This window comes from Galleria mellonella, unplaced genomic scaffold (genome assembly GCF_026898425.1).
Source record: "Galleria mellonella isolate WM207_F2 unplaced genomic scaffold, CSIRO_AGI_GalMel_v1 utg65, whole genome shotgun sequence".
NCBI lineage: Eukaryota > Metazoa > Arthropoda > Insecta > Lepidoptera > Pyralidae > Galleria > Galleria mellonella.
The window spans coordinates 2,938,153-3,010,241 of NW_026442138.1; the positions used below are offsets into that span (position 1 = coordinate 2,938,153).

The following is a 72,089-nucleotide window of genomic DNA, read 5'->3' on the forward strand; positions in this document are numbered from 1 at the left end:
TCCAAAAATATATACCCAAAATTAGTCAAAGTATCGCGTAATAAATACAGTTCTCCCCACAGAAGCAAAGAAAGAACAATACTTATTCAGACATTTACATCGGAAATACACTAGCCGACCACGGGACATTCGGTCATCGTGTTCGCAATATAGTGGAGTATGGAGAATTTATTGGGTCCTCGATGGGATCCCATAAATCAGTAGGGTATGACTTAACATACATTCAAGCAGTTACGGAGACCGTTTGCTTGGGAATAGGTGACTTTTCTTTGAATTGTAGTTGGAATTCAAATTGTTGCAATCTAATTTTATGTTTTTTAAATATTTTTAATTTGGTTTGCATAAATATGTTCAATAGTTAATAACTTTGAAAATTTTCAATCATACAATAAATTATTGGAATATGTTTTCCATATTTATTTCTGATGATCGAATCAAATCACAATCAGATTAAATAGACGTAAAAAGTTATCATAGGCTAAGGATAGTACCTATGGTTTTTTCCTCAGATGAGTTGGGATTTATATACTTTTTTTTTTTTTTTTATACAAGATGACAATTTTTTATACAAGACGAGATGATTGTTTTCAACCGACTTCAAAAAGAGTGAGGTTTTCAATCCTGTTGTATTTTTTATATTTCTCGCCTCATAACTCTATAGTTCTAATCTGATTTAGAAAATTCTTTTTTCATCTAAAAGCCTATTCTTACTTCTAGAGTTTTTTTATATAATTATAATATCTATTTGAAATCGATTTCTTTTCGATACCCATTCGATCATGTCATAAATTAACTTACTGGTTAGAACTCGAGCCGTAATATCTAGACGAACAAGTGTAATAAAATACTCTGTCAAAATGTCAGTCAAAAATCCAATGTGAATTTTATTTGACGATAAAAATATTCAGACGAATATGAATTCCAAGTTTTTTGTTACGTTCGCATTTTTTCTGACCAATTTTAAACTTTGCCAAAGTAAAAGATATGATAACTTTACTCTGTTCGGAGTTACACCGATTGAAGTTGATCATTTGAAGTTTCTGCAGAATTTGGAAAAAAAAAAGTACATAGACATGATCTTCTGGAGGAGACCTATTAAACTATATTATGACGTGCAGTTTATAGTAAATCCAACAGATAAGGATCTGTTTAAAGAGAGAGCAGCGCATTTTAGAATGAAGGCAGAGATGTTAATACCCGATATTCAACAGTAAGTGTTAATTTAATGTAATAACTACCGCTTTACATTACATGTAATTAGATCGAGAAAGCTCGACTAGTTTCGGTATAATTGTTCCCGAAACTAGTCGTCACAGCCAATTTTAAAATTCCTGAATTCAATTTTAGGGCTTTTGACAAACAAACAATACAAAGATACCAACGTTTGAAAGTCGAGTCTTTTTCCTTCAATTTTTATCATTATTTAGAAGATATTTATCAATGGCTAACTGACATAGCATTGAAATTTCCGAACATAACCGAATTGTTCAATATTGGCAAATCTGCCGAAGGGAGAGAAATATATGTTCTTGAGATTAAAAGACCAGGAGCGAATGGGACGGCTATAGTTGAAGGTGGAATACATGGAAACGAATGGATCTCAATCGAATTTGTAACTTATCTAGCGCACCAATTAGTCTACAGCAATGAAACAGGGAACGGTCGGCTGTCAGATGTAGCATACAAATATAATTGGTTTCTAATACCGATTGTAAATCCGGATGGTTATGATTTTACTCAAAAAGTTGTAAGTACTAAAACGTTTTTACACTCAATTATTGTAAATAACTAACCAACCCATTTGGCCAGCGTAGTAAGCTTCCCAATGAAAAGAACCAATAATCAAATAATAAAACGGCTCTCAGTGCAAAAAGCGGAGAATTACTTATGTTGGAAGGCATTGGAGAAGGCTTATAGCCAGCAGTGGATAAATACAGGCTGAAATGATGATGATGTCAAATAAAGAATTACATCAGTCTCAGCATTTATGATATAATATAATTTTTGTACCAGAGAACGAATATGTACCTTTCAAAACACATCATTCCCAGATTTAAGGCGTTATTGAAAAGTTTAATTTCTACATAAGTATAATTAAGAATCAAACTTGCTTGTTCATATTATGTGCGTAAATAAAGGAGAAAATGGTCCTAAGAATGTTAGCCCTCGAAAGATTTCTGTTTTTACCTAATAGTTAGCCAGTAGAGAATGTCATACGGCAACAAGCTCGCCATTTGTACAAATTTTATTGTGCTATCAAGAATAAATAATTAAATAATGAATCAAGTTTAAATAATACACAAATAATTAGCTATATATATAATAATAATAACTGTGTCCTAGACTGGTATGCACAGAATGTTTTTATAATCTTAGAGAGTATGTGTGAATTATAATAATTATGTACTTGGAGTAAGGAGAATGTGACCTTTGTAAGGTCATGTTCAGAGTTCAATTAATTAACTATAATCAATGTACTAATTACGTCCTTTATGACTGTCTGGAGAAAATATTTGTAAATATGATAAGTATGCTGTGTGGTCCCAGCATAAAATGGGCTACCCCTTCCTTTCTCGTTAGTATCGTAAGAGGCGGCTAAGGAAACTTAACGGTCAAAGAATTGGGAGCAGCATCCTTCTTAAAACCTCACCAAAAACCTAACTGCAATTATTGGCAAAACCTCTTTCTACGGAGGAAGCCTATGTTCAGCAATGAACAATTAATGACTGTTATAATAATAATAAAATAAATGTACTTGAAATAAAGGAAATATGACCTTCATAAGGTCATGTTCAAGATTCAATTAAATTAACTATAATAAATATAAGTATTACGTTGGTACATGCTAATGTCTTTAACAGATCGTTAGAAGGTCAATTTCATATAAACAAGCTTGAATTATTTTATTTTATTTGCGAATAGTTATAAAAATATAAATTTAGACGAAAGAGCCGTTGCGTTGATCCACTTGAAAATTTGAAAATCGTCCGTTGACACATACAGCAAAGTTTTGTTCCTTTTTTTTTAAGTACGTTTGTTTCGTTGTGGAACAGGCTAAGGTCAGAGACCATGCTGCCTAGTCTTCAATATGATAATTTGTCTGGAATCAGTTTTGTTCCCTTTTCGTAATGTAGATGGACCATTCCTGGGGCACATCCGGTGTTGCTATCATTCGCTTCTTATTATACGCGACATATGTCCTTGATAATTGTGTGATGGAAAGATTATAAATATGATAAGCATGCCCTTAACCTTCATAAGGTCATATTGAGTCGAGTTCAAAGTCGATTTAGTATTTATAATAATTATATCGTTGACGTTATTAGGTTACATACTGAGTAAATTTCCAAATTCAATTAAATCTCTAAAACACGTTGAGTGAACTAAATTAATATTCACATGTCATAGCAAGAGTTTCTCCTGATGAGTTATTTTTATTCAATACCAAGAATATACTTGGCAGTGCTCATGTAAATAAAAAAAAATAAACATAACAATATATGGCCGTATATAACCCGGCATAGAATGGGCCATCCCTTCCTTTCCCGTAGGTATCGCAAGAGGCGACTAAGGAGGGCGAGGGATTGGCAGCAGCGTCTGTCTTAAAACATGTTTAAATGCCTAACTGCGGTTGTCAACTCGCCTGCCAAGCGTGGCAACTACTGGCACAACTCCTCATATGGGAATGGCTTATATCCAGCAGTGATGAACGGCTGAATTAATAAATTATAAAAAAATATATATATATATATATATATATATATATATATATATATATATATATATATATATATATATATATATATATATATATATATATATATATATATATATCCAACTCTGGTCTTACAGGCATTCATAACTATCAGATGAGTTGTCTGCTTATTTTTCACCATAGTAGCATAAAATAAAACAGTATCTATTCACTTGTCACTAGACAAGGGTAATGTCAGTGTTGCTACAATATCTATGTATATATGAATTTCGAGTTTTGCCAGTAGTTGCCACGCTTGGCTGGCGGATTGGTAATCGCAGTTAGGCTTTGAAGATGTTTTAAGAGGGACGCTGCTGTTCATCTCACGCCCTCCCTTCTCGATTCTTACGACACTCATGAGAAAGGACGGGGTGGCCTATTCTACGCTGGGACCACACGGCTGTAAGTAATGCTAATAAATTAATTATTAATCTATCTAGATATTGGTATATATTATCCACCCTTTACTTGTGTGTTAAATTTCATACAAGAATCCGTTCAGTTGTTTGAAGATTATTGTATGGCAACATTTAAGTCCTCCGAAATGACTATAGACAATGGCTACCACGTTCTGTTTTTTAAAATTAAATTTCAAAAAACGGCTCTGGTTAATAGTTGGCTCTAAAATTATTATTTTTATTTATTTATTTCGTAACTATTGTTTTATAACAATGAAACGATGTTTTAATGAATTTTTTATTACATTTCAGGATCGACTGTGGAAAAAAAATAGACGTAATGTGGTTGGAGTATTTGGCGTTGATTTAAACAGGAATTTCGACTACAGTTTTGGAAGTAAATAAATATTTTTACAGTATAAAGACTTTGTTATAGTAGTTACATATAGTTAACTTTAAACTTTCTCGTTGTTGATAAATATTTTAAATACACTTTTGGGACTTAACAATTAAAAATTTGCAGGTAAATAGTACCTGCATAGCTGCTTCTTTGTAACCGACGTTTTGACGTGGATTGTTTCACGTCAAAACGTTAAGGTTACGGCAGGACTGAAGTGAGTAGCGTCTTAGTTGCTACCAATACCTGCAAATTTTTTTATTACCTTTTGATTACTGATAGTGTATTTAAAATAAGGATTCATGTCCATTCGTTTTAAAGTAAGTAAAAATTCTGTTATTTTTAATTTTTTTATGGGATGATAATAGAATGGCAACCCAGTCCGCTAACAGTATATACTGCCGGGGCACCAGTGAGGGATGCCAACTGAGAATGGAATGAGGCCAGTTAGCCCATCGTGATGAATATACCTGGAATTCAGCACGATGGTTTCCAGGGGCATCACGTGGAAATCGTCTGGGCAGAGTATACTGCTAACAATGGGGTTGATAGTCTGCATTACTAACAATCCCCTTTGCTTTTTCTTTCCCATTGGCTGTCAGTTTTTCAAGCTATGTGACCAGCCCATTGCCACATTAACTTACGTATCCTTGAATTTATATTAATTAGTCTTATTTATTCAGCGTACTCTGCCAGTAACAGTCCTAACGATGAAGGGTACTGCGGCACCTCGCCTTTCTCTGAACCCGAGACGAAGGCGTTGGCAGATTTTATTACTGCCAAAAAGGAAAACCTCAAGTTTTACTTCTCTATCCATGGTTATGGCCAGAAGATTGTAATACCTTATTCTGATAGAATAAAACATGTAGATAATTATAATGAACTGGTGAGTTTAAAATTTTTTTTTTATAACACTGGTGTAACAAACAAGCATACAGCCCACCTGATGGTAAGCGGTTATCGTAGCCTATTAGCGCCTGCAATACCAGACGTATTACGCGCGCGTTGCCGACCCTGAAGAAACCTCTTTACCCTCTTTTTGAAGAACTCCATGCTGTAGTCTCTTGGGAAAACTTCGACAGGGAGCTCATTCCATAACCTGAGTGTTCGTGGGAGAAAACATCGCTGAAACCGCATTGTACGCGACCATTTGGGCTGTAGGTATGAGGGTGAACTCCCTGTCGATGGAGTCAATATTGAGTACATACAATGTTAATTTTACATACCTATACCGTTTAGTTAATTTAGTACTAAAATTTTTGTATCTATGTAAATAATTTTTGTTTTACGAGTGTATGCGTTTTTTGAATGGTAAATCCGTTTACACTTGCGCTACAGAATGTATTGCTGTTATGGCCGTTAACAATATTTTTCATCACTAAAAATATCTATATCTCCAATAAAAATCAATTACTAAATGTATGTAAACTGATCCCCTTAGAATGGATTCACCTAATTGACTATTTTTTTTTATGTTTGCGACGCCCACGGGAAAGGGTGTTCCCTTCTATGCCGGGACCTAACCGGCGATTTATCATATTGCATTACGAAAGAGTATATAAACTTAAAAAAAAATAGAAAAATAACTTTTACTCTGCTGACGAATATAAATATTCATTTGCGATTTAAATTTATATTACATTTTATTTTCAGGAAAATTACGGGAAACAAGCGATAGTGAAAATGTATAAATTATTTGGCACCAAATATGACGTTGGTACATTCTACGACACTTTAGGTAAGTATACTTCACATTTCTACACGAATTCATCACCGTCATCATCATCATATCACCTATTCACTGTCTACTGCTGAGTATAGGCCTGCACTGCTAAACAATAGCGGCCACGCTTGGCAAGCAAATTGGCAAACCCAGTCAGGCTTTGATAATGTTCTAACAGGGACGCTGCTGCCTATCCCTTGACGATTAAGTTCCTTTAGATGCCTCTTATGACACCCACGGGAAAAGAAGGGGTGGTTTAGTCTATGCCGGGATCATACGGCAACCTATACGAAATATTACTATATAATTCTACCTATTTGTATATAAATAAATCAATTACCATCATCTTCCAAATCTTATATAAATTTCGGGGTCGACGTAATATGTTTTTATCCATATTACCTAAGGTTTTGGCTTTTAGTTTTACGACCGACCACCTGCCTGACTGTATACTCATGTATACAATATAGAGGGAGACTTTGTACAAAAGTCGATTGCTTGGGTACCTCTATCCCATTCGTGTTTCAACCGTGAAGCAGTTGTTTGCATGGCTGTGTTTCGGTTTGAAGTGTGGGATATGGCGTGAATTTACTGGGTACAGAGGAATAACACCTGAGTCCTCAGGAATAGCAACGCATGGGAGGTATCATGGACGAAACAGTATACTCTGTTATTTCCATGGTACTGGTCATGTCTATAGGCGACGGTTACCACTTTCCATCAGGTGGGCCGTCAGCTTGTTTGCCATTCTAAGTTGTATAAAAAAAATACTGGTATAAATAAACATATCTATTAAATAATTAGTGGCTTCTACCGATGTCTACTTGTTGTATAATAGAATAAAATATACAGTTATAATTATATGTAATCACAGGCCTTCGACTTTCTGGAAATAGCGCTAGTTGGGTGAAGAAAACTTTCAACGTTAAGTAAGTACTCTCAAATTTAACTGAAGCTTGAATTTCAGACAGACCAACCCTGTGATAAAGGCATAATGCACCTTATGAAACGAAGTGAAAACATTTTATCAATGTATAGCTGACGTACAAGTAGGCTTCAACTGGCGAAAATCCAGTTATTTTGATTTAAAACTAAACTACTGAATCGGTTTTGATGAAATTTCTATAGGTTTATTAATGACAGAATTATGACGTAACAAACATACAAAATACACACGAATTGTGAACGTCCTTTATTCTTTGTTGTTTTGTGAATTATGTATTTTCGTTTTAGTATAAATCAAAAATAATATAAGATATTAAAACGTACAAACGCTGCCCTTTCATGTAACATTTCATTTGAATTAGGCTCATTTAAAAAAAAATTAATGTCTATTTTGTACCCCTTATCAAATAGCTTTTGTCAATTATTTTCTTTACAAAAAACAAAAAAAAAAAGATTGCGTAATAGTATTTAAAACTATTCCGAATTTCAGTTAGCGTAGCAACTGCTGAGTTCTAGCGATGTAACAAATGCTTGGACGGACAAAGTCGCACAATAAGTGCTCCTTTGTACCTTCTTGTTATAAAACTTTAAAAAGAAAAAAATCCTGCCATATTAATAACGAAAACTCTTCAATTAAAATTATTATTGGTCCAATTTTCTTTGCTAGCGACGTAGAAAAAGTTGAAGGGGAAATTGATCCTTTTGCGGGACACACGCCCGCATCTCCCGACTCCAAGGGGTAGAGCGCTATTTCCAATTCCAGCTCATCTAATATGAATGAAATCTCTGAGTGCAGTGTTAAATATTTTAAAAGAGAAAAAAAAAACGGTACAAAAGCAGTTAGATATGCAGTGATTGAAAATTAAAGGCCTCTGAAACTTTTAAAAAATTCTCTAGAAAAAGTATTATTTCATATTTGGGCGTATTTATGATTTACCACATTAATAATACTTGGGTATAGCAACCCATGGTTGCCATAGGTATCGCGATGTATTCTATGATGTTCATGATATTTATCATATTTATACATACTCATTACTAATTTCTTGCTCGCTACTTTTTTCGCGTAGATCTCAGTAGTAGGAAAACCAATGTCCATGTCCACTTCTAGATAACATATCGAGATAAAATATACTCTAGAGTTTAAATTAAGCCCTCCGGAATAAAATTTTGGAAATCGCATCTACTTTGGTGCAGTAGGTTTTGCGTGAAGCCGGAACAAACATACACGCAGTACAGATATATGAGTATATGTAATATAATTCTAGTTTATAATAAGATAACCGTTTCTAAGATACAGTTACCACATTTTGTTAAGTAGACTGTCAGCTTGTTTACTATTCTAAATATCACAAAAAATAAAAAAGTATTGACACAATATCACGTGATTTTATCGTTATATCGATTGTATCGATAGAGTTAAAGTTATTAAAACCTAACGATAAATTTATTGATAAAATGTTATGTAAAATATGTTTCGTCACATCAAATGGCATGCAAATGTTAATCATTGAATTTACATATACATATATATATATATATATATATATATATATATATATATATATATATATATATATATATATATATATATATATATTATATTTATAAATGATCTTATGACCAATGTTTCTGACAAATAAATTTCATTTCATTTGTTTTTATGAATTTGAACACTTAAGAAACATGAGTTCAAAAACGACCAAAAAATTTTTAGTCTTTTGCGTATAAAATGATCAAAATTCTGGTGCGCTGTATTAATGTAAAATTGTAGAAAGAGTATGCCAGAACTATACTCAATATATCTATGGGTGCCCAAATTTAGACATTTCTCGTCCCATGTTTCTTAATAAATAAAAATTCAGTTATCATCCTTAATCTATGCATTGAAAGAATCTGTAATTATTCTGATTTCGATATATCCATAGATCAATATTTTAGCTTCTGTTCTCTTATTTTGTTCTATTTTGGCTCTTGTTCTTATTTCTTAGCCATGTTCTGTTCTCAGTGTAAATCCAGTAAAAGTTTGAAGCGATCAACAAAATATAATTAATTAATATATTTCTTTAATATTTTAGCTTTTGTTCTCCTATATTGTTTTGTTTTTGCTTCTATTCTCAGCTCTTAGTCATATTCTGTTCTCAATCTAAATCTACTAGAAGTTTGTATCTAAATAGATATGTTTCTTCCAGACATGTCTTCACGCTCTTACTACGGGACAATGGAACTTATGGCTACGCACTTCCTCCAGAACAGATACTGCCAACCTGTAAGGAGGCTGTGGTCGGCATGGTTGAATTAATGACAGCCCGACCAAAACGCGTACGAGCTAACCTCTTCAATTCGGCAACTGTTGATGAAGTCTCAAGTAATCTACTATTTATTGTTCTTATTTCAAATTATATTTTTTTATAATTTAATGTTATGTTTTTTTTTTTATAATTTATACCTCAAACAATCAATCATTTATTTTCTAATCATCATCATCATATCAGTTGTTAACTATCTACTGTTGAACATAGGCCTCCCTGTACTCCCTGTAATGCAATGTATTGCATTTGAGATTGTCGCCCTAACTAGTGCATGGTCATCCTACACTGCATTTGTTTGTACGGAATCGCCACTGAAATACCTTTCTTCTCCATCGTTTGTCGATTCTTCGAGCTATGTAACTAACCCTTTACTAGTTCAGCTTGTTTATTCTCAACAGGTATACCTGTTAAAGTTTATCATCCAAGAATTAAATTCATAAAGTTAGGTAATGCCATTTAAACTATTAATTTTTAAATAACTAGTGATTCGAAATGACATCCCACGAGTTTTTTTTATACAACTTAGAATGGCAAACAAGCTGACGGCCCACCTGATGGAAAGTGGTAACCGTCACCTATAGACATGAGCAGTATCATTGACATGACAGAGTATACTCTTTCGCCAATGATACCCCCCATGCGTTGCCATTCCTTAAAACTCAGATTTTATTCCTCTGTACCCAGTAAATTCACGCCATATCCCACCCTTCAAACCGAAACACAGCCATGCAAACACAAGTGCTTCACGGTTGAAACACAAATGGGACAGAGGTACCCAAGCAATCGACTATTGTACAAAGTCTCCCTCTGGTGATATGGAATAAAATTTTTAAAAATAATATATAGCCTATAAAATATATATGTTACTCGCTGATAATAAACATTTCTATAGGTGAAAAAGGATTTTTAAAGATACTACGCCGACATACACAGACCATCAGTGCATGTCGCCTTCAAACCCAGGGACCTGGAGGTTGTTGCCTCCGGAGTTGAAGCCAGGATAGTGGGGTACGCCCCGAGACCCCTACCTCGCCCGCCCACGCCATCTGGCGGGCAAAGAGACGCTTTGTTGTTTTTGTTATTGGATTTTTAAAATCGGTTAAGTAGTTTTTGAGTTTATCAATAACAAACAAAGAAACAAATCTTTCCTTTTTATACTCAATATATTGGCATTTATTATTATTATTATACCAGCCTTTACTTGTCCACTGCTAAACATAGGCCTCCTCATTTTTTGCCAATAGTCGCCACGCTTGGCAGCCGCAATTAGGCTTTAGTGATGTTTTAAGGGGAACGCTGCTGCCCATCCTCGACCATCTTATAGTCCATATTAGTATAGATATAGATTATTACGACTAGTGTGTTCTGTATAATGTAAGACATTCTAGATCCTATTAATTTAAACTTTGATCTAATGACAGTCAAAATATGGATATAGGAGCTAACCTCTTCGAGGATCGAGAGTGCTATTCTTAGTCTATTCCTCTTCAACTTAATTTGAACGAATAATGTAAGCATAATGCTTTTGATGGTAATAACAAAAATCTTTGTTTTAATCAAATATTTCCTTGTTCTTTGATTTTGATGAGGCAAATAAGTAGTCATCTAAAAATAAAAACGTACCACAAAGAAATATATTCGATCTTGCTCACACTTCCAAGTTTTGCTTATAATGGTGTCTCGTTCTAGCTATTATAATCAATGCGTTTTATATCTATAAGGAACACAGATACTATCCTTAATCTATGCAATTTTATTGCATTAATATCTACTTAAATTATCTATGACATTCAGATAAGCCTGGATAAGCCTTATTTCATAGATTATCTATAATACTGGGCATTATCTTTCTAGGAGTTATTTAGAAAATATCTAAAAATACATAATACAATAAAATTTATCTGAAAGATTTATTCGTTTTGAAGGGAAAGCTGAGGTTAATACAATTGGAACTGTCAATGATTATAACTAGAAAATAGTTTTATTACCTACTGCAAATGTTTTCCTTTCCGTCAAACCAGCAATTATCAATTTTGAAGTAAGCAAAAATGTGAAATCTCTTAGGCTTATCAAACAATGTATTTTCTAAATCTCCAATTTTAATATCGATGAAAATGATGATACTGAGGTTAACACTTATATTAATAATGATATTACTGCAAACAAAAAAATGTTTGTCAAAAAAATATGACAATTACACGTTATATCGGGCGATACCAGTGGACGAGAGACATTTGAATTTTTTCACGAATTTGAGTGAAACTTATAATGTAAATTTTTGGAGAAATCCTGGACTAGTTTACAGACCTGTGGAGTTTATAATCGCTCCTGAAGACATAAAGGCATTTTCGAGAGAAGTTAATGCATCTGGTATATATTTGACTACAATCATTCCGGATGTACAAAGGTAAATGGATCTATTATAAATCTATTATTTTGTACATTATCTAAAATTATGTACAATTTTGTCTATCTATAAGATCGTCCACTGTGATAAAAATTATAATATATCATAATTACTATCAATAATATTATTACATAAAAATATATTAGGCTACGATAGCCTAATAGCCTAAAATCCGTATAGTATCAGAGTAAAATTACTTTTTCCACTATTTTTATCTTTAAACTAAGAATAAAATGAAAAGAACAGTAATTATAAAGGCCGTATATTTTTTTAGTTTTTTTTAATAATAATAGATGCCGTTCGTCTCACTGATTAGCTTTCAAAAGTTTTAACTTTTAATATTTAACAACAAATACCTATCCTAAATTTCCTAACAAATAAAGGAAATCGAAATATTATAATACTTTATTTTCCTTCTATGCTTATATCACTTTTATAAAATTACCTCATCAGTTGGATGTTAATGGATTATTAAAGTAGTGATTAGAATGAACATACATATATTTTAATTGTACGTTATTTATTCTAATAGAAAGCTAGTTGGTTGCAGAAACACATGTGTACGCTATGATATGTCGATGATTATGTAGACTCTCCTATTTGCATTTACTGTCTCCATATTTTTCTTCTAGAGCTTTTGATACGCAAATAGTGAAACCATATATCAGAAGAAACACGGAATCATTTGATTGGCAAGGTTTTTACCGATTAAATGATATTTATAATTGGCTAATTGATCTTAGCAAGTTATATCCGGCAGAGGTGCAATTGCAAAGTATAGGACGAACTTATGAAAATCGAGATATACTAACAGTAAGAATAGTATTGAAAGGGAGTAAAATGAGGTAAGTATAAGTATAAGTCTTTATGCCAAGATACTTGTGGAATAAAATCAAGAACAAAGTGCCAAAGATTTCGAATTCATAACTTATCTCACCGCACCGCGTTGTTTTCGGAATCGCTTGACTATATTCTCAGATTGCATATACTCTGTCTAATCTTTGCAGATTAGTTTTAAGCCTCCTTTTTCACTAGAAACAATCTCTATGGTTTCATAAATCTGGAATTCTACAAAATAATACGTAATTCTATAAGAATTACGTATTATTTTGTAGAATTCCATAATTATCACTGATAATTTTATTTAATTTCAATACTATTTTTTTATGGTGAAGACTGCCCACTATTGGTATGAGGTTCTATGGCCTTCCTTATAAGTTATCTTTCTTTGACTATAATTAAATCTAAATTTAAACCTGTATTTTGACACTTTTAAACGGGGCATCATTAGATAATCAATTAGTTCTTGAAAGCCCAGAGCTGAACGTTGTCGCACTTTGAGTGCCTCCAATTTTAACTTTATAATTGTACATGTCTTTTTAATTAAGAAAGGTTGAAGATTATTTGCTGTTTTTGATTCAACTTTTTGTAGACATTATATTCAGCATCACTGGTAAAGTATTTTCCTTAGAAAAATATTCAAGATTTTGGTTTTGGCAAATATTAGCAACTATAAGCACTATATGTAACGAGATCCGAATTAGGATTCTCAGTCGACCAAATTTAGGAAATAAACTTTTCACGCGTCTTGATGTTCTCCTAGTGACTAGTTGACTAGACGACATCCTAGCTCAAGGACCAAAAGATTAGTGTGATTATGTGTCACTTATTTCTATTTTTATTATTTCGTATATTTTAATCAACTAGATAGAGCAACAACTTCAAATGCTCTGCAAGAAGTCAGTAGATAGAAGTGGCTCGGGTCCATTTAATATAGCAATTTATGAGGAGGCCTATGTTCAGCAGTAGACAGTTTACGGTTGACATCATAATGTCATCATGATAATGAAGTTTCTTATCAACCTACACTTAGTACTTAATTAGAAACAAGTTTATGAGTCTGCTTTAAATAAATATGTGCGACATTATTTTAGATCAAGAGTAATCATTGAAGGTGGGATTCATGCTAGAGAATGGATATCGCCAGCGTTTGTCACATATTTAATTAACGAGATTATACATTCACCATATTCAAATAACGAAGAACTGAAGAATATAGCTATGACTTATGAATGGTATTTCATACCAGTGGTAAACCCTGACGGATATGAATATAGCCATAGGGAGGTTTGTTAAAGGATTTACTAGACAAATAAATCCTAAAAAAAATAATCCTAATCTAAAATAAATCCTAAAAAAACCCGCAGCATTGCCCCGGAATTTTATGTATCGTAAGATATTGCACAAACTGATGATTCATCTGATGGAAAGTAGAATCTGTTGCTTGTAAATGTAAATAGCATCATGCACATCACAAAATATTATGATGCCCATACTATCTCTTGTACGTTGTCATTCCCGATGACCAAGAACTAATGATTGCACAGCTTGTGATTTTAAAAGACTCAAATGGCTGAATGATCTTTAAATGACATTTGATGCAAAGCCTATATCACACACTTACTGGATAGTTTTCAATTTAATTTAATCAGGGAAAGCGACGAAGTGTAGCTTGTATCCAAATATGATATGTTCGTCTATTTTTAGGACAGATTATGGAGAAAAAATCGTCACAACGGTTTGGCCGGGGTTGATTTGAATAGAAATTTTGGCACTGCTTTCGGAAGTAAGTTATGCTATACTATATCTTCGTCATCATTACTGTCATAAATTTGAGTATTCATAATAAATTAATCGCATAATGACGTAGAAAGCTTGTAATCCTATAAACGTATAACCACTCTTTTTTAGTTCTGTGTCATAAAAGATGGCTAGACAACAAAACACGACTATGTAGCATTAGTGGGTTATACTGAAATAAATGTTGGTAAAATTATTTACCTAATTACCAAGCAATGAACAGAATAATAATCAGTGGACCAACAGCTTTAGTATGTCCCGAATAATTAAATGACAATTCGGGACGCACATTGTTTAGAATTTTTTGTTTTAAGATTGAAAATATGAAAGTCAAATTAAAATGAACACTTTTTATACACGTGGTTACTACCTACTGTTTTTCATTTTGACAGCTATTGGTGTAAGCTTAAATAAGAAGTCTGATATATACTGTGGCTCATCGGCATTCTCAGAGAAGGAAACCCAGGCTGTCTCGAATTTCATTCGTTCAAAAAGTGAAAACTTGGAGTACTACATAGGTTTTCATTCATACGGCCAATATATGATAATACCGTACGCTCACATGAGGAATCACGTTGGAAATTTTGAGGAAGTGGTATGTTTTTTTCTCTCTCTTCAGAATTATACTAAAAAAATAATAAAGTCATTCTGAACCTGATTCTAAAACTCTCTGATGACTTTACTATCAATGAAAAAGGATAGAATTTTTAGGTACCTATTATGTACTAATTGTACCATGACCAATGATCACTTAACCTACCACCCTATGACCACACTAGAGAGTACCTAATCTATGCTTTGACCACATGGTCGTATCAAGATGTTGAATAGCCTATCTCATATCAGCCTTTAATTCTCCATTGATGAACCTTTCCTCTAAGGGGGATTTTGCCAGTAGTTGCCACGTTTGGCAATTGGGTTGACAAACGCAGTTAAGCATTGGTGATGTTTTAAGAGGGATGCTGCTGTCCATCCCTCGAACATTGAATTCTATTCGTCGCTTCTTACGACACCCACAGGATAGGAAGGTGTACCCCAATTTATGCCGTGACTACACGGTGAATAGCCTATAAACTTTTTTAATAAATAATCTAACGAATTTAAAAAAAATCAAATTTGACTAATAGTTTCAGAGATTAGCAAATTCAATCAAACAAATTCATCCGCTTTATATAATACGGATGTTTTGAATTTATACATAAGACGAGATAGTGTATATATATAGCTCTCTCTGATCTTCTTCATATAAAAAAATCGCGTGACATGATTTTCGTTCACGCTAATATCTGAAACCGCTCAATCGATTTTAATGAAATTTTATTAATACGAGTATGTATTTTTGATCCAAATTGAAAGTTGGAAAGAAATGTTTTTATCCCAATATGAAGAAATAGTTCTGGTTGATGGCACTAGGAGACAAAATAAAGTTTACCGGAACTGCTAATAATATACATATAAGCGACGAAATGGGAGTCGGTGGATGCAGGAGGCTCAAGACCATTCCTTATGGCAGTCTATGGGGAAGGTCTATGTTGAGCAGTGAATAGAAAATGATTGAGATGATGATGATGAAGCATAAAATATTTCATTTTACAGAAATTAATGGGAGAGGAAGCAGCACGAAAGATATATCAGAAATATGGAACCACTTATACAGTGGGTACAGCGTATGATACCGTAGGTGAGAGTTTAGAGGATTCCAAAATTGATACATTTATGTAATCGAGATTTTGGATTTATTAAGGTTCTGTTCCAGAATCGTATCCAGAATCGTATCCAGAACCCTTCGTGCATGTCTTGACAACTACTGATGCTTTAAACTTCAAATTTAGAATTGTTTTTAATATTTTTATTATCATTATTGTATAAAATATAATCGAAAAAAAATATTAAAAATACTTGTCCATTTTCATTTAACTCTTAACTTGATATTTTTTTTATTTTCTTCTACTAAGAAGACCGAGAAGGGTAATCAAAACTTTAACTTTACAAAAACTTTCAGTTAAGTATTAATTTACTAGTTAAGTTTACTGATAATTTACTAATTATTAGTTAATAGGATCAAATGACGTTCCAATTGTACAATTTATATCAGGTTTTACTTTTATATAACTCGTAGTTTTCATCTTATTATAAAAAAAATATGTATTTAATATTGTTTATTAAATGTCATTATTTTGCAGGATATATGACATCAGGGGTCAGTGGATGTTGGGTCAAAGAAACTTTTGATGTACCGTAAGTGACTTATATGTATAGCCATCTGGCTTTATTACGTTTTGTTGTAATACACGTGTATATGTGCACAGGTTCATGCAAACGCATATGTGGACATATAAATATGTATACGCACAAACACATCCACGCACGCACGCACACATCAACATACACACACATGCACGCACGCACGCACGCATGCACGCACAAAGACAGAGAAAGAAAGAGACTGTGGTGATATAATGATAAATTATACATCGAAACAAAGATAATAAACAAAATTCATCTGAAAAAGGAGATATGTATGATCTCATATTAATCATATGAAATGTAAGTGAAATATTAACTGCTCCAAATAATTTTTGAACTTAGTGTAGCGAGCGCACGTTCTTAAGATGGATTTAGTATAAGATTTCAACTGTGGTTCTCGGGGAAAGCAATTTTATGAATACTATCACTGACATACTAAATTCAATTAATCCTGTATATGGTCTGTATAATTAAAATTAAACGTTATCAATCGATAAGCGATAATATAAAGTACCACTGTATAATATTCATTGTGGACAGAACGTACTCTGTCCAACATAAACACATATAGCTATGCGTACAAATATTTTATATTAGCTGAATTCCACGGCTTGGCCTGCATGAATCAGTACATAAAGTACTATATGTACTAAGTAAGGATATAATTTACCTGTGTACCATTTAAATTCTTTAGAAGTTTAAAAGTTTTTAGGTGAAAAAGTAACAAATACCCATTTTAAAAAAATCTATCACTTCTATAACATTAAATGAATCGTACGGGAATCAAACACAACACTATAAAACTTGATGTTACTGAATAAATCGGGGAGGAGGGGATTATTAGCAATGGGAACTTTGCGACCCTATTGCTGGCAATATAAATATACCTCATCAGATGGACTTCCATGCAGTCTCCCCTGAATTTTTTTTTTATACAACTTAGAATGGCAAACAAGCTGACGGTCTACCTGATTATAGTAAACATGAGCAATACCATGGACATAACAGAGTATACTGTTTCACCCATGATACCCCCCATGCGTTGCCATTCCTGAGGACTCAGGTGTTATACCTCTACACCCAGTAAATTCACGCCATATCCCACCCTCCAAACCGAAACACAGCTATGCAAACACAACTGCTTCACGGTTGAAACACGAATGGGACAGAGGTACCCAAGCGATTGACTTTTGTACAAAGTCTCCCTTTGGGTAAATTTTCGTGTTAACCATGATAAATTCGCCACAAGCACCAGTTGACCTTAACTGATTTACTTTCTCACCAAGTATTCCTCATTAGTGCTCCATCAGTACATATTGGCGCAAGCTGAGTTATCATTCTATTATCATTCATAAAAAAACACTACTTAACTTAAAACACTGCAAAAGTCATCAAATTGTATCAAACATCAAACGATTTGTTACAGATACGTTATTACTTTCGAATTACGTGATGACGGACAAGAAGGCTTTGCTTTATCGCCCAATCAAATTATACCAACATGCACTGAGACAATGGATGGAGTCATATCCTTGCTGAAGCCCAGAACAAATAAATATACCAAACTGTATATATCCCAATCGCGAAGTACTAAGCATAAGCTTTTAAAGATCGTTGTTTTGTTATGGAATTTTCTATTATTTATTATATTAAATTGTTATTGATTTGTATGAATAATAAAATCATTGCTCTTGTTGCCGAAATATTACTGTGCATATTTTATATAATTTTTGCACATTTTTAATGTGTAAAAACTCGTTTTATTTATTCAATAATAACATACGTATCTATGTTAAGATACATTATGCGAGTAAGTATATAGAACACTGATAAAAACGAGTCAGCTAATTTGACAATTAGCTGATAAAAAGCTGACTCATTTTGAGACTCGATGGTCTATCTATATATTCTAAGCTTTGGACATATTGTTCAAGATTGGGCAGTATAGAAGTTTTAATAAAAAGTAAATTTTTCGTACTTGCAATATTAGAACCATAGATATATACCGTTTAACCGTTAGAAGGTCAAACATTCAAATCTTGTTAACGGATAAGACTACACGCACCTTTGTATTTATTTTAATTTATTATAAAACTTGAGGCACGGACAAGTATTTTATTTTCGTCAAGAACTTCTCAGCTTCAATATAGAAAAAACTCTTCAATATAGCGCAAACAATATAGAAATTTATCCCATAGAGAGATCTTTTACAGTTAAATTTTAGAAGCAGAAAGGAATCGATGAAATATGAGTTATAAAGTTGGGAGTTTCAGGTGATGAAAAGTAAACACTACCGGTGTACCAAAGTAAGTATGACAGTTGATTATGAAGTTAGATAAATTAGTCTATTGTGACAAATTCACTAGAAATTAACCACAATGAGAGGAAATAAAATAAAGGAATCAGTAAGAGAGAGAGAAACTAAATAGGGTACATTGCCATAGCAAGAAGGCTGCTGGTCTTTGTTGCTAAAATTTTCCATCCCAGCGAATGAGGACATCTTCTAGGAAGGCACGTTAGCAGCCTTCGTATATAATGAGGGTAGCATAGGAATGGCGGCGCACGAGATAGACCATGATCCTAAGATCCGAGATTCATGATTACAATATATTGTACTATTCCAATTTTTACGCATCTACTTTTATGCATATTTTCCATCAAGTAGATTATCAGCTTGCCATAACTAGTTGCATGAACAAATCTGATAAAAGTTCTAACACCCAAACAAGCAATTGCATTAATAAAGAATACATTTATTATCAAAAACCTTTATTCTCACATGTAGCTACAACCGACCGTACCCTAACCGTACAATAAACGTATAAATGATGTTATCAAAGGTGGTAATATGACTAATGATCCGTGTAATCGTTTAGACGTCACGACAAATCGTCATTTCACGTGATCTGATGCCATTTATTTTGGTGCTGCCAACCAGTTTAACATAAACTGTTACCCTCCCTCGACGATATTAAAAACGGACAAAACGAGGGTTGTGCTCAGCATTTTCGCGTATCATTATATTTTGGACAACATGTTGTAGTTGTTACGATATGGACATTGCTTAGATAGTTGATGAGTGATGGTGGACTTTAACGCGATAGTGAGAGAGTCGATTTCAGTTTGCGAGAATGTTAATTGTAGTCCAGTTTTTAGGGCGTTGTATCCTCTTTTATTATGGGAATTAATTGCTTACTCCCGTTTGTTGAACTGCATGAGTCTTAATTTCATTGGATTTTTTATTTCTCTTAATATTTTGATGGAACTGTTACGATTGTGTTATATGCATGTCTGTACATGTCACTTTTAAATTACTTGAAAAGACGAAGAAGTACAGAAAGAAGAGGAAAAATACTTTAAAATTGTTTTTTACAATAAAACAGAATTCAATTGTAACAAAACAAGTTCTTTTGATTTAGAAACTAAATTACTGCACCAATTTTGATTAAATTTCTATAAGAACAATCTAAAAGAATGTCTCTTCAGAATAAAAAAAAATATTCTAAGCTATTTATAACCGACGGAGTTATAAGGTAACGAACATAAAAATATGACGAATTGAATCTCCTAATTTTTTTAATTCGATTGAAAAAAGAAAAAAATAAAAGACCAAAACAAAAGTAAATACATAAGACTATGTAGATATCTGTAACATTATCAATACATTGACGCCCTACTGCAAAATATTGATTTTTCACCATAAATGGAAGGTGTAGTTCACTATTACCACCCTTTTTTTATGCAAAAATGGAATGGCAAGCTAACGGCCCACCTGATGGAAAATGATAACCGTCGCCTATAGACAGTACCATGGACATAACAGAGTATACTGTTTCGCCTATCATATCCTCATACGTTGCCATTTCTGAGGACTCAGGTGTTATTCCTTTATAACCTGTAAATTTACTGCCATATCTAACCCTTTAAACTGAAACACAGCCATGCAAACACAACTACTTCACGATAAAAACACGAATGGGAGAGAGGTGGACACCTCTCTGGTGACTTTTGTACAAAGTCTTCCTCTGGTAAACGCTGGCTAAATGGCGTGGTATACTGTATTAGGCATTTGTCCGAGTTTTCCTTCTTATACCTTGATACATTATATTTCCTTAGAAATCTCCTGCGGTATTTTAAAATGAGAAGAATAGGTGGTACTTAGTCATAAAATCTGTATTACGTCATATGGAACTCATTCGTGGAACATTACTAGGTTATTATATACCGTATACACACACACACACACACACACACACACACACACACACACATACACACACACACAAAAGTACATAATTTTATCAATGTGACTATTATATTAATGAACATAGTAAAGAGATTGCATAAGCACTACATCGGCTCGTTAGAGTTAACAGCCGCCGCTTGAGAATAGGTAGGCGAAATTTAAAGATACAGCACAATTCTTGCCAACACCCGAGTGCTACTTCACAATCTCCACTGTCTTTGTCCGCTGAGAATGCTCGAACACAATAATTATTCGGTTATTATAGTTATTCTTAAAGTATTTAAAATTCATTTAACTTTTATTGGTAGAGAACGAGAAAATTTTCGAACTATAAACACAGAAACGTGTAGTTCCAAAAACTTGAAAATTTGTATATAGATTTTTAAGTATTCATCTACTAAGCAATGTGTTTTCGAAATGGGTCCATATAGAAATTGGAACTATAAAAATAAAAATAAATAACTCACAAAATATTGTGTGTGAGTGTCCGCATCTGTATGTGTGTAAGTATACGCGCATATATGTCTGTGTAAGTGTACACGCGTATGTGTTGCGTGTATGTACGTGTATGTGCACGTGTATGTGTATGTGTGCGTGGGTCCGTGCGCATTTGCTGTTCGTAATCAATATATTACTGTCCCACTACTGGGTATGGGTTTCAATTCACAGGGGGCATAGCTGTACTGATCAGGTGGCTCGATAAATGTTCTTTTTTTTCTTATGCACTACTATATTGTGTTTTATTTCTATAGTATATACTAGCGACCTGCCCTGGCTTCGCACAGGTGCAATACTGATACTAAATAGCGCCGCATTATTTTCCCTCCGACATTATTTTAACCTATCTCATAGAATTCAGCCTGCGTTCGCAATGTAAGCGCAAAAAAATGTGTTTATGTACGACATCACATTAGAAACCTCCAAATTTATCAGTGTTTCTCTACAATATTACGCATGTATTATACATATAAACCTTCCTCTTGAATTACTCTATCTATTAAAAAAAAACCGCTTCAAAATCCGTTGCGTAGTTTTAAAGATTTAAGCATAATTTGGGACGGAAGGACAGCGACAGCGACTTTGTTTTATACTATGTAATGATAATCAAATCTTTTGACCAATACTTATAACAACTAATAATAATCGCCTAAGATAAAATAGTGCCCCAAATAGTACGTGTCTGTCAAATTTCATACAAATTTATTAAGCTATTAAAGCGCTGAGACCAAAGGAACGAGCAAACAAATTTATAATATTGACTAAGGATTTTCCTTCTGCTGCACAATGTATGTACTGTAAGTAAACTTTTTAATACACAATGAGATGCTCAAATTGCCCATTGTTTCCTCGAAGTGGTCCCTGGCTTTCCGCCAAGCCGGGATTAATTAATTAGGACACCGGGACACTTCCACCGTCTTAGAAACCTTAAGTAGGTTAATTTTTAAGTGCATTAGAAGGTTATTTTTATGTATTTGTTTTAGATCGCTTTTGCTCTTAGAAGTTGAGGTAAGATGTGGTAATTTATACTTAAATATTTATTTCTAAAGAGAAAAATATTAAATTTAGTTTTTTTTTAGAGGCGGATATGAGTTTTAGTTTTGCGAATTAGTTAAATAGAAACTGAGAAAAAAAAACATTACAGTAAAATTTCTTTAATTTTGAAGTCTGTTGTAATTATGCGACGAAAGTGATATTTCATGAAGTCACATTTCATGAGATTACAAAGCCCTTGGACTACTGTTGATTCTTACGCTGTGATAATATTATGTATCAGTATGAATCAAATAATTTCATAATTTTACTAATTATGCTACGTGGTTGATCGAAGATTGGCTGATTTGAAGGTTAATTAAAAGTTGATTCGAAGATGAAATTCTATACATTATTTATTTATTTATTTATAGGATTACCAACATAAGATACAGCTAAACATTTCAATACAATACACTGGTAGATTAAATATAACTGTTCTTACATTTATAGGCAACCACAGCATGCCTTGTGTTTGACAAACATTAAAATAGAATTAAATTATTAAATGTCATTAAATAAGTAAAGATATTAACATGATATCAATAATATGAACAATTATCATGTTTTATATGCCATGCCACGGTTCTAAAAATGGCTTATGACTTGCAAATGGTTAATTAATCATATTGATAGAAATATTGTACGCCTAAATAATTAAAAATTAATATATCTTTTTTTTTATTTATTAAATGCAGTCGGTCAATTAAGCTTTCTTTCTTTCTTTTGTTCTTTCCAATTAACTAGACTGACTTAAATACATTTTTGTGTGACTACACAACATTTTTTTTTTATTTCAATGTAAATCAAAATTATTACATGACAAATCTATATAAAAATAAGCAATTATATGTAAAAGTAAATTAAATATAATCTAACATCGAAATTTCGTATAAACACACGTATAATAGCTAACTAGCGATAAAATTTTGTTATAACCAAATAGCTTTCACATACTCACTTTTCATAAGAACATTTAAAAGGCCGGCAGCACACCTGCAGTGCCGTAGGTGTTGTGGGTGACCATGGGCGGTGGTATTCACTTACCATCAGGTGAGCCGCATGCTCGTTTGCCCCCTGTGTTGTAAAAAAAAAATGTAACAAACAACAAATGAATAAATAAATTAGAATATTTTTTATTTAATTTTCATAATATTTATGATTCCCTGCTTCATTCAATATAAATATATTAATATGACGTTGAAGCTCTACTAATTAGCTAATTATGTATTCCAAACAGTCTGTTAAGAAGTTTTAATTAAATAAATGATAATACTTTCGTCCGCTTTTTAAGTGACGTCAAAGAACACAATTTACTTTGGAATAATAAATTAAAAGATTTTGCATAAAGTATACTTTGAATTATTATTATAATTTTTTTTAAATCTAATTTAATGGATATTCAATAAGTTTTTTTAAAACAAAAATAGAGTAAAAAAAAGTACATATATGTAAATTTTCAGACTGCCATTTTCACACTTAGCATTTAAACATTTAAGTTATTGAACTTACCAGTTTGTTTCATCTAGCTAACCTAGACTATTATAAAAGGGCAAAACGCCTCTTAGACGCATTCTAATATGTCTTCAATATATAAATAATTAACAATTAATAATAAGGGTTAAGGTAATTAGAGCGAGACTGCGGTCATTACAATTACATTATTGTACACACAATATTACACACACTCACACACATGCTCACACACAACAACGCTCTCTCTATCATTCTCTCTCTCTCTCTCTCTCTCTCACACACACACACACACACACACACACACACACACACACACACGCACACGCACACGCACACGCACTCGCATACGCACACGCACGCGCACGCGCACGCGCACGCGCACGCGCACGCGCACGCGCTCGCGCACACGCACACGCACACGCACACGCACACGCACACGCACACGCACACGCACACGCACACGCACACGCACACGCACACGCACACGCACACGCACACGCACACGCACACGCACACGCACACGCACACGCACACGCACACGCACACATACGCACGCACGTACATGCACACACGCACAGCGCTAGATTTAGTTCTTTTTCTTTTTAATGATAAAAAACAATAGAACACTATACTCGTAATTCTAATCCATCAAAACTAGTACAATCTTGAAACTAATTAATTACAGCTAAAAGAATTCTACTCTTGTCGGTCTAAAAACCAATAAATCCAGTAAATCCTCAACAAGTAGAACAACAAATGTATACCGTTACATCTAATGTTTGGACACGCGCCAAAACCAAAACACTAAAACTATCGCATGTCTCTCTGTTCAATGAAAATTTTGAATTAATTCTGGTAACTTTAGATTATGGTCTATTTATTTATATTTTATTATGTAAATTACTTTTATTAAGTAGGGGGGGGGGTACCAGTAGCTACCACGCTTGGCAGGTAGTTTGGCAACTGCAGGTAGGATTTGGTAATGTTTTAAGAGGAACGTTGCCACCCATCCGTCAACCATTAGGTTATTATTTATATTTTATATTATTTTTATTTAATTTTGAATTAGAAAGTAGGAAAACCAATTAAATAGACACGTCATTGTTTATCAATGTATGTATTTATAATTAAAATTGCTTTTCTGCTGCCCAAAATTTACTAGTACTTATTTTCGACGTATGTTTAAATCAACCACTAGCCAGAGTTTCATTGCCGTTCAGTATGAACGTATCTTAAGACTCATACAAATCTAAAAATTACCTAAACAATCGCATGTGATCTCATTCATTACGGCGGTGCGCATTAGTGACTGCAACCAGCGGCGTAGACGACGTGGCCTGATTTATCGGGCCACCTCCTGCCCTTAACGACACATAGTGATGTACGACCATTTGGAAATAGGCCAAGTTAAAGGATGTGGCGGAAGCGAGAGCGAGTGATTGTTACATTTTATAATGGTACAGATCGTCACGTCACAATAACTTGTTACACTGTTATAAACGATTTTATCATAGTTTTTGAAAGCATTCATGTTTGTGATTATTTTTTTTATACTAGTATTAGCTATCCTGTCTATTTAGCACATCACAAATACAATATAATGAAATATAATATTTAATGAAACACTGTAATGTACATAACAATAATTATTTCCATTTTGTCTTATTTAATTGTAATTTTGTACTTATGTTTTATCTGTCAAAATGTTTAATCAATTTCATTATGACTTGTTTTTTCAAAATTTGGTATATTTGCTATAATTTTGAAACAATACTATATTGTTTCTTTTTGTATTTTTTTTTTCACTTGTACCAAGTATTTGTGTAAACTTTATTAGCTGATAAATTATTTAATTATGTAATTTTCATGTGTTGCTAAAATTGTATATTTTTCTGTAATAAATAATAATATCATCTATTAAAGGTGACACTGAATATCTGTCTCTAAAAATAGCATGGATTTATCTATATAAAAAATAAACCAATTACCAAATTATTACACAACTAAAACTCCCGAGCCTAGTTTCATGAGTTTATACAATGTGGTTTCTTATAATTTAAATTAGTATTTAAAAATTCCAGTTTACGGTAATAGACTCGCTCGTCTCTTGGCGTATTAGATTCCAATATATTCTACGGAACGTGAGTATATTAAGTATTATATTCTTTATAATGGTAACATTCGAAAATAAATTTAAAAGAAATTCTCAGTGGAATCGAGAAAATATGAGAAACAACCAGCTCTAGATAGAACCCACATTAATCTAAATGTAGATAGAATAAATCGCGACAGCTCATAACACGGACCGCAGCAAAAAACGGCAAACGCCGACTGCAAAGAACAAAGAGAATTATTTGAAGATGAAGTCAACCATGTTATTGTGGCAAGGAGACACGTGTCTGATTAATGGGAAATGTAATTTACACTTACGTCTGTTTGTACGCTTTTATTGTAACGGGTGTGTTCATTATAATTTATTATTGCGCGTTTTAATGTTAAACGTCATTTGTGGTCAGTGGTTTTTTAACCGAATTTAAAAAGAGATTTCAGTAACTGTTTTTTTGTTAAATAAGCGATATTTATTATTATATTTGCTAAAACTGTACCAACTCCAATAACTATTTTTCAATCAGAGTTTACTCGTGTATTAATCTTATACCAATTTGTATAAGATCTAATATAGTTTTTTAAGTGACTTTCTATTATTATTATTTTTTTATACAACTTAGAATGGCAAACAAGCTAATTTTAATTTGAGACAAAAAAAATAATTTTCCGAATCGGTTTAGAACTGACTGAATTATGAGGTATTTTTTTTTAAATATCTTCCACGTACAGAAAAATCTAGTTAAAATAAGATTTTTTAAAAATTATTATTTCAACTCTTGTTGCCCCTATTTAACATTATTACAGCATTTTTTATAAATAGATAGATAGATACTCTTTATTGCTTCCTTCATAAGATTACAATTTGTAAATATCTCTCATATACAGACAGACATCGTTCAGTCACAATGTTATCGTAATAGTAAAATTTAAATTTCTCTTTTTTTTATACAACTTAGAATGGCAAACAAGCTGACGGCCCACCTGATGGAAAATGGTAACCGTCGCCTATAGACATGAGCAGTACCATGGACCTAACAGAGTTTACTGTTTCGCCCATGATACCCCCATACGTTGCCATTCCTGAGGACTCAGGTGTTGTTCCTCTGTACCCTATAAATTCACGCCATATCCCACCCTTCAAACCAAAACACAGCCATCTATCGTTACTTTTGCATTTATTATATTAAGAATTAAGAAGTATAAGCAAGCTGAAGTGGCAATGGGAAATCGAAGAAAGATTCTTGAGTGGCGCCCCCATACGGTAAACGGGGTGTAGGACGACTACCAATTAGATAGAGTGACGATATCAAATACATTGCAGGAAGTCAGTGGACGCAGGAGGCTCAGAATTGTTCGTTATGGCAATCTATGGTGGAGGTCTATATTTAATAGTGGACAGATAATGGCTGATATGATGATGATAATGAAAAGGATATCATTATTCAGCATTTTCGATAAAAGCTCTCAGTTTTGTTGATTTCTTCCGACATCTTGAACAATAATCATCATATTTCAACCAATTAATACAAAACGATATTAAACTACATATATATCTAAATCTTTCTCTTGAATCGCTCTATATTGATGAAAACCGCATTAAAATCCGTTGCGAATTTTAAAAAATCTAGACACAAAGACGGCGGGAAGCGACATTGTTTTATATTGTGTAGAGTACTGTAGAGATATTCTACGAGCATAATGTCTGCAAAGCTTTCTATAATTTCATGTTTATGTCTGTAAACGACGGTTACCACTTTCTACCAGACGGGCGTCACATTACTTCATCATCATCATATCAGCTTTTAATTATCTACTGCTGAGCATAATCCTTCCCCTAGGGGGAGTTTTGCCACGCTTGGCAGGCGGATTGGCAATCACAGTTAGACTTTGGAGATCTTTCAAGAGGGACGCCGTTGCCCATCCCTCGGCCTCCCTTAATCGCCTCTTATGACTCCCACGGGAAAGGAAGGGGTTCTATGTTGAGATCACATGGGAACATTAGTTGCCATATCAAAAAATAATTAAAATAAATGTAGGGTAAATTTTATGTTTACATAATAACACTATTTAGGGGGAAAGGGATTGTTAGTAATGGAGACTGAGAATCCCATCGCTAGCAATATACCCAACCAAGTCGACCTCCTCGCGGTTCCCCCTGGAAACTATCATGGTTAATTCCTGAAGAATTTATCATGATGGGCTAACTGGCCTGTTTTCATTCTCATCTATCACCCTTCACTGGTGTTCCGCCAGCGTATCCCGTTAGCGCAGGCGGAGTTACCATACCATTTTCATCCATCAAAAAAAAAAAATACACTATTTACTAGTGTGCTTAAAGAAGAGAAACCTGAAACCAGGGAAATGATAAAGAACACGAGTTTATATTAGCAAATATCATAAAATACTTTCGAGTGATACCTATAGAAATTCAATTTAATCAAGCCGAATGAAAGCTAGGGTTTATCTCTCATAAATATTGGGAACTATGAAAGCTCTCTCGGTGAAAATTTTAATAAAATCTTTCCGTTCTTTTATTATTAGGGGGTTATTTGATTAGTTGTTTACGGGTCGGTGGCTTTTAATATATTCGATGAAAAGGTCACAATAGGCATAAAAAGGAAGCAAAATACAAACCGGTTGCAAACAAAATACATACAAGTATAAAAATAATATTGCCCAGAGAACAACTGCCTATTCGTGTTTCAACCGTGACGCAGTTGTGTTTGTATGCCTGTGTTTCAGTTTGAAGGGTGAGATATGGCGTGAATTTACTGGGTACGGAGGAATAACACCTGAGTCCTCAGAAATGGCAACGCATGGGGGGTATCATGGGCGAAACAGTATACTCTGTTATGTCCATGGTACTGCTTATGTCTATAGGCGACGGTTACCACTTTCCATCAGGTGGGCCGTCAGCTTTGTTTTCCATTCTAAGTTGTATAAAAAAAAAGAGAGATTTAAATTTACTAATACGATAACATTGTAACTGAACGATGTCTGTCTGTATATGAGAGATATTTACAAATTGTAATCTTATGGTGGAAGCAATAAAGAGAATCTATCTATCTATTTATAAAAAATGCTGTAATGAGGTTAAATAGGGGCAACAAGAGTTAAAATAATAATTTTTAAAAAATCTTATTTTAACTAGATTTTTTCTGTACGTGGAAGACATTTAAAAAAATACCTCATAATTCAGTCAGTTGTAAATCGACTCGAAAAATTATTTTTTTTGTCTCAAAGCATATAGTAAGTTACAAGTACATTATAGTAAGTTGTTTAATAAATTATATGTATTTGATATATTTGTGCATTATAGGTTTTTGTATTTTATGCACGAAAAATTATTAATTCACTCTTGCGCCACCTACCCACTTCTATCTGTTCTCCTTTAACAAAAGGTTGTCTGTAAGAGATTGCCCTAGCGATAAGACCGCCTTTTGTACCTTTATATGTATATTTCAATCTATGTTTATGTTACTGTCTTTTACTTGAATTATTCACTTGTCATTGTATATTTTTGTTTATGGTACAACAAAGAGTTAAATAAATAAATACTTACAGATTGGTCGCATACAAACTTTATTAATAACGGTTCCGTAGTTTAGTTTTTAGAACAGAATAACGGCTTTTGTCGCAATTGAAGTCGTTTTTAATTTGTGAGTTTCTGTCAAACTTTATTTATTGGTGTATTTTTTACGATATTAGCAAAATTTTATCTAGATTAAGTTTTCGAAATTTAGAATCGATTTCACTTATTTTTAAAATTTATTTAGAAAATTGCAACAGACGGTGAACACAGTCTTGTGACAAACATTCATATTTCCTATGGATTTCATTTCTTGAGTCTCCTAAAACGTAGGCGCGTTTAATAAACAAAACCGCAGTATCACGACAGTACAAATTTAGCGCGAACCGTTTCGGCGCATTAATCGCGTATACGAATAACAGTAGCTTAGATTTAGACATTGAACGTTGCGGTACGCAATAATTATGCGGTTTAAACAGCAGATTTAGTATAACTGAGGCTGGGTAATGCATACTTGCGACTAAAACGTGCAACCGAACTAGTTTTGGTGAAAATACTTTTACTTTCCACATATTTATTGACGTTCATCATCACCAAATCAGCTATTAATTGTTCACTGCTGAACATAAGCCTCCCCCATGGGGGATTTTGCTAGTAGTTCTCACGCTTTAGACATTGGTGATACTTTAAGTGGGACGCTGTTGTCAATTCCTCGGCCAATAAGTTCCTATAGTTGCCTCTTATTACGACACCCATGGAAAAATAAGGGTGGTAGTGGGATCACATGGTAAATTTATTGACATTACATAAATCTAATGAAAGTTATTTTTATTAATTACTTTTTTATAATAAAATATTTTCTTGTTCGATTTAAACACGGTCCAAAAAAATATGGATGTTTAGTGTTTTTTGTGACAAAAATTTTTTTGTCTGCCTGTTTTACAGTGGCTTCAAAATCAATAGTTTTTATTTATTTTTTGTTTTTAACACGAAGGTGGCAAAACTAGTATATATAACCTATCTGACGGTAAACGATTACTGTAGCCTGTAAATGCCTATAATACTAGTCATGACGTGTGCGAGTTGCCGACGCAGAATATCCTAATATACAATTTAGAGGAATCCGACATTTTATTCATTTGTTCATATTTGCAAATAGATAGCTATATAATAAACTACTGCAATAAACCATAGAGCTGATATAAAAAGATAATAAGTTTAAGTTTCACCGCAAATAGACTTTTTTAATTTAATATTTTGTCATCACAAGTTGAAATTAAACTGTCAATAAAATGAAAAAACTGGGTTTTTTTAAGCAACTTAGAATGGAAAATAAGCTAACGATATTATTTAAACTCCTGCAAATTTAACATCTGTCGCTATTTTTCCATCATATGGCCAAGTAGTAATTTATAATCCTATTAAAACAAACATTTAAAATACATAATACAAATACAATAATATCAATTTGTACACGTGATTGTTCTTAATTAAAAGCTTATTTGCTGAATTAATCTCAGATTAGTAAAATCGCATGTCTGCAACGCCCGCAAGCCGCAGGGTGAAAAGTAAACTGTCTGTCGCGATGGGAGTCGCAAGACAAACGACGTCGCGACCAAACGACCATTAATCACAATTAGCGATGCCCACGCCGACCGTCCGTGTGCAACACAACGAATGACATGAAAAAATCGTGATAATGATTTTGTATTGTACTTTTATGAATTTCAAACACTGGTAGACATCAGTTTTTCCTTTTAAGTGGTGGAAATTAGCTTACTACTGGTATTAATATACAGGAAAGGCAATTAGCCAAGAGCCTAGTTTAGATCCAGTTCAGATTAGTCCATTCATTGCAGTTTATTGGTTTGCTCCATAGATCCACGAGAAATGGTTCGTTTGGCAGTTATCAGGATCGGTACGCAAAGAGTGGTAGTTGGTATAAGGAACGCTTATTGGAGCGTCTGCAGCAGGGGAGCATAGTAGATATTTCAGTGGATCCATTTAGAGGGCGGAGAAGGAGAAACTAGAAGGAGTTCCCCCATATAACAAATAGGAGCCTGTTCGTCGGACAAAACCCATAATCCTTATCGTCTATTATAACGAGGAACTACAACATCGGAGGATTTTCACCATCCTGTTGGCAAAAATCGGAAGTATCCACTCATTTTTCCATGGACAATGAGTTTTCAAGAGGGATTTCTATATGTTAAAAAGATATAAAAATAGAAAATCATCTACTAGCGGTCTGCTCCTGCTTGGCACGAGCTAATGGATAAATTAGTATTCACTGACTGTGATGACGATAATAATATCTAATCATTATCGTCATCGCAGTCAGCCTACTTCAGTCCACTGTTCCACATAGGTCTCTTGGCCCGCCCCTGAACAAAATTTTCGGCTTTTCGCTGCCAGTTATTACCTGCAACCCCGCAAATGATGTGCGTAATGTGATCGCTCCACTTTGTCGCAGGTCGTCTACGGTTGTCGTTTCGCGATCTCCATTCTAGAACAGATCTTGCCGTCTAGATAAGTGACAAGCGAGTCTGTCAATGGAATCGACATCACTAGCGAGTTGATTCCATCGACGAATTCGCTTGCTACTTGTCTAGAGGGCCTGTTTCTTAGATATAATAGGCAATTTTTTAATATTTTGGGTTTTATTGTTTAAATTTTCTTAAGGATCTCTTATTTCTTTGTAATTTTACTATGTACTTTTAATTTGTAATATTACTATGTTACTGGCTGGTAATGAAGCTCTCTATAGTTAAAGAGTCGGTTATGTAGTTTTCGAGTTTATCCATTATAAAAAAAAACATACAAAAACTCATATTATACCTCTTTATAATATTAATACAGAATATAGACCTGGCATAAAATAAATAGGCCAGTACAAAATTAGGTAAAACTTAATACCAGCGGGCTGATCATAAATTTGTTAATGTGCTTTGATAAAGCCCCCGCCGGTTGGCGGTCACAATCACAATTTGTTCAGTGTATTTACAAGATTGATTGCCGCTAGGTAATTAGCCAGGCTGCAGAGAGGCCACTTTGCAGTTCATTTTTAACTGTTGACATTTTGACAGGTGAGGTTCGGCGGTATTTTATTTTGCAACGGAAATTAACGCTGCGCATCGGTTTTCGGTCGTTCGAAGGTTTAAATCGGGGATGAGTTTTAACGAGTTTTCGTATGCCGGGTATTTTGTATTCTAATTGTATTATGTAAACAGCCAATAAAACGTATTATGATTTTAAAAGACATTGTATATTCAAGCTACTTCAAATAAAGGGAGAGAATCCCAATTTGGTTGTATTTTTTACGTTTGTTACCACATAACACTGTTATTTACGAACTGATTTGAAAATTCTTTTATTATCTGAAAAGATAAACTTGCAGATTGACTACATAAAAATTTCATTATAATCGGTTCAGTATTTTTTAACCACAATAACTTATTTTGCCATAATTGAAGTAGATGTTTTCTTATGTGGAATAAAATGTACTCGTTCTTGTGCACACATACACACGCACGCACGCACGCTCGCCTGCACGCCCGCACGCACGCACGCATGCACGCACACACACACAGGTTACGGGTAATTTTTGTACATTATTTATTAACTCATTAGAACCTAGTATTGACATACTGCAACGTTAGTTAACTATCTATTAAAAAACTATGGTTTAGTTCAATGTTACTAGCAAACAAATACTTATTAGGTATGTAAGTACAATAGGCAGAGGTATTTTCTAACAGATGGCAAAAAACTAATCGCATTCTTTATCATTAATTAAAATCTATTGACTTCAACATGTGCCACATAATTTAACTGTCATATCTATAACCTTCAGATATTTTTTAACAGATAGGCTAAAGATAAGCTTAAAATTTGCGTTGTTATCGAAACAGTTACAAATTGAGCAATCACTTATTAAGTATCGATAAATTGCACCTATGTAATTGAAAATGTTGCTTAATATAATAATACTTAATATAATTTTGTTGACGGGAGCACAGAGAGTAAATTATAATAAATATGCTATGTACGAAGTTTTACCACAAAACGAGAGGGATATGGCGTATATCAGAGAGCTATATGAAAAACCAGATGGTGTGAAGTTTTGGTCTGAACCGTCAATAGTTGGAAGTTATGTCAGTGTCATAGTGCCACCAGATATGAGGAAGAACTTTGAAGAATCACTTTCAGAGAAGAACGTTACCGTCAAAGTGGCATCTGATAATATCCAGGAGTAAGTTTTCAATATGATTTTAAATTCCTTATTTAAGTTTGTTTTTTTATACAACTTAAAATGGCAAACTAGCTGACGGCCCACCTGATGGAAAATAGTAACCGTCGCCTATAGACATAAGCAGTACCATGGACATAACAGAGTATATTGTTTCGTCCATGATACCCCCCATGCGTTGCCATTCCTGAGGACTCAGTTGTTATTCCTCTGTAAACTTTAAATTCACGCCATATTCCACCCTTCAAACCGAAACACAGCCATGCAAACACAATTGCTTCACGGTAGAAACACGAATGAGATAGAGGTACCCAAGCAATCAACTTTTGTACAAAGTCTCCCTCTGGTATTTAAGATCATACCATGATGTTCTAATATGAATTAATAATACTATGGTATATAAAACAGAATATTTTTCCCAATGATTATGAGTCGATAAAAGACTAAGTACTTGAACATTTCCATGTTAATTTTAACACAGCTAATACAGTTAGACACGTTGTATTAGTATAGGATACAGATATCTTATTTTTGTCTTGTATATTATAGCATGTCTACCAAATGCTTTTTTTTACACAACAAAGGAGACAAACAAGTGTACATTACAACTAATGGTAAATGGTCACTGTCCTCTATGGACGCTTGTAACACAAGAGATATTACGTGCGCGATTAATTTTCATTTTGGTGTTTATAACACATTGAATAAAAAAACATTCAAATAGTTTTAAAAACTTTAACACCCTTTCTTAATATTATATGTTATAGGTGCCTTTAACATTTGATTTCTCAATCGATTTTGATAATTCTATTTAAACAAAAAGTGTATGTACGTACTTCCATTTAAATTTTGTAATCTATAAAATCATGTTTTGAGCAATATTGTTAAATGTAATTCAATTTTTTTTAGAATGATAAACGCAGAAGAACCTAAAAGAAGAAAACAAAGAACGGAGAAAAAAAGAGAAATCAACGAAGTATATTTTGATGCGTGTCTAAGTATAAACAATATTTATAACTATTTCAATGAATTAACTCAAAATAATAGCGATATAGCTAATGTGTTTACCATTGGTAAAAGTTTTGAAGGTAACGTTTCGTTAATAAATCGTTAATTTTAATCTTTCACATTATTTAACCATCATCGTGGTTGAAACATTAGCAATAAAGAAGCAGGTATGTAGGTACTATTTACCTGTAAAAATTTTGCTTCGCGTTAAGTCCTGATAGTGTATTTAAAATAAAATTTAAATCGTAATAAAAAATACACAATAAGTGTAAATTCTGCAATCACATTAATCGCCTGTTCCTCAAGATAGGGATACCTTGAAAATTGAGTTAAAGTTACAAGATACTTATGAAAAATGTTTCTAATATCAGTCGTCGAAGTAAAAGACTTATTTCATTAACTTTACCCATTATCTGTGTTTCTCGCAAAGAATCATTTGCTGTTGTTCTGTATTGAAAATGAAATATGTCTCTATTCGCTTATTTTTCGACAGTGATTTTTTTATACAACTTAGAATGGCAAACAAGCTGACGGTCCACCTGATAGAAAGTGGTAACCGTCGCCTATAGACATGAGCAGTACCATGGACATAACAGAGTATACTGTTTCGCCCATGATACCCCATGCGTTGCCATTCCTGAGGACTCAAATGTTATTCCTCTGTACCCAGTAAATTCATTCCATATCCCACCCTTCAAACCGAAACACAGCTATGCAAACACAACTGCTTCACGGTAGAAACACGAATAGGACAGAGGTACCCAAGCATTCGACTTTTGTACAAAGTTTTCCTCTGGTAAAGTAAAAACCTGTGTGTTGGTGAAGTGAAAACCAAAAAGTTATAATTTATTTTCATTACTAAGGGACAAGTAGGAAAATTAAGTGTAACAACAGTCGTTGTTGTAGTCGTTCAAAGAACACTAAATAAATCTCTTTACAAATCTAACTGATTAATATAATAAATAAAAGCCTACGTTCTCTCCTGTGAGAAAACACTTTTACTCTTAAGCTAGATGAAGAAGTTGGTTATTTATTAAAGTCATGGTATAACTTTCATGTCTCAATTGTCAACTTTCAGGAAAAAACATTACCGGTATAAGAATATCTAGGGGCTCTCCGAGTCGTGTCTTCGTGCTAGCAAGTGGAGAAATTGGTGCTGACTGCTTATCACCGACTGTTCTAACGTACATTGTAAGAGAACTGTTTAGAGGAGACGACCCTGAGGCTCTAGCTGCCACACAAGACTTTGAATGGCATATCATACCAATAATCAACCCTGATGGTTTCCATTATTCTCAAAACTTTGTAAGTACATTTTAAATGGAAAAGTATAACTTTATTGCAATAATATTTAAGAATTATTAAATTATAAAAAAAGGGATAAAGGTAAAGTACATCTTGAGAGAAGTAGTTCTATTAAAGAATTCTTTGTAGACTTTGGATTTAAAAGGTTTTGGAATCTAAAAGTGGAATATATATGATAATATTTATATAATAGTGCGCCACCTACCCTTTGTCTTTTTCTCAATGTCCTCTACCCAAAGGTTGTCTGGAAGAGATTGCTAAGCGATAAGGTCGCCTTTTGTATCACTTCTCATTAATATTTACTGTATTTGTTATTTTTCTTTTTACTTGGTGCAATAAAGTATAAAATAAATAAATAAATATATTAATGCAATCATATCAGTATTTCAATTCTCAGGAATGACAATAATGAACATACAATAGAATGCCCATCATTTCTGAGGATGTCTCATAGACATCCCAAAATATATTCGGATGTTCTTTAATATTAGTTGTGCTGTTCATGTATGAGCAACGAATATTACTTTTCATCTATTGGGCTTTCGGCTCATTTGGCAATCCAAATTGCATAAAGTTAAAGAAGATTCTTAAATTGACTGCATTTTAGTTGGGATAGAAAACTCAAAACATGAATAAAATAGGATACATATTTTGTAGGCGAATTTTAAATCATTCAATATCAAATTACTAATATAATAAAATTGTAACTACTATTTACCAGACTTTGTACAAAAGTCGTTTGCTTGGGTACCTCTGTCCTATTCGTGTTTCAACCGTAAAGCAGTTGTGTTTGCATGGCTGTGTTTCGGCTTGAAAGGTGGGATATGGCGTGAATTTACAGGGTATAGAGGAATAACACCTGAGTCCTCAGGAATGGCAACGCATGGGGTATCATGGGCGAAACAGTATACTCTGTTATATCCATGGTACTGCTCATATCTATAGACGACGGTTACCACTTTACATCAGGTGGACCGTCAGCTTGTTTGCCATTCTAAGTTGTATAAAAAAAAATTGTAACTGTAATGTTGTACTGTATGTGTGTAACTATGTACAGATGTCGCCTATGTCTGTACATGGAATTTATTTATTTATTTATTCATTAGTACACATATGGGTACATAGCGGACTTAATGCTAAAAGCATTCTCTTCCATAGGGAAATGTCAGAATACTCGAATGCGGTACTACTAATTATTGATATACAAAATTATATAAATACTTATATCAATTATATAAGAAAAAAATTGATAAAAAAGATTATAATAAGAGTAATAGAAATCAAAACGATAGTTTTTAGAAGTTTTGAATGTAAGTTCTGTCTGTATGTTTGTACCGATATCATGCAAAAATTACTGTACGAAATTGGATGCGATTTTCACAAGCGTATTCCCGAAGGTCTAATTTAGAAACTGGTGAATACTTTATTTTTATACGTCGTCTGGAAGTGGTTTATTTTATTGATTTTCCTACTTTTAAAATCTACGTGTACGAAGTGATGGGCAAAAAAATGGTTATATAATTAATAACGGTTTATTAACTGTTTAATAACAATTAATAAACCGTTATTAAACAGTTTATTAACTGTTATTAAAGGTTTGGTGTCTTGTTATAGGACAGACTATGGGTTAAGAATAGGAGACGCGATAGTCTGGTACCAGATGGTGTTGATCTCACTAAGAACTGGAATGCACACTGGGGAAGTAAGTACAGTTATAATTATTTTGTTTACCAAACGGAAACTTTGTTTAAAAGACATACGCTTAGGTATTTCCGTACCGATTGTATTTTAAGAGCAAAGCATCTATATTTGCAAGGATTTTAAATTATAGGTAGTATGTGGCACTGAAATTATAGTTACGGGTGCATAAAATCATCTTTGGTCCCAGAAATTAGTTCTCAGAAATGACAATACTCTGCGATACTCGTATGAGCATCACATTCTTGATCTGTGATGTTCATCGAACCGTGTATGTCTATATGCAACTACCATTAGGTAGACAACTGTCAGCTTGCTTGCTATTTTAACTTACATAAAACTTCTCAGTTTAATTACAAAAGAAATATGTTTTCTTTATTGCACTTGTAAGTTACATATAATATAATGCATTTATAAATGTTGTGAACAAGAGTGGACTTATCTCTGACAGAGATCTCTTCCAGTCAACCTAATACAGTGAGAAAGTATGTCATTAGCGGGCAGCTGAAGTGCTACAACTATTAAAACATAAACAAATATACAGTTAAATAAAATATTAAAATATATAATAAAATATTACATAAATACATACACTATAAATAAATATAGTACCTACCTACTTATATAATAAATGTTAAAATGAATGAATGTACTACTTAAATTAGCAATTTAGTTTAATGATAATAATGTATTGCTTTTAATATAAAGGCAGATCTTAATCCAATATATTTAGTAGGAACATATTTAAATATAGGTATATATGAATTATGTAATTAATTTATGTATTTATATATACTACTTTTTTTATTTTCAGCTCACGGTGGTAGCTTTATTAATTCACATGACAATTACATTGGGCCTGGACCATTCTCGGAAATAGAGACTAGACTAGTATCTGGCTACATAGCGAATTTGGCCCATAATACTCGTATCACTGGATTACTATCATTCAGAACATTTGGACAGAATCTGTTGATACCATTTGCTCACACGACTGAACATTTAAATAATTATCAACAAATGGTATAATTTATTTTTAATCTATTAATTTATTTTTTTACTATGACTTTAAGACTTTGTTACCAGATTCTTTCATATCTGCATTTCGTCCAATATATAAAAAACATACTTAACTTACTTAATAAATAACGGAAGGAAATCAATCTGAGGCAGGTCATTTGTTACGTCGACTTACTAATATACACAGTGAAATTTGCGCATATTGAGTGTTACTTATATCAACAGTCAATAAATCACTCTGACTACCCTTAACAGGAATTACATTCTTGATATCATTTTTTTATCATTAAAATTCACAGTGGCTTTTCACAAATACATTGAATTTATATTTTCAAATGCTAGTCTACTCAGGTTTGTCGATAGCTTATTTTTCATTCCAGGTTATATAAAAAACCGTCTATTGTTGAATTTAAAGTCATATTACCATCACTCGGGATTCAATATAGAATGTATTTGTTTTCCATCCTGATCTCGAATAGAATGTATATAATTTTTAATCGAATGAACGTAATTTTAAGGATTTTTAAATTAGTCATTTTTATGATATAAATAGGTAGTTCTATTAAAAAAACCATTGTCAGTTGGGAAGAATAGATAAAATGCTGTTTTACTTTTAAAATTTACTAGAATTTTATTGTTTATAGAAGTTAATTTTTTTTTCAGTGTGGTGCATTGGTGGATTATTTATAATTAATATTAGTATTTAAGGACTTTTATATTAACTTTAATTAAAAAACAATAAAAGTTAATTATTTTATATGAATACAAACTACTAAATTGTATCAAATTATATGTATCTCGTCAAAAATATTCATATCTTCTACATAATCTGTTACAGATGAACTGAATTTATAGTTTAGCCCATTTTTAGAGCCTTCATATTTCTTTGTTATTCTTTTTACTTTGGCTAGAGTCACGCTATCATACTGATTATGTATCGAGTAAGCAGAACCACTTTTAGATTGATCGTGAAATGGTATTGGACTAGAACGTAGTACGAATGCAAAAAATTGTTTCTTACGTTCTTACGTAAAAATATTCTTATATTTTTCTAGAATAACATCAACAATGTAGCCAGCATTTGATTTAACGAATCTGCTTTCAGATTCACAAATTCCATCAAACTCTGCTAGAATTGTAATTAAATTGGAGCATAAATCCAACTGTCCAAATAGCTTACACTATGTTTATATATTATTTTCAATTTGCAGATTACTATTGGGAGAAGATCACTGGGTTCACTCTCGGTCAGATATAACACTCAATATTTAGCTGGCACACCAATGGAGTTTAATAGTAAGTTAATCATAGAAATATAATTAAAACAAGAGTACGATAATCATAAGAGAGTCGCTGAGGCTGGCCCAAGCCCTAAAAGGGATTGTTTTGAAATAGCAAAAAAAAGAGGTACTTTTGGAAGGAGATGGGACAGACCCATCTCCTTTTACCCAGCACTAAAACGACGTGGGTTAAAAATAGAATAGGATACAAATAATATAAATACCCCTTGTCAAATAGTAGAAATCCATCAACAGTTTTAGGATGTACAATACTGAGTCGGTATTTAATGTTTTTCTCGCACATAAGGGGGCTGAAAATACACTCTCTTCTGAGGTTTTTTCTGCGTTATAATATGAAGCTATTTCAAAGAAATGCACATACAGTATAAATTATTTTAAAAGGCATGCAACGTACGAACTCCATGGTTCGTGGATGACGTAATAATCAGAACAGAAAGTCTTCTGTTTTTTTTTCTTTGTTCTAAAGAAGCCACTTCCCATCAGGATGTTAAGTTTAGAAAATTGGATACGTTCCATGACGATAGATATTATTATCAAATTCATCGTAGTTTCTACTTCTACCAAGTATTCAATTTTTTTTTGTTTCAAATAAGTTTTAAGATTGTATGTTATTTTTTAGAATGGTAAAAATTTTAATACAAGTTGTTTCTCTTTTGTAGATGCATTTACTGGAACTATCGGTGATTGGGTGAAAGAAAATTTCGATCCTCCGATAGTTGCGACATACACTCTAAGAAACACACACACTCTACCTGCTAACCTGGTTAAGCCAGCTTGTGAAGAAACATATGACTCTGTAATAGCCATTCTCAGAGAAGCAAGATTTATTAACGTAATATAAAATATGTAAAATGTTAATGTAATAAATAATATAAACAGAAACTTACAGTGTATTTTATTGAAGGAAAGAGAAAGACTAAGGCATAATCTATTCTAATAGACCTAAGGAATAGGCAACCATTGATGATTTATTGAAATTTCACAGAAACGCTATTTAAACGAAATGATTCTAATCACGAAACGAAGAATGAACAAATCAAAGTATTTAATCGATTAATCGATTTTTTATTTATCTCCATTTAGAGAGATAATGTTATTTACACACAATAACTAATCATGAATATCTTAATAGGTATACTAAGATGCCCATGTTACTTCTCATGTCTTGACATTTTATTATGTCTTCCACTTTCATTGCCATATCCCACTTTTTAAATCGAAACACAATACGATTTATTAAAAAATAGTATTCATACTAACTAGTATGAGTACTATTTTTACTAACTAACTTTTTAGTAACTACTGATTCTAGTTTTTATTATATTTTTCGTACTTTTTATCAATATGAAGTTTTTGTTAGACGATTTATCCATTCACATTTTTAAACTCGACTTTTATTTGGACAAAGCAACAGCTATGCTTCTTGCCCTTACTTCTCCGTTGAAATTGCATTCCAAACTGAACGGTAGGTTTTTTAATTAAGATTACTTGATAAAAAAAAATTATGCAATATATACTACATGCAAATATAATAATACATGCAAACATAGCTTAGTGGTTTTTTTTTAATTTATCACATTAGTACTTATGTAATCCTAACTGACTTGTCTTCGTCTTGTTCCAAAACTTACAACTATCCTCCAGGGAGTCCTACATATAATAAAAATAATATCTTTGTTACAGGCTACAATGGACATATTAGCCTAAAGTTAATACACTTTGTAATAAAATAAGTATATAAAAGAAACAATTTGACAAATTTGGTCACCGCTGAGGCATCCCATTTGAGATCCCAACGATAGTGACCAATGTAACCAGTCCAAACTGCTCGCAATCATAGACAGCATTCAATCAAATTAAAGCAATGAAAATTGTTCGATATGATGCCCACGGTCACTTTCTACCATCGTACGGCTCGCCATCGACAGAGAGTTTATCCTCATACCCTACAGCCTAAATAGTCGCGATGAAACCGCTTTGTTTCAGAGAAATTTTCTCCCACGAACACTCAAGTTATGGAACGTGCTCCCTACTAAGGTTTTCCTAAAAGAAATGCTTGGGGTTCTTCAAAAGGAGGGTAAAGAGGTTTCTTCAGGATCTGTAACGCGCGCTTAATATCCCTGGTAATGTAGGCGTTCATAGGCCATCTTACCATCAGGTGGGCCGTATGCTTGTTTGCTACCTTAGTGGTATAAAAAATTATATATATATATATATATATATATATATATATATATATATATATATATATATATATACTGACATAGCTGGCGAGGTTATCGTTCCATTTTTACTCATTAAACTTTCTGGTAAATATTAGTATGGATTGTGTAACTAAGATAATATGGTAATCATAACATGTATTAGACACTTCCGATAATCAATATTTAAGAATATAACGTTGCACAACGGTTTATCGTTTTAGGGTTCCGTATAACTCGACAGTTATCTGTATATCTGTCTCAAGACGATTAGTTCTCACTGGTACCTTTTTTAATGTGGATGAAACTGGAATTAAATGCTTGCTCTATCAGAACATGCTGGCGAAGTACCAGTTAACAAATTTTTTTTTGATAGGTCAAAATAGAATGGTAGGTATACACTGGCGGGGCACTAGTGAGGATGAGTAATGATGAAGCAAATCAGTTGGCCCATCACAATGAATTCAAAAATAATTAACCACGATGGTTTCCCAAAGAAACCGCGTGGAGGTCGAGCGAATAGCAATTATAAGCAATTATTACTATACAATTACTGACGACCCCTGTCCCCCGAGTTAACAATGTTGATCACTTTACAGATGAAAACAAGTTGACCAATTTGTCCCGAGGATAAATTTATCAGAAATGAATCACGATCGTTTCAAAGAACCATGTGGAGGTCGGCCTGTAAGGGTATCTTGCTAGTCCCTATTACCAATCCTCCACTTGCTTTCAGTGGTACCACGCCAGCGTGAAACTAATAAAACAGATAAAATGTACTCCATTTTTATTAATTTAAAAGCATATTTAATATGTTGACATCACCTTATTTCTATAGGAAAGCATTGCAGTTAATTTGAATAGCTAAAACTTATGTGAAGCAATCATCTATTGAATCTAAAAAATCCATATATATACCTTATTATTGTTTAGGTTAGGTTGTTATACCATATTATTGTTTATTTGTTAATTAGCATGCTGTGTTTCCTTTAAAATGATTGTAGATTAAATATAAATAGACAGTAATTTTAATATTAAATCTTATAAGTGTAACAATTGCTAGGAGACCAAATAAAAATAAAATAAAAAATAAAATTGCATAGGAGTTTAGAAAATAACAAATTCATATAATATGCTAACAGCCTAGTTGGTCGTGTCTGCGTACATTCGTTTTCATATGGAACAGCATTTCAATTTTAAATGCTACGGTATTTCATTTCATAGTTTAATTTTTAACAATTGCACTAGCTCTTTCCTGCGTACGCGTATTTCGTACGCGTGGATTTTAAAAGGAGGTGAGTCAATGAAACTGATCACTTCAATATGACGTATCGAAATAAAATGTACACCACGTTTTAAGTTAGTTCTTCAGAAATATAGTAATGAAAAACTATACTCAGTTTGGTGCAGTAGTTCTTGCATGATACGAAACAAACATACAGACAGACAGGCAAATATTATAATTATATAATAAATATTGTTTTCGCTTCTATTGGTCTTATTAACATTCGTCATATATTTTTTCCTAAATATCTCCCATGTACAGATATTGCCTAGATACAATTTTATTATATTAAGTAAAATTGGGTGTCACAGTATATTCTGTGACGTCCGTGGTACTGTTCATATCTATAGGTTAATGTAACTATTTTCAATCAGTTGGTTTTCTGACTATATTTTATTATTTGTAACAGTATAAATTAATATGTCTACATACAACACATGTTATGCTATAGTTCAGGTCAATGGCAACACTTTAAGAGCACTATGAGCGGCACAGTATATTCAGTCCTAGTTCTGTTTATGTTTAAACGATAGATATTTACTTGCAGTCAGAGCTTAGCTTACTTACCATAATAAGTTATATAAAAAAACAAGGATATACATAAGTACTATTATTCTTTACTAGCTGTATCCCGTGGATTCACTCACGAGAATCAGTACATAAAGTATCCTATGTGCTATGTTAGGTTACAATCTACCTATGCACTAAATTTCATTTAAATCTGTTCAGTAGCGTTTTGCGTGAAAGAGAAACAACCATCCATCTGGCAATCCATTCATCCGTTCATTGTTATACAACACATTTATAAAATTAATACAATTCAATTTAAAATGTACGGAATCCTCGGAAGTGTGACGTCTACTCGTCGTGACCATTTAAAATAATTAGTACACAAATAAATGGGTACTTTATTTAAACGAGTAACAGAATGTGATATGAAGATACTCACGACAGAAATTACAAACATAGAACGTTACAAATTGATCAGTGCGGAATTAAATTGTATTAAATTATAACACTCGACAATTATCTTAAATTGTACGAAAAATGTTAAAACCACTTTTTATTATATATCTTTCATTAATAAGCATTTACGGAGAAAAAGTGAAATATACAAATTACAGTTTGTATAAAGTGTTACCAAAAAATTTTGATCAATTGCGTATACTTCAAGAATTACAAAATGGTGACAGTAAATACGATTTTTGGAGTCATCCAAAATCTTCCCTTGATTACGTCTCAATATTATCCAGTCCTGACAACAAAGATGTGTTGGAAAGTGTTTTAAATGAGAATGAAATTAATTATGAAATAAAAATAAGAAATATACAAGAGTGAGTACTTATTAACAATTTTATTACTAATTAGTAAACTTAGCTTCGTTTATGTGGTGATTTGTTATGTTTACCACACAAAATTTTATCAAAACCGATCCAGTAGTTTTTGTATGATGCATGCATAATCTAGACTTATTACATTTAGGGAATATAAAAAGATTTCGACCAGATTTACCTAAGGGTTATTAATTATTCTTGCTGTATTTTGGTCTATCAACATTATCATCATATCAGTTGTTAAGTGTCCACTGCTGAACATAGGCCTCCCCCATAATACGTGGTCTCGGCATAGAATGGACCCACCTCTTCCTTTCCCGTGATTGTCATAAAAGGCGACTAAGAACTTAATCGAGAGATAGACAGCAGCGTCCCTCTTAAAATATCATCAAGGCCAAACTGCGGTTGTCAACCCGCCTGCCAAGCGTGGCCACTACTGACAAAACTTCCCTTTTGTCAGTAGTTGCCACGGCCCACGGAAGGCCTACGTTTAGCATTGAACAGTTAATGGCTGATGATGATGATGATGATGATGAAAATATATTAGTATCCCATTCTAAGATCTTTTGCATTATAATATTTATGTGCTTTAGAATTTTCATAGTAATTTTTATATTTCAGTATAATAGATAAGGATGTGGTTAGAACATATTCAAGAGATAAGGTTAGAATGGAGTGGTCAGCATATTACAAGCTTGATGATATTTATAATTGGTTAGATGATCTAGCTGCGGTATATCCCTCAGTAGCAAGTATAATTGTTGGCGGTACTTCATACCAGGGGAGAGACATTAAAGGAATAAAGATATCCCATGGTTCTGGCAGAAAGGCTATATTCATAGAAGGTGGTATACATTCTCGAGAGTGGATTTCACCAGCTACTATCAACTTTATCACTAACGAGTTGCTTACTAGTAATGATACAGAAACTCAATCCGCTGCAAGAGATTTCGACTGGTATATATTCCCTGTCATTAACCCTGATGGTTACGTTTGGGCACATAATGCAGTGAGTATGAAATATATTTTTACTACCTTTTAGTCTGCACAGCTAGGATGAAAAGCGGTAATATTTTCTTCCATCTCATATACCATAACATTTAAATCAAGTTTCAGGACAATTACTTAAGCTTTAAAAGTGGTAGGTACGATGTAACAAAGAAACTTTCGTAATTTAGGATTCAAATAAGAATATAGAATTTAATATTAATGGCTGTAAAGGGAGAGGACATTCGAAGGAAATGTAGACAGATGATCGAAAAGATAATATGTATAAAAGAGAAGTGAGCTCAGGCCCTTTAGACAAGTGACAAGCGAATTCGTCGATGGAATCGACATCGCTAGCGAGTCCATGAGACAGAATGAGATAGCAACGCCGGATGACTCATTCCAACTCACGGACTCGCTAGCGATGTCGATTCCATCGATGTGTTCGCTTGCCACTTGTCTAGAACCCAGGTGTGACGGCCGATACAGATCAGTTAAAAGGAAGACTTGCTTGAACGACACTAAATAGATGGAACAAAGAAAAGACTGATAAATTTAGAATGGCAAATAAGTCGACAACTCTCCTGATGGAAAGGGGTAATCACAGCTTTAAAAATCCCAAGAATATAATAGAATATGTATATTCCAATGTCTTGTATCTTGTTATTTTGTTAATGATCACTGTAGTTTATGAACGCCTGTAACCATAAATCATAATAATCTTAGAACACACTTTTTAAAACATCTTATAATGTAATCTCTAAGAAAAAGTGCAAAGAGTTTATTCCACAGGCTGAGTGTTCGCAGAACTAAAATTTTGTGTTCATTTTGGTTATCTATGAATGTTTAATTTATGCGCCATTTTTCTAATCTTACCTCGTTAAACTAATATTTCTAATTAAGAGTTTAGCGAAATCACTGTTTTATAGACCATCATAATTATACTAATCTTAAAATAATTTTGACCTAAGACTATTAGAAATTTAATTCATACATACATACATACATATCTGTCACGCCTGTCTCCCATTAGGGTAGGCAGAAACAATGGAACGCCAAATGCTTCGGTTCAAACAAACCTCTTTCGCTTCTTCCACATTCATGAATCTTGTCATACACGCTCGCCGGTTACGGGTACTTTTAATTTGTCCCTTCTTCAGCACGTCGCCTATTTGGCGACGTGCTGAAGAAGGGACAAATTAAATTATTAATTCATACTGATCCTTCAAATAAATATTTGGTTGTGATATCAAATTTAAATTAACATTTCACAGATAGATGGCTTAGAGTGTGAGTCTTAATGGTGGTTTAGAGAAGTTGTACCATAAAATCGCCCCATTGTATTAAGATTTATATATTCGTGATCAACAAAAACGAATATTGGAATAAACGCTTTAGTTTAAATAGAATCCTAATTATCGATTAATTGTTGATCAAACTGATAAAGTCAATAATAATATATAGATATAGGAAGTTGACAATTCAACTATACTTTTTCTCTTTTTTTGTTTTTAATTTAAATATATTTATTACAGGAAAGATTATGGCGAAAAAACAGACGACCGTATGGCAATAGCATTGGTGTCGATTTGAATCGAAATTGGAATAATAACTGGCTAAGTATTTATCTTTGGATATTTTTATTTTATTTTAAACTACAAAATAATATAATACATATTTGGAGTAAAAAAAATAATAATTTAATCTATAAATAATGATGATTTTAATGTTATAATGCAATTAATTGTGAAAAAATTAAAACAAAACATTATTTCATTATTATGTCAGCCGTTAACTGTCCACTGTCCACTAGCAGTTCTCACGCTTGGCAGGCAGGTTAGCAATCGTAGTTCACCAGAAGGAGACTTTGTACAAAAGTCGATTGCTTGGGTACCTCATTCCCATTCGTGTTTCAACCGGAAAGCAGTTGTATTTGCATGGCTGTGTTTCGGTTTGAAGGGTGGAATATGGCGTGAATTTACAGGGTACAGAGGAATAACACCTAAGTCCTTAGGAATAACAATACATGGGGGTATCATGGGCGAAACGGTATACTCTGTTATGTCCATGGTACTGCTCATGTCTATAGACGATGGTTACTACTTTCCATCAGGTAGGCCGTCAGCTTGTTTGCTATTCTGAGTTGTATAAAAAAAAAATTTGGATTTGGTAATGTATTAAGAGGGACGCTACTGCCCGACTCTCGACAATTAAGTTCCCTTAGTCACTTCATACGCCATTAATGGGAAAGAAAGAAATTGATTATTCTATGCCGAGACTGTACGGCAACAGTTAATCAGCATATGAGGTTAAAGTTATGAGTTAATATAATAGGCTACAGAAAGTTTAAAATCTGGGGGTATCCCCAGAAGGATTTAACTGTTAACTGCCTACTTGATCATAGATTACGTAAAAAAGTAAAGTTTTTAAAAATAAATAGATAAATATAAATTAAGAATTCGGTTTTACGATCAAGTCATTGACTTTATTCGTCGCTAAACCAGTTCTTTTGATTTAAAAACTAAACTATTGAACCATTTTTATAAAAATATTATGAATCTGAAAGTCTGATCCAATCTAAAAGTAGTTGGGTCTAATTTAAACATTAGAGTAATCGGTTTATTAATAACGGAAATGCTAAGATAACAACCATAAAAAAATATAACCGAATTGACAACCCCTCCTTTTTTGAAGTCGGTTTGTAAAAAGTAAATAATTTTTTTTTTCTATCAACAGAGAAAGGTGCTAGTAGCAATCCATCGTCAAACAACTACGCTGGACCGGGCCCATTTTCGGAAATAGAATCGAGATCGCTCTCAGCTTATCTGACAACGATTGGTGACAAGATAGACTTATATCTATCAGTCCATTCGCATGGACAGTTGCTGATGTTGCCATTTGGCAACTCAACAGAACCTCTGGCTAATTATTACGATGCGGTGGGTACTCTTTATAAAATGCTAGTGATCTAGGCTAGTATAATTTTAGAACAAATTTTACTTAATGTTATAAAAAAATATCGCTAGGGAAAAGTGGCATATTTCCCTACTGGACACACAATGATGGAACAGGTGGAAAAAAATTCCACTCTTACGTCCCAGGGGAAAAGTTGGTAGGAAAAAGGAAAATGGCTGTTTTCTCACAGGTATAGATAGAATTTTCGAAAATAATATACAACTTATGTTACTCGCTAATAATCTAGCTTTTTATAAGTAAAAGAAATTGGTATGAAAATTGATTTAAGTGGACTGTAGAAACTTATAATAGGGCTTTATTACTGCTGTAAAATACCGGCACAAACAAACAAGTACAGACAAGATGTAGAAAGGTAAGGACTTACGGAATATTCTTGTTGAAGTCTGCCTGGAGCTGCCTACAAGTGTACGGGTTATCGGTCGTCCTAGGTTCACTTTTAACCACAAACTTGCCTAACTGCCTAACTGAAGCACCTTAATTATGATTATTTTATTCTGAACGCGCGAAACGGCCGCCATTGATGATTTGTGTTTTTTCTCGAATATTGTCATTTTGGGTAGCTCTGATTGGTCGCGTTCGCTGACAGGTTGAATGGAATGGAAGGGCGCGGGACATTTGAATGTACTTGTTTTAATGTTCTAACAGAAATTTTAAAATCAGTTGAGTAGTGTTTGAATTTATTTATTCCAAACAAACAATCTTTCCAATTTATATAATATTAGTATTGATATAAATAATAAATTGATTACTATAATATGTGTTTTTTTGCAAAGTAAAATTTAGTTATTTATTAATTATAAATTTTTGAGGTTTTGATTGTTTGAGGCAAATAGATTTATCGTCGTAATCCAACCAACGAACTTAGTAGTGACAATTTCATATGTAATTATTAAATCTATCGATTGATAAAAATATATCACAGTCTGTTTAAAATTGGTGAAGAATTCGTATAATTTACAGACAAAAAAAAATCCTAAAAATATATATTCGATTTTAAAAAATTTTCAGTTAAATATTGGTAGACGCGCTATGGGAGCACTCTCCGTTAGATACGGAACTCAGTACACTACTGGAACCATAGCAGAGACTATACGTAAGTTAAATAATCCTATTTATATTATAAATGCAACAGTTTATAGAGAGAGATGTAATGGATGGGTGGATGGATGTTTTTTACTCTTTCACGCAAAAATTACTGAACGAATTTGATTGAAATTTAATACACAAGTAGATACATAACACACAAAATTAACTATTCTATCTTAGAACATAGGATACTGTATGTACTGATTTACGCGATTGAAGCCCATATATATATATATATGACTTTGCAAAAAAGCAGTAATTTCGATCATTACAAAATCAACATAGATGTAACGTTTCGATTACAAATAAATATCAAAATTGATTGGGAAATACAATGTTAAATATAAATAAAACTCTTACAAGCGAAACGAATCTAGCAGTGTTCGCTACATAGCAAACGTTATCAACATTTTTAATAAGTTAATGAAAATTTTAGTCACATTTAAGTTAGTAATTTAATTCATATTTTTTTATTATTTGTCTTTTTTCTATTTATATATCTTTTTATTCTTTATATTAACTTTTTTGCCAAAATTCTTGCTTATATACAAAGTATAATTTATAAAACTTCATTACTCACAAATTTTTATGGTTTCTTACAAAATAATAAATACTCTCTTTTAAGGCTAAGGCTTTAATGAAAGAGAACTCTTACAGAATTAAGCTCGCCTATTGTCTATCTTTGGACATAATTTGTAACTATACAATCTTTGTTACAATAAATATATTCTTTAAAAAACCTTATATTGCGACTTCGTCCATCCGTCATTCAGGGAATCAATGGATAAAGATCACCGAGTATTGTTAATTATAGTTTATGAGGAACTCTTTATAGCAGGAGACATGTAATTGTTGAAACGATATAGATCTTATGCCAGTACTAATAAAGTTTTTTTTCAGGTATGGCCACAGGTTCTACTGTTGATTGGGTGAAGGAACAGCTACGTATTCCTCTTGTCTATGCATTTGAACTTAGAGATCGTGGAACTTACGGCTTCTTATTGCCAGCTGATCAAATTCTGCCATCTGGTGAAGAAACGATGGACTCTATTCTTGAAATAATACATCAGGCTAGAAGATTTGGATATTTAAAAAACTAGAGGTATAGTGGTAACAGTATAAAATAATATTATAGTGTATTATTGAGATACTGAATTTGGCTACTGTTATATGCATGTAATTTATGATTAATAAAATTTATTCTATAAAAAGAAAGAAATAATTTACTTCTTTATTTTTCCTACATTTATGACAAATATAAATATATACAAATAAAATAAAGATAAATATGTCTTTTATTTACACTTGTATAAATAAAAATCATTTGTATGATGAGTGAAAGCGAATTCGTAAAACTAAGACGCTACGGCATCGTCATCATATCAGCCTTTAACTGTCCACTGCTGAACATAAGGTGGTTTTGCTAGTAGTTGCCATTCTTGGTAGGCGAATTTGAAATCGCAGTTATGCTTTGGAGATGTTTTAAGAGAGATGCTGCTGTTCATATCTCATAGATTTCACCTATACGAGTATATGGAAAATTTATTGGCTTATTTTGTTCCTTATCTTTAAAGTAAAGATCCGTGTCCAATAGTGGAACAGCATTATTATTATTTGTTTAAACCATATCCTAAGCGATGCTTTTGATATAGGAAACATAAATGTTTAATATTAACGGGCACTGTATTACGTGAATGTATTTTAGCATCCAATAATATTACCACCAAAAGGACCTTACATCTTATATAATAATTGAAGATTTTATTGCACATAAAAACAAGTACTTTAGTTGTGGAAAAAGGAGTTATTTTCATTTATAACCTAAACTACTAATTAATTTCTATGGGGACCATCTAAAAGTATATCCATTCGGATAAAAAAATAATTTTCCAAATCGGTTTACATTTGATAGAGTTATGAGGTAGCAAACAAAAAAAAGATATAAACAAATTGAGAACTTTCTCCTTTTTTGAAGTCGGTTAAAAATAACAAAACACATTATCAGTTATAATGGAATTTATTACTTATCAAATTAATCTTATAAGTAACATTTGATAACGATTAAAGATATAACATTACGACAGAACTGATACACTGAATTAATATTTAAAATCGTCAACGTATAGAAGCAACATGTTAAAATATACTACGTTATTTATATTAGTGATTCTATCATCATTTATATTGTGTGAAAAAGTTCGATATGACAACTACAGTCTATATAAAATTTTACCAAGCAATCAGACTCAGTTGAAAGTGCTGCAAGAACTACAGAATAATGACGTCAGATACGATTTCTGGACAGATCCAGGGCCGTACGCTGATTTCGTATCGGTTATGTCAAGTCCAAAAGACAAGGCCGATTTGGAAGACTTTCTAACGCAACACGGAATAAAATTTGATATTCCCGTATTGAATATTCAAGAGTAAGTATTTTTTTTTATTTTAATAATTATTTTATTAGTTATCTTGAATATTGAGTTCAAGTGGTTTATAGAAGCAAACACAACTGCTTTACGGTTGAAACACGAATGGGGCAGAGGTATCGAAGCAATCGACTTTTGTACAAAGTCTCCCTCTGGTACTCAATAATTGTCTTTATTTGAAATCAGTCAATAGGAAATGGCTAAATGAATGTGGGTTTAATTTGGACTATTTCATAGAATATATTACACAGGACATTTAATCATGGGAAAATCAGAAGTAGCAGCTATTATATCATATTATATAAAAATAATAAAAATATTTGTTACATACCATATCACCAATACAATCTAAAACACTCTTTGTTACTAATTGTTTAATAGAATATCTAGAAAGAGAAATTCGTCACAAATTACTGTACAATCGTTTGGGAATTTCCAAAAACATTAAACTTTATAATATACTTTGGTACTAAAATAACAATTACAGGAATTCGTTTAATATTTCTATGTTGGCCTGATAATGGAATTGGTTTGATATATTAATTTCTTAAAATGAAGAAAACTTATTATTATTTTTCAGGGCGATTGATAAAGAACCAGTAAAAAAGTACACAAGGAGAAACACTAGATCAATGACATGGGATGGATACTACCAACTTACAGATATTAATGCGTGGTTAGATGATCTAGCATATCAATACCCAGACTCAGTGGAAGTTATCAAGGGAGGAGAAACATATCTAGGTCGAGATATCAGAGGTGTAAGAATTTCACACGGTTCCGGTAGAAAAGCTATATTTATCGAAGGTGGAATACATTCTAGAGAATGGATTACAGTGGCCACAGTGTGTTACATCATTTCTCAGTTATTAACAAGCAATGACTCTGAGGTCCAAGGAATTGCACGTGATTTCGATTGGTACATTTTCCCAGTAACAAATCCTGATGGTTATGAATGGACCTACCAAGCAGTAAGTAATGTTCTAAACTACAAATTAAGACAACAAACTTACCAAAGGGAGACTTTGTACAAAAGTCGTTTGATTGGGCATCTCTGTCTCATTTGTGTTTCTACCGTAAAGCAGTTGTGTTTGCAAGGCTGTGTTTCGATTGGTAGGGTAGGCTATGGCAGTGAATTTACAGGGTACCGAGGAATAACACCTGTGGAATGTCAACGCATGGGGGGTATCATGGGCGAAACAACATACTCTGTTACATCCATGGTACTGCTCCTGTCTATAGGCGACGATTACCACTTTCCATCAGATAGGCCGTCAGCTTGTTTGGCATTATTAGTTGTAAAAAAAGTCGCTTTTATCGCTTTTATTTCGCGTTATCTTGTCAAATTTTATTAGATGAGCTAAAAGTGAAGTTTTAACTAGTGCCAGTGTTGACTATGGAACCCAAACACGATCCTATACTATTAGTTATGTGCAAAAGCCCCAAGTTGCTCAGATGAGCTACGAAAAGGGTTACGCTCAGAGTTTCGTTGATTGATAAAATTAAAATGAGGGTATCTGCAGAAGAACCAAAATTACTAATATAACAAGTTTAAGTGACAATATGCCGACCACTTAATTAACCAATAACTGACGGGGAAGAAAAATTCTTGATTAAAAACTACAGACAAATGCAATGTAGGCGATATAGACTAAACGGAGCGACAATTTCAAATGATTTGCAGAGAAACAGTGAATGCAGATGATATAGGACCGTTCCTTGTCTCTGTATAAGGAGAAGACCTATGTTTATCAGTGAACAATGGCTAAAATTATAATAACATAAAAGAAAATGTGTTTTTTTTTTCAGGATAGAATGTGGCGCAAAAACAGACGGCCGATAAATGCCAATGCGTACGGTGTAGACCTAAACAGAAATTGGAACAATAATTGGCTAGGTAAATTATAAATAAAAAATTTAATAATTTTTGGTAATCCTATTGATTTTATAAATGCAGTTTGTAAAGTTAAATGGTCAGATGTTTGTTGCACTTTCACACAAAAACTACTAAAAGCACTGATTTAAATTAAACTTGGTGCATACATAGATGTCGTAAGAGGTGACTAATGGAACTTGATGGTACAGAATGGAATGAATGTTTATTGAAAGCTGTATATTATTTATTATTTTATTCGTAAGATGTTCATAAAGTCTTAAAGGAAATTTACATATTATTTAAATTCATCATCAATAGCTTGGTGGTCGAGGGAAGGGCAGCAGCATCTCTCTAAAAATATCAAGCTTAAATGCGGTTGCTAATCCGCCTGCCAAGCGTGCCAATTATGTATTGGTAATAGCCTCTTTACGGGGAAGGCCTATGTTCAGCAGTGGACAGTTAACAGCTGTTATAATAACAATGATAAAGCAAAATATATTACGCTGATCCCAAATAATTGGAATAGGAAGACGATGACGTTGACACTAAGATGTATTTTTTATCCACAGTATTTGGTGCTAGCACAAATCCAAATTCACAAACTTATCCTGGACTGGGACCATTCTCTGAGCCCGAAACGAGAACTTTATCCACATTTATCAGAAGTATAGGCAATCAAATAGACGTGTATCTGTCCTTCCATTCGTTTGGTCAACTTTTTATGGTGCCGTTTGGCAACTCCACTGAGCCATTGGCTAATTATCGAGATGCGGTAAGGTTCATTTTTATTTTTTCTTAATATCTTTTTTAAATTTAGTTATTCTATTTTAGAATAAAATAACTTTTCTTGTTATGATGAAACAAACCTGATATATGTAAAAAGATATATATATTTCATTTTAAAAATAACTGAATTGGGTATCATTGTTTAATCATCACCTCAGTAGTGTAAAGAAAAAACTAAAGTTTTTTTTTTTATTTAGAGGCTTTTATCTTATAAGGATATGTCAGCCTCATCGTACCCTAAACATAAATTAAAGATCTACTTTCTTATTTAGAATACGTCACAAATTGCCATGTCTTTGTTCGGAACAAGTAAAATGCGTTGGATCAATAGTTGCTCCTTACATTCTTAATTGTACACAAAACATAATGTTAATAAAATAAATTAATTAATTAATTAAGTAATTACAATTCATTGTAAACATAATGTACAAAGGCGAGCTTATCTCTAATAAGAGATTTCTTCCAGCAAAACCTTTTCATGTAGATTGTGTTATTTTAAAAATAAAAATAGGCAGTCATACGATCTGCATATATTGTATAAACATATCTTATATATGTATACACATTATACTATTTATTAGTAAAGAAATATTTTTCAGCCAAGTATCAGCCATTACAATTACTTATTTCAGGTAAATATTGGCAGAAGAGCTATGGGTGCTTTATCATCTAGGTATGGAACTATGTACAGGACTGGAAACATAGCTGAAACTATTTGTAAGTATTACTGGTAGCACTATTTACAATACTTTACATTATTAAACAATTTTAACAATTCAAGATTGTATTGCACAAAAAATACTGATTTCAATTTTGACAAAACCAATTATTTTGATTTCTAAACTAAACTACTAAATCGATTTCGATAATATTTCTATGGGACCAATCTGAAACCATATTCTGTGAGATAAAAGAAGAAGTTCCTAAATCAATTACTAATTGATAGAATTATGAGGTAATAAACATAAAAAAAACTCCTTTTGTATTCTCGGTTCGGGGAAAAAGTTAACAATTTTAAAATCATTTTTCATTTTAAAATTAAGCTGGTTTTAAATAAAAATCATTAAATTTACGAGAATATTAATATTATTAATATAATTCCCAAAGAGGGTTGACGTCAGGCAGGCGGCCGGTCGTATTACTATAAGCTAAATCCTTTTGTAATATAGATAAAACCATATTACGCCGACCCCAAATAATAATTGGGATAAGGGTAGGAAGATGATGATGATGATGATTAGTATTATTAATAGCTACTGATAGCGAATTATTTTATTTTCCAATAAACGAAGATATCCCGTAACGTACACCCAGAAAGAAAATTGATCTGAGAATCAGTAACGTGAAAAGCCAGCTTTCTAGTTGAAATTTATTTTGCAAATTATAATTTTTTTTTATATAAACATAACCAATATTAGTAAAATCTCAAATAATATTGGAATTACACTTGTAAATAAACACTCATTTTAATTTTCATTATTTAAAATGATTTTTAATCATCACTGTAATTTCACCCATAAAATTTCACATATATGGTATACTCGCAAAGAATCACACTTGCTGTTGTTCTGTATTGAAAATGAAATATGTCTCTATTCGCTTATTTTTCGACAGTGATTTTTTTATACAACTTGGAATGGCAAACAAGCTGACGGTCCACCTGATGGAAAGTGGTAACCGTCGCCTATAGACATGAGCCTATGGACATAACAGAGTATACTGTTTCGCCCATGATACCCCCCATGCGTGGCCATTCCTGAGGACTCGGATGTTATTCCTCTGTACCGTGTTCAAACCGAAACACAGCCATGCAAACACAGCTGCTTCATGGTTGAAACACGAATGGGACAGAGGTACCCAAGCAATCGACTTTTGTACAAAGTCTCCCTCTGATTCTTGATGAGTAATCATAATGGCAGTGAATTTACAGGGTATAGAGGAAGTATCATGTGCAAAACACTATACTGTTATGTCCATGGTACTACTCACGTATATAGGCGACGGTTACCACTTTCCATCAGGTGGGCCGTCAGCCTGTTTGCCATTCTAAAATGGAATTCTAATGCAGCAACTAAATGCGATTTGCTAAATTATATTTGTAGCAATCAAAGTGTAGAGAAGTAGCAAATGGTACTTATGAATGTTAATAGCGCAATTGGAATGATTTAATCTTAGTAGATATAGATAATAGAATGTTAATCAGAAGTTTATTATTTCGTCACAAGGTCACTGTTTAATATAATTTTATACCAGATATATAGAATGTAGTATACAAGTATGAAAATGAATAGGTATTTAAAATCTACTATCGATAAAGTTGTAAGTAAGTAAGTAGTAATTAATCCGTATTCTAAATATTAATAGTTGTAGCACTTTAGCTGTCCGCTAACGACATGCTTGTATTGGGTTGACTGGAAGAGACCTCTGTCAGAGATAAGTCCACCCTTGGTCACAACTTTTATAAATGCATTAACAATGTAATATACAATGCAATAAAGAATATATACATACACACACATGCACACGCACACGCACACACACACACGCACACACACACACACACACGTGTATGTGTGTGTGTGTGTGTATTCTTTACTATATATATAAAATTACTTTTATAACTAAAAAAGGAAATGTTCTGCTCTCTTATTTTCTATATTGCAAATATGAACTTTTTTTAATCAATTGACAATTCTGTTTTTAATCGAAATAAAAATTTTAAACAAGCATGCTGTTAATACTCACACTATAGCTACAAAATATGCACTTATACATTACAACAGGATACCATTTTCGTCGTAAGGAGTAAAAAAAGTCGACTAAGAGAACTTAATGGTCAAGGGATGGGCAGCAACGTCCTTCTTAAAACATCACCGAAGGTCAAACTGCGATTGCCAAGCTCCCGTTTCTTATGATAATTTATGGGAGAGGCCTATGTTCAGCAGTGAACAGATTAATATATAGAGAGAGACGTATTTATAACCATTCAGTGTGATGGGAAAGGGATTGATAGTAATGGGGTCTAATAGTCCCATTACTGGCAATATACCCTCTCAGGTTGACCTCCACGCGGTTCCCCCTGGAAACCATCATGTTTAATTCTTTTCCAATTCATCATGGGGGGGGGGGGGCAACTAACCTGCATTCATTCTCACCTATCATCTTCCACTGGTGCCTCGTCGGTGTATACCAATAGCGCGGGCGGGGTTACTAATCCATTTTCACCCATAAATAAAAAAAAAACCATTCAGTGTGTTAACTATATGCATATAACATGTATCTATATTTTAATTTCAGATCAAGCCACTGGCGGCAGTGTGGACTGGGTGAAGGAACAGTTAAAGGTACCTCTTGTCTACTGCTACGAGCTCCGTGACCAGGGTCAGTTTGGGTTCAATTTGCCACCAAATCAAATCTTACCGACTGGCGAGGAAACTTTGGATTCTATAGTAGAACTCATACTACAGGCTAGAAGATTTGGTTATTTGAATTGAAAACATAGACTCGGTGGGATCTATGCTTGATTTTTATTATTCTGATATTAATTACAATAAATAAAACTGTACTAAATTAATAATGAAACGATATTCAATTGAATTTACGACCTTAATAATCATTAAAGTAATAGATTAGATTTAGAAATACCTTTGTATTTTTTTATCACATTATTGGTGGTCCGTTTATGTATTAAAATAATTAAGTTCACATATTTAATAATTTTTACTAGCGACTTTGTCATCATGACTAGGATATGTTTATTGACCAGTATAATAAGGAGCTTATGTCTTTTTTATATTATATAAACTTCTTATATCAAATTTTATATTGATTGGTTAACCCGTTAGTTGCACTAAGAGGCGACAAGTACGAGATGTAAACTCACTTTCAAATTTATAATATTACTAAGGGCTGTAAATACAAAATATTATTTGACTGTTGCGTAAACAAAAGGCAAGTAGTGGTGTAGGAAAATGGACTAAGTAGCTTTTGACTGGCACATCAAAGTTCCATCCCAACCATCTGGATGAGAGAGGGTCTTCAACCGTAAGCATTTCAAGACACGTTCCTCCATACACGGCTATGATTTAAAATCACCTCCCAACAGTAGTACTTCTGAACTGATACAATATCTTCACCTTCAAGAAAAGGGCATTACCAGAGGAAGACTTTGTGGCGACGATTACCACTTTCCATCAGGTGGGCCGTCAGCTTGCTTGCCATTCTAAGTTGTATAAAAAAATATATATTCCTTTTTAAAGGTTTGCAACACTTTTTCGGTGTAGCAGGCTGGGTGGCAGTAGTTACCATCAGGTAATCCGCGTACTCCTTTGCCCCCTGTTGTTTAAAACTGTTCTTCAGTAAGTTTCTTGATAATTTATTACTTTTATGAATTTATAATAATAATAGAGATGCGGGCTGTACTTCTCTTTTCAAATATCATCACAGCCTAACTACAGTTGCCAACCCGTCTGCCAGGCATGGCAACTACTGGCAAAATTCGCCCTTATGGGAGAGGCCTTTATTTAGCAGTTGAGAGTTAACAGCTGATAAGGTATGGCAAAATAGCAGTAGAAGCAACAGACCACAGATTTATTTTATCTTCACCAGCAGTGCCCTCAACGGATCAATGCGTCAACTTAATGTCGATAAAACAGTACCATAATGTGGATAAAGAGGTATACGAGAGATTATCTAAGCTATTTAGCAAGCATATATTTCAAATTGTGACCAGTTAAGTATTATTGGATTATGACTTTCATGTTATAGTAACATAATAATTTGCAATTAATAAAACAAGTCAAATAAATCAAACATAACATGAAAAAAACACTTAGTGAGCCGAAATAATGCGGTCAACCGAAGAGAGAGAGAGAGAAAGAGAGAGCAAGAGAAAAAAGACATTCTCTTTTCGGTTGACTGCTTTCATAGACCATGTTCCATGAGTGCGGTCCACAAGTACCGTGTTCGCTCAGGATAGTACGCCACCATACTATATGATTTATATAAAAAATAGTGTGTACATATAAAATAAATGTTTATTATTGAACCTAACTGAACCGAACACTCTTATCTCTCATACAAATCTCTTTGCATTCACGTGTGCAAGAGCACGATAGTAAAGGACCAAGTAAATACGGAGCTACTTTTGCGATTAGAACAGAGAGCTACCATTGACCGAGTATTGTACGACATGTGAAGATTTAGCCGCCGGCCATTAGGCTATGAGGGCGGTCACTGAGAATGTGACGAGTTCATGCCGAATGGAGCATGAAATAATAAAAAACAAATAAATAAATCCACAAAAAGTAACGCTTCAATAACCATGACCCAGCTATTTTAGATTAAAATAACCAAACTATTATAGCGTTTTTATTGAAATTTCTATGGAGCCAGTTTGAAAATATATCTTTTCAAATAAAAAAAAATCCAAATCGGTTATCAAATTAGGGAGTTCTGAGATAACAAACACACACTATATGGGATGGAGGGAATAGTTTAGTTTTATCCCGGTCAATGTACAAGTACATATCCCAGATTGTTAGTAATGTACACTACCAGTCCCATTGCTAACAATGTACCCTGTCAGGTCGACCTCCACGTGGTGGCTAACTGATTGCAGGCGGACATAGACTATAGTGACCATTTATCAACATGCAAAGTTATTATTGAGAATGTCATACTCTCAATAGTTGGCCACATTAATTTGACTCACTAAGTGCTTTTTCACGCTATGTTTAAAGAATCCGAGATTATAGGGCGAAGAAAACAAGTCATAGGAAAGTCCATTCCATTGTATTATGATACAGATTATGAAAGAGTTCGCAAATTTAAAGTCGAGCATGGGCGGTCTACTGTATAGGAATGCAGTCACTGGTCCATCCTCGTGGTATGATATTGGAAAGAGGAAGGTTTTTATTATGCAACTTAGAATGGCAAACAAGCTGACGGCCCACCTAATGTAAAGTGGTAACTGTCGCCTATAGACATGAGAAGTACCATGGACATAACAGAGTATACTGTTTCACTTATGATAATCTCCATGTGTTGCCATTCCTGAGGATTCAGATGTTATTCCTGTGTACCCTGTAAATTCACTGCCATATCCCACCCTTCAAATCGAAACACAGCCATGCAAACACAACTGTTTCACGGTAGAAACATGAATGGGACAGAGGTGCCCAAGCAAACTACTTTGAAATAAAATGTTTCAGTATTGCATAAAGCCGTGTACTGAACCATTGGAGGTAGTTATCGCGATCGAGCAGCTCTTTGAAGCGTACGCCCGGAGCAACTGGGAACTATGCGCGAATTCCTTCGCACCGAATCAACTATACATCACTATTAATGTTTGTATTTTATCATTCACCAACATATACAGTAAAATATGATATATATCTGCGTTTTTCAAAGCACTTTCTTCCACAACCACTCTTTGGAATCAACTTCCAGCAGCAGTATTTCCGGATCGATACGACATCATAACCTTCAAAAAAGGAGCATATTCCTTTTTAAAGGTCGACAGCACATCTGCAATGCCGTTGATGTTGATGTTGTGGGTGATCATGGGCGGCGGTAGTCACTACCATCAGATGAGCCGAATGCTCATTTGCCCCTTGAATTGTTAAAAAAATATTTTTTTTTATTCAACTTGAAATATCGAAAAGGAAAATAGACTGCCATCAGTTTGTTTTTCTTTTCGAACGATTTATTTTCCAGCAAGTAGGATGGCCTATTACAAAGTTGTAAGTTTCACCTGTAGATATGAACAGGATCATGACTATCATAGTGACACTTTCAAGTATATAGATAGAGTGTACAATATATACAAATGTTTCGCTATAAACATGTTTTATTTAGTGATTTATTTATTTATTTATTCATTAGTACAAATATGTGTATATGGCGGACTTAATGCTAAAAGCATTCTCTCCCAGTCAACCATAGAGCAGTGTCAGAATACTCGAATGTAGTACTACTAATTATTGATATACATACTAAAATTACATATATACGAATAAATATATATGAATAACAAATATACTTACACATATATGATATATACTATATTATACACGAAATTAAGAATAATATAAACTTAACTATTAATCTGTGCGTGAATATAGTTACTATAATGCACATTTATCGCTTAGTATATGCGAGAAATCATATATTAAGGTCAAATTGAAAAATATATAAAAATATGAAACGATAAAAGTATTTATACTTACGAATATACTTTTAATTGTATCTAAATATAGACGTAAATATGTGATATTTTATCATTAAATCATTAAAAATGGCCGTCATTTTAATTAATACATGTATATTAATTTGTACGTAATACATTACATAATAGATCTATATTAATTTGTAATCAATACGTTACATATTCATATTATATTAGAAAAATAAGGGATCGAATTAGCAATAAGGTGCTGCTTAGGGTTAAGAAAAAAAAGACAAATTATTAGAACTATTGAGGACAGAAGGGGAAAAATATTAGGACGCTTGATACGACACGACGAACCTATGAACATTATAATAGCAGGTAAGATAGAAGGAAGGAGGGGAAGAGGGAGACAGAGACATAGTTACATCAGGCAGATCAAGGAAGGAGTTGGTGTCGCGTCGTATCAAGAGGTTAAGAGACTCGCTGAAAATCGTAGTGAGTGGTAAGAGCTCCACCGACAAGAGCGCAGCTCTTAAATAGGATAGATACTCGTTGATAGAAAAAATAGTTCCAAAATCGAACTAAAAAATGGACTTAATTTGAATTTTTTTAATATAACTACTTGCAATGCTGAAAAAAACGTATTTTGTTTATATTAAAAAAAAAAAGTATGTCAGCTATTATCTGACACAAGTTTTGACCTTTTTTTAACACTCAATGCTTTACTATATAATGTAAAAGTAACACTCAAGACACCCCCATACGTTACCATACTTAAGGTCTTAAGTGTTATACCTCGGTACCCTGTAATTTCACTGTATTATTCCATTTTTCATTATACTTAAAAACTCCTTTACTAACTCTAAATGTCCCCCTACTTTTAACTCCATATCGTAAGCATTAGATACTGTCAACAAAAGTCAATCGTTCAACCAAAAGTCAAAATCTTATAATAATATGAATAAAATCATTCACTTAGAATCATTAAATTTACCAGAGGGAGACTTTGTACAAAAGTCGATTGCTTGGGTACCTCTGTCCCATTCGTGTTTCAACCGTGAAGTAGTTGTGTTTGCATGGCTGTGTTTCAGTTTGAACGGTGGGATATGGCGTGAATTTACTGGGTACAAAGGAATAACACCTGAGTCCTCAGGAATGGCAACGCATGAGGGGGATCATGGGCGAAACAGTATACTCTGTTATGTCCACGGTACTGCTCATGTCTATAGGCGACTGTTACCACTTTCCATCAGGTGGGCCGTCAGCTTGTTCGCCATTCTAAGTTGTATAAAAAAAATTAAATAATTGGGTTAAGGGCAAAAAGATGTTGATGACGACCTTCATGACATAAGATATTTATATATTAAGATACATATTATATACATATACATTTCATTACATATACATTCGCCATCGGTCGACCAGAAGGGGCGAGAACCTCCACCTTTACGTCGTAGACATACCATTTATACGTACGAAACGCTTTGCACCTTCCTGCATCCTGCGCACGGCCAAGGAGTGGAACTCTCTCCCTACTTAGGTTAATCAGCACCAATTTTAGGCAAATGTGAATAGGCTATTCGTGGGCTTCATCTTCGACTATATCATCGCTTTTCATTAAGTGGAATTGTGATCAATCGCAGGACCGTTTCAAAAATAAATAAAACATATCGATAAGACCCCTTCACTATGATTTGTTTAACAAACTATTGGACAACAAATAAAGAACAATTTGAATGCACGTGTGACAGTGCAATTATTAAACATTCGTCGATGGTATTGTTAACGTAACAGTTTCGTGCCACTTAACGGTAATGGATTTGTTGGGAATTAATTATTTCCACTAATACCTACATAGGTTCGTTCGTATTTCAAGGATTTTTGATGTGGGAAATTCAAATGTTCTACTGTTCGATGGAGTGTGAACCTAAATACGTATTCGTTTTAGGATCGTTATCGAACATTTGACGATGTGACAGAGGCCTTACTATTTGCTTCAACCTATTAAGTGTTACTAATTTGATGTTAGTAGTGTGTGCGCGTGATAGGGACATAAATAAAAAGAAAAATTAAAATATCGGGACAAAAAGAGGTCGTTTCCTTTTCTATTCCAAATAGTACGTGTAAGCAAAATTTTATGACGATCTCTTGAGCTGTGTAGATGTCATAAGGTAACAAACAAACAAAACAAAACAATATTCAAATTCAGAAACTCACCTTTACGATTATAATATTAGTAAAGACAATAGGATCAATATTTATATCAGCCGTAAACTATCCACTGCTAAATATAAGGTTCCCTCTTAAGGGAGGTTTTTTCAATAGTTGCCACGCTTAGCAGTGAAGCAGTTATGTTTGCATGGCTGTGTTTCGGTTTGAAGAGTGGGATATGGTAGTGAATTTATAGGGTACAGAGAAACAACACCTGAGTCCTCAGGAATGGCAACGCATGAGGGTATCATGGGCGAACCAGTACACTCTGTTATGTTCATAGTACTGTTCATGTCTATAGGCGACAATTACCACTTTCTATCAGGTGGGTTGTTTCCGTCAGCTTGTTAAAAGTTAGTAAGATATTCGTGAGATATTTTTTTTGTTCTCTTCGTTCGAATATAAAACGAGAAGGGAATGTGAGGTAGTGGTTACGTCCAATGCATATTTCGACATGCACACGGCCATTTCCCATTCTGTGGTTTCCGATAAATTTGCCCTCGTGTACACTCTACATATTTCATTGTTTGTACACTCGGTCTAAAAAAAAAAATAAACAATTTCCATGGTATTTTTAGGTATTTTATTTTCAATTAAATTTGTTTGTATCAGTGAACGAAAGAACTATAGGCTGCTATGGAAACACGATATCTCTGGAAAAATAATAAAATTATAAAAGATCATAGATCAAACATATAACCTGCAGTAAAATATATATACAAAGCAAAAGAAAAAAAGTGAATAAACAAAATTTGAGTTAATATAAAAAAAAACTTTTACATCATTTGTCTCCGAGCAGCGATCTATTAATTTGCCTGAAGATAACTCGTTTAGAGGTGAAATATGCATCACAAAATGTGCGTAAACGAAATGGTAGTTGGAGATCGATGGCTATGGAAGATTGTAGAACTTTTAGTAATAATAAAAGTAGTCAATCTTCGAATGTTGAGAGACACACACATATTGATGGTAGTGGAATTAAACAATACAATTATAATCAAGTAATCAGTAATATTAAAAACATTTCTGAATAAGCTTGTTTGCCATTCTAAGTTGTATAAAAAAAAGTGGTTTAGTCATTGATGAAGATAACCGCATCTATCATCCGTCTGTAAAGACTGTGATAGGCGAACGAATTCGCGTGTTAAGGGTTCCGTTTTACATTTTAAATATGAAAGTCTAAAAATCGGGCTCTGGTTAAATCTAGTTTGTTTGATATCATTCTATCAGAAAACGTATCCAAAGCGAATTTTGTTCTACATTTTGTTGCCTGCACATTTTCGCACGGAACACAACAAATTCGATTTGTAGTTTGTTGTTTCGTGTTGCTGTACCGTTGACCGGTTTTCTGGCAATATTGCATTGGTTTTAGAAACCTGACGTGTTATGCATAAATGCATTTTATGAATGCATTGATTTTTGTCACGGTTTTTAATTATTCGGTGACTCTGTATTATTTTTAGAAATGACACTTCAATGAATTTTTAAATAATCACCAAATAGCTTTTGTAGCATCAACGAACGTTTAGTAGTACACTTGTATATTAAATAGAAACTACATATTAGCTAGGACTCACAAATATCTTTAGAAGTATTTATATTATGTTCATATAATACAGCAATGTAAGATATGGAAAAAATTAGATGAATCTAAGATATATCTGGAACTGCATCTTTGACCACGGGATATGTTTACTGATCAAGATAAATAATAGCCTGTGTCCTTCTCCATGCATTATTATTAACGATATGCTGCAAGTTAGCATGCACTGTTATGTGGGGGACAGTACTTGTGACTCCTATTATAAAGGTAGTATTGATATCCCACGAACTGTATTGGAAGAGAGTAGAAAACATTTGATGCTTGACGTTAAGGTATTCCTGGAGCGGATTTCAGAGTAGAAGAAACGTAATTTGGTGTCTTTTAACACATCAAAGACAGGTTTGTGCATTTACTGCAAAGAAGGCCCCATTTTTTGTGGCATCTAAACTCTTGGATACTCCTCGTACGCTTATTAAAAGCATTGGAATTCTTGTACTTTATGTTACGAATGATGTTCAGTTTAGGGATCATTTGGAGGAGAAAGCGAAACTGGCTTCTAAGAAACTTGGAGTTCGGAAAAAACCAAACGGGTATTTCACTTCTCAGCATACATTCATGCTTTACAAATTCCAAATTCGCCCACATATCGAATACTACTCACATCTTTGGGCAGGAGCATTCTAATATTAGCTCCTTATACTTAACTCCATACAGCGTCAAACGATACAAGCTGTCAAAGATTCTATATTAACGGACGGTTTGGATTACCTGAGTTTGAGGCGGGATATTTCCTCTTTATCCATTTTATATTGGCTTTACAATGAACAATGTCTCAGGAAACTATATGATCTTATGCCATAGTCATTCTTTTACCATTGTACCTTTTGCCATAGAGCTGGAGTTTAACCCCATTTTTTGGCTGCATGATTACTACTGTCCTTGCATCCTATTAATTTCTATCTCGTACATCTAGGTTGTGAAATGAGCACCCTTCAGTTTTTCCTCTACAATATAATTTGAGGAATTTCAAAAACTTGCCTACCAACACTCAAAAGTTGGCAACGCACAAGCAACTCCTCTTGTCTTGCAGGTGTTTATGGATGACGGTAGCCGCATTCCATCCGTCTGCTCATTTCCCTTCCTAACAATAAAAAAAGCCACCAATTTATACCAAATTTTACAGTATTAATTAAATCGTAGAGGCCCTAAGAGGTAACAAACTCACTTTAAAATTAATAAAAGTTTTTCTAAAACCTTAATATAATAATATTTATTTAAAAATGTGCTTTAGTAGAAACTAAAAGGTCGATTATATAATAAGATTCATAATAGACCAATGGTTAAAAAAATTATATTTTAATGATAAAATTGTATTCGAAAACATCAGAAATAGAATATGAAAGAATTGCAATTTTCTTGACATTTTTGGACCGATTCTATGATACAAACTACCCCAGTCTTATGGACAAAAGCGGGTAAAGAATAAGAAATAAATAAATTAAGGTGCTTGCGTCATCTATCTATCTCTGGTCTATGTACAATACAGCTGTGAGAGCTTAATATTGAAGTGTGTATCAATGTTCGAGATATGCCGACTCACTACACAAAACAAAGATGTTAAACAGATAATTATTAATGGTATACACAACCGTTTGATACGGTTCTATTATTAATATAAAAAAAGAAAGTATCATACTGTCAGTTTGGCTTTTTATCACTTAAGCAGGTGTACATTTTTTAATGGTTGCATGTACATAGTAATCAATCACTTTGTATTAGTAACTAAGTATTGAAGGACTAAAAAAATTGGAGAGCCATAAATTGGTTCAATTACGACTACACGTGTATCGAGATCATACGTAGACACACTAGATTTAAAATATTTGAATTTAGAACGCGTAACTGTACCTATAAATAGAATTTGCTTTAAAATAACTACATTTTTGCTCCATAAAAAAAACTGTAGATTTTAAACTCTTTAGTAAAAAAAAAAGAAAATCTGTGTATCTGTATACCAGAGGGAGACTTTGTACAAAACTTATCTGCTTGAGTACCTCTGTCTCACTCATGTTTCTGTTGTGAAGCACTTTTATTACTGTGTTTTGGTTTGAATAGTGGGATAAAGCAGTGAAATTACAGAGGCGTAACACCTCTTAAGAAGCATAACAGTCTTCAGGAATAACAACGCATGAAGGGTATCATGGACACACAGTACATTTTGTCATGTTCGTAATCCTATTAATGTCTATGGGCGACGGTTACCACTTTCCATCAGGTGGGCCGTCAGCTTGTTTGACATTTTAAGTGCATATAAAAAAAAATCATATTTCCATCTAATTGCACAATTCCAAATAAGTAATATAATTATACATTACTGGCTAAATCTCTCGGTTTCATCCGTATTCATATAGTAATTTCGAACCTCATGTAATATTCTTCAAGAAATAAGCTATCAAATGCAAAAATAATTTTACACAAACTACGATATTCAAATTTTAATATTCAGATATTTCTTTAAACACAATCCTTAATACATCAGTGAAACCCGCGAGGCAAGGCTACATGTAGCTCACATCACGCAAACATTAAAAGCAACAAACAAAAAACAACATTAACGCGCTGACCGTATCTCGAGCCCGATCAATTACATTTGGAATAAGAGCATTTCTTATCAATAATGGATCAATCAACGTAGTGTGAACGGCTCGAATTGGTGTCTACGTAACGGACAAATAAATAAATACATACAGCGCCATCTAGCACTTAAGAAGTGACTAAATGAATAGACTTGTCAATGTATTATGATTATTTTGTTTAATTTCATTACCATAAAACTATTCTATTCAACTTAACTGCTAATATGGGTTTACATAAAATAAAACCTAATTCAGTAAAATGTTATGGATAAACAATCTTATTACTATGCCTATTAATATAATGAATGTGAAAGTATATAATTACTCTTTCACGCAAAAACTACTGAACAGATTTGATTGAAATTTCATAAGTGAGTAGATTATATTGTAACTCAGCACATAAGATCTTTTATATAATAATTCATGGAGGAAGAACTTAAATATATTTTTTATAAAACATAGAAGGTAATTTAATGTACTTGTGATTACAAAGATTTATATTCTGTGGAGGTCGACTGCGAGAATATGTTAAACAGTGGCTATTCTCTTTCTGTGTACCAAACTTCATACAGTCCATTTAACCAACGTGATCAAGTAATAAATATTTAAAAAATATAAAAATGTAAAGATCTACACTTCAAATATTATTTTTTTAATATATCTAGTTTTCAAATATCTGTAGCTAGTAGGTAATTAAGTAAAATTATATATATATATATATATATATATATATATATATATATATATATATATATATATATATATATATATATATATATATATATATATATATACATAATTATGACGTTATTACGATTTCGTTAATACTATAATGACATTATTAATATAATTAATAATTTATAATATACATTTTATCCAAATCGCTTATAGCATACATTTTCATAGCAAAATTATGAATCTATGGCATGAAAATGTAACACCAAAACACAAACGAAAAAAGAATAATCAATATTCTATTAAATATTTATAACATCAGTAAGGATGCCAAAACAATTTGTTCTCACTACATAACCATCGCAGTCAATAAACATAACATTTCACACCGTCCAATCAATCTTAACGGTTGCATGGCCGCATTCGCTGCGAACACAAAATAAAAATATCCTTAGTTGTGAATACCTTCATATTGTTTCCACTTCACTAAATCCCCATTTCATCAGTTTTCCATTTCGCCACATTGTATTTCACCAGAAATATTGTTAAATTTTATATTTTTATATACATTTGTAATTTTATATTTTCCAATTAATCTTAACAATTGCCTGGATCCATTCACTGCGATCGCAAGATAAAAATATTTTTGTCATAAATTTATACTTTTTTTTTCCACTTCACTAAATCCTTGTTTAGTCAAATTTCTACTTCACCACAAGTTAAACGTATAATTTTTACATCAATTTGTAATTTTTCATCAATTAAAAATAATTTGCCATATTTAATGGAAACAATTATAATACATTTATGCCTCAATATTATTTCCAACCTATTGGATTCCAGATTTTGCCAGATTTCTGTTCCATAAATTTCCAGTTTCCCCACATTTCATTTTAGATTTCTACTTTTTACAAACTCTTCTTCTCATATGAGTGAAGATTGTGACCAGGGATGCTCTTCTAAACCAATAATATTCACATGGTTTCCTAATTTTGGGTCAAGCAGATCGCTGATATTGCATTTTTAGTAACTACAACTCTTAACAATGCAATTCGTTCTGTACCATTACTTTCATATAAATGGTAACTTGATTTACAAATAATGACATCCACATAACAATGAGATATTGTTACCATCAAATTAAGGTGTATCAAATATTTCCCATAGTTACATTATGATTTTCACTTACCATGAAATGATAGAAATGCGTGCCACTTATTACAAAATCGTCGGGAATTTCATTACGTTTTAGAGAAAGGATCAATTTAGTCGTAAAATATAGACTACGTTGTCTCTCTGTACTAATAGTATGTAGCATGTACTCATAGTATGAAACTGTTGTACTGGTTACTTGATTAGAATTATTTTGTTTAATTCCGCTACCATTAATATGTTTTTTTTTTTATACAACCTAGAATGACAAACAAGCTGACGGCCCACCTGATGGAAAGTGGTAACCGTCGCCTATAGACATGAGCAGTACCATGGACATAACAGAGTATACTGTTTCGCCCATGATACCCCCCATGCGTTGCCATTCTTGAGGACTCAGGTGTTATTCCTCTGTACCCAGTAAATTCACGCCACATCCCACCCTTCAAACCGAAACACAGCCATGCAAACACAACTGCTTCGCGGTTGAAACACGAATGGGACAGAGGTACCCAAAAAATCGACTTTTGTATAAAGTCTCCCTCTGGTAATATATGTGTGACTGCTAACACTCGAAGATTGATCACCACTATTACCAGCACAAGTTCCACATTCACATATTTCTTTTTCAATGGTAATAATGAAATAGTAACAGTTCGCCTGTGGTGATGAATACACCTGGAATTCAGCACGATGGTTTTCAGGGGACACCACGAGGCGATCGACTTAACGGGGTATATTACTAGCAATGGACTAGTACGCATTACTAACAATCCCCTCCCCCATCTAACCTTCTATATTAGCCATCAATCTCCGACTGCCATTTTGTTCACGCAGGTATTGAAATACTTGTTTTATTTTTAAACGAGGCATCCTCAAACAAATTATTAGATTGCTCGGTGCTTAGTGTTAACCGTTTGGTACGCAAACTCGCAGATTTAACCAGCACTAGTCGCGGGTATAAAATAGTTCTTTATATATCTTTTTTGGACAAAAAGTAAGTACTTTTTATATTCAGGATTATAAAACACCGACATTCAAATGTCAACCTTATGCGCTCAAATAATAAAATATTAAATAACATATTCAAATTTCAAGATTGCTCCACTTTATCCTTGGTAAATGCCAGATATTGAACAATAGATTTTCACACAAAAGAAGTCACTTGTACACACACTTATGTTGCTGACATTTGCTTAAGGCTGGCCTTTCTCGTTATTAATTTTTATGGTTAAATCTACTAGTATCAGAAAGAAATAAATTTGTACATTTGTGAGTTTAAATGTTCGAAGTTATCTCCGGTATTGAAGCTCCTTTTTTCAAGTCGGTTGAAAACTATAGATATACTATAATTATCCGTCAATTTTCAAAAACAATTGAACAATTTTCAATGTTTCTAATTAATGATTAAAAAGTGAGTAAAATGAACTAATTCGTTAACCGTGCAGTA

General features: G+C 33.0%; 3 protein-coding genes across 3 annotated transcripts; all 3 read left to right on the forward strand.

The window, feature by feature from the left end:
* Positions 1–689: 689 nt before the first annotated feature.
* LOC113519852 (uncharacterized) lies at positions 690–18,526 on the forward strand. The gene is made up of 15 exons (XM_052900752.1): positions 690–1,210; positions 1,348–1,747; positions 4,465–4,549; positions 5,233–5,435; positions 6,203–6,287; positions 7,147–7,201; positions 9,410–9,602; positions 11,587–11,936; positions 12,569–12,781; positions 13,871–14,063; positions 14,484–14,562; positions 14,969–15,171; positions 16,173–16,257; positions 16,760–16,814; positions 18,250–18,526. The coding sequence occupies exons 1-15, from the start codon at positions 915–917 to the stop codon at positions 18,485–18,487; spliced, it is 2,733 nt and encodes a 910-aa protein (XP_052756712.1). The 5' UTR covers positions 690–914; the 3' UTR covers positions 18,488–18,526.
* A 15,093-nt stretch (positions 18,527–33,619) lies between these two features.
* On the forward strand, positions 33,620–41,176 carry LOC113514809 (zinc carboxypeptidase-like). The gene is made up of 7 exons (XM_052900505.1): positions 33,620–33,965; positions 34,872–35,050; positions 36,049–36,275; positions 37,890–37,977; positions 38,788–38,996; positions 40,205–40,289; positions 40,954–41,176. Exons 1-7 carry the CDS (start codon positions 33,682–33,684, stop codon positions 41,133–41,135), a joined length of 1,254 nt encoding a protein of 417 aa, XP_052756465.1. The 5' UTR covers positions 33,620–33,681; the 3' UTR covers positions 41,136–41,176.
* A 3,576-nt stretch (positions 41,177–44,752) lies between these two features.
* On the forward strand, positions 44,753–58,895 carry LOC113519655 (zinc carboxypeptidase A 1-like). Its single transcript, XM_052900506.1, is given in 12 exon segments — positions 44,753–45,114; positions 45,736–46,123; positions 47,637–47,721; positions 48,838–49,040; positions 50,086–50,170; positions 51,064–51,279; positions 52,430–52,589; positions 53,170–53,560; positions 54,399–54,486; positions 55,035–55,237; positions 55,884–55,968; positions 58,549–58,895. Coding segments are annotated over 12 exon segments (2,388 nt in total). The 5' UTR covers positions 44,753–44,827; the 3' UTR covers positions 58,746–58,895.
* The last annotated feature ends 13,194 nt before the right edge of the window (positions 58,896–72,089 follow it).

Bases quoted from the DNA above. Each gene is read 5' to 3' on its own strand.
- LOC113519852 (XM_052900752.1), top strand. From the start codon at position 915: ATGAATTCCAAGTTTTTTGTTACGTTCGCATTTTTTCTGACCAATTTT. The intron at 9,603-11,586 runs GTTCTTATTTCA...AAAATGTGAAAT, and splicing joins CAAGTAATCTACTATTTATT to CTCTTAGGCTTATCAAACAA. The intron at 16,815-18,249 runs GTAAGTGACTTA...GATTTGTTACAG, and splicing joins AAAGAAACTTTTGATGTACC to ATACGTTATTACTTTCGAAT.
- LOC113514809 (XM_052900505.1), top strand. From the start codon at position 33,682: ATGTTGCTTAATATAATAATACTTAATATAATTTTGTTGACGGGAGCA. The intron at 33,966-34,871 runs GTAAGTTTTCAA...AATTTTTTTTAG, and splicing joins GCATCTGATAATATCCAGGA to AATGATAAACGCAGAAGAAC. The intron at 40,290-40,953 runs GTAAGTTAATCA...TCTCTTTTGTAG, and splicing joins CACACCAATGGAGTTTAATA to ATGCATTTACTGGAACTATC.